The 72,089-nt window shown below is 39.3% G+C and overlaps 3 protein-coding genes across 5 annotated transcripts; all 3 read right to left on the reverse strand.

Moving 5' to 3' along the window:
- Nucleotides 1–1,139: 1,139 nt before the first annotated feature.
- Nucleotides 1,140–3,124, reverse strand: LOC144255174 (gamma-crystallin B). Of its 3 annotated transcripts, XM_077799311.1 has the most exons (4): nt 3,116–3,124; nt 2,774–3,020; nt 1,574–1,583; nt 1,140–1,398 (listed from the first exon to the last, which is right to left on the reverse strand). In XM_077799311.1, the coding sequence occupies exons 1-4, from the start codon at nt 3,122–3,124 to the stop codon at nt 1,140–1,142; spliced, it is 525 nt and encodes a 174-aa protein (XP_077655437.1). The 3 variants fall into 3 exon arrangements, with proteins under 3 accessions (XP_077655437.1, XP_077655434.1, XP_077655436.1); XM_077799308.1 differs by lacking the exon at nt 1,574–1,583 and having other exon boundaries at nt 1,140–1,415; nt 2,778–3,020; XM_077799310.1 differs by lacking the exon at nt 1,574–1,583 and having other exon boundaries at nt 1,140–1,415; nt 2,769–3,020.
- A 12,097-nt stretch (nt 3,125–15,221) lies between these two features.
- On the reverse strand, nt 15,222–19,894 carry LOC144253282 (gamma-crystallin A). Its single transcript, XM_077795090.1, has 3 exons — nt 17,966–19,894; nt 17,625–17,867; nt 15,222–15,533 (listed from the first exon to the last, which is right to left on the reverse strand). The coding sequence occupies exons 1-3, from the start codon at nt 18,257–18,259 to the stop codon at nt 15,222–15,224; spliced, it is 849 nt and encodes a 282-aa protein (XP_077651216.1). The 5' UTR covers nt 18,260–19,894.
- A 101-nt stretch (nt 19,895–19,995) lies between these two features.
- On the reverse strand, nt 19,996–43,166 carry C1H2orf80 (chromosome 1 C2orf80 homolog). Its single transcript, XM_077803393.1, has 8 exons — nt 43,126–43,166; nt 41,167–41,281; nt 39,258–39,340; nt 38,004–38,091; nt 37,545–37,616; nt 24,142–24,229; nt 23,720–23,841; nt 19,996–20,378 (listed from the first exon to the last, which is right to left on the reverse strand). The coding sequence occupies exons 1-8, from the start codon at nt 43,164–43,166 to the stop codon at nt 20,370–20,372; spliced, it is 618 nt and encodes a 205-aa protein (XP_077659519.1). The 3' UTR covers nt 19,996–20,369.
- Between the last annotated feature and the right edge of the window lie 28,923 nt (nt 43,167–72,089).

Consider the following 72,089-nt stretch of genomic DNA (forward strand, 5'->3'; position numbering starts at 1 on the left):
TGAACTTCACAAGAAACAGCCCCAAGAACCTTATTTATTCACACAGGATGTTTTTAGGGATGTTGTTTACTCAATATCCTCTTTACCAGGACTTACAAGAAAACTTTCTTTTAGGTGTTGGTACTGGGGATAATGAAGCTTGTCCTGATTAATGTATTTGTCTTCTAAACTCTGTGAGTTATGAAACTGATCTTGTTTCCTTCTCGGCCTTGGCTGTGTGAGCAAACTCTGTATCTATCTACGCTTAACTCAGCATGTTCCAGTTCACAACTTGAGTTTGAACTTCACTCTTGGTTCCATCTCATCTCTTTCATTTTTGTTTTTCCTCTCACTCAATTTCCTCATCCACTTATTTTTAAATTTATTATTATGAGTTTTATTACCCACTTTAATTCACTTTGAAAAACAAAGGGGAACAAATATGCAGTCACACAGGCTTCTCCAGAAAATTTAGATTGCTTATTTTCTATTCAGCAATATTTTCTATGTATTACTCATAGTACATTATTTCCTATTAAAATGATACAAGACTGAGTTTCTTCATGGGTATGTGTTTTTGGAAAATGCCATTAAATCTTCTACAGAGTTCATAAGGTAAAGAGGCAGTGAATTATATTTGGATTGCAAAACTCATGGAGGAAAGAGGAGAAATGGATTTGGGACAGAAGGGATGGTGACTGTTAGCAGGATAAGGGCAATGCATAAGACAAGCTTGTTTATTTACAAAGCTAAAATAAGAGTCTAGCTGCTGCAAATGACTCCTCATCAGGGATAGCAATGGGGCCAACCTGACGGGATAACTTGAGGTGTTTCAATAAGTACTTACTTATTTATTATTGTAGCTGCAGATATATCCTTATGAAACAACCACAGATTGCTTTAGCCCAGTTGAATGGAACTTTTCTTTGAGCCTGTGTATTTTAGTCATCAGAACATGCCAGAAATACTGTTCTCCACATTATTCCCTTTATAAGCAGTTGCTTCCCATCTTGAAAACACGCTATTATGTTTGGCCTAGTGCCGTTACTCCTCATGAATGCTTAATAGACTGAAAGAAAGACAGGACTCTATTAGTGCCAGAATCACAAGCTACATTCTTTATTAAATTCTAAAGGAGAAAAGTGGAGAATGTTAATACTTCAATAAAAATCCATGACTCGTCTTAAAGACCCAGCTTTGGCATTTGCAGCTCCCCAGTCATGATATCTCCTGTATTCCCCTGGCTGAAGCAGGTACTGCCGTCCCCTGTAACTGGGCATCTCATAGAGGACCCAGCAGCCCTCCAACACATTGAGGGAGTGGATTTCATTGAGTTGGAAGCGGTCCTGAAGAGAGAGACAATCATCTGTGACCTCTGACATTTGTCCTCTAAAGTTATCTCTCTCATAGATCTTCATTCTGTAAGTGCCAGGGTGCTGGGAGGGCAGACAGGAAAGAAAAGGCAAATCAACACAAACAGAGAAACTAAAGTTCCAAGCCCCATGCTTCCCTGGGTACACCTGTCCAGAAATGCTCTGGATCCAAGTTTGCTACCAGAACAATCATATTGCAGTATTCAGAACTCAGAAGCCACCTATAGCTCACTGTTAATGAACCTAGTGATCCATGGGCAAAGCAAGGACGCAGCTTGGCAGCTTTTCAGCCTCCACCCACCAGCCCCCATCCTCAGATATTAAGATATGCTTAAAATAAAATTTACCACTTCATTTAAGTGCTTGGTTTTTTGAGAGAGCGCTTCTCAAAGAAGAAAAGTGAGAGTCATTGGGAGGGAAGGTATCATTTGATATATTACTGTTGTTAAAATTATATCAGCATTTGCTTGGCAAAATATCAACATTTAGCTATTTTCTGCAAGACTGATATACTGATTTTCATGTATTTTATGGAGCATAGGATTATTAAGCTCTTGTGACAGAGAAGATGACATGTTTCCCTCATCCCTGTTTTTCATATCTGCAGTTTGGGTTCAAATCTCAAACCAAATGACTCCTCAGCTCCCTCCCTGGCCTCTTATCCTCAACTTAGCCATTTCCCTGGGCAGCTAGGATCGCCTTAATGAGTTCTGACTTGATGGCACTATATCTCATACCTCCCACAGTCCCCTTTTCTAAATACTCTGCAATCACTTTCCAGAAAATACTGAATCTCAAACGTTGGTTTGGGATTGTCTTTTCCTCTGATTTATATCTATAAGTGAGATAATTAGTTACTGATCACTACATTGGAATAGAAACCAGAAATTAAGAGGAATCCTCAAGGAGAAAAGTAAGGCCAAACAAATCAGAGAATTTTTAGTCAAGCAAACAGCTCCAGATTGTACTCATAAATTTTGATTCATTTGATTTCTAACTTTATATGGCTTGGAATGAACACTTTAGGCAATTATATCTTGAACAAATAGTAAATTCCATCTCCCCAATATCCTAATTTTTCTGATTTGATTTTTGGTTTCTTAATTTTTGATTGCACGTAAGATGTAAAATCTGGGAACATGAATTTTTTAAAAATCCCACCACCGAGTTCATGAAGAAAGGCTTTATGTCTAAGGTATCTGTGTACACCGGCCTGCGCTCGCTAAGCATTTCCACTTCCTGCTCTCTAGCTGGAACTATTATGTTTAAGATAAAGTTTTGTTTGTTTTTGGTGCTGGAGATGAAACTCAAGCCTACTGAGCTTGTGCTCTACCACTGAACTACACCCCCAGTCCCTACCTAAGATAATGCCTTTACGTGGTTTTTATTTCCAGAAGCCAATGGCACAGACAGAACCACACTCACTTGGGGAATGAGGAGGCAGGAGCTGATGGAGTCGCTGAGGCCCATCCACTGCTGGTAGTCGGGGTATTCCCCGCGCCGCAGTAGGTACTGGTTGCCCTGGTAGTTGGGACGCTCATAGAGCATCCAGCAGCCACTGTCCACGCGGATGGAGTTGCAGCGGCTGAAGTAGGTCTGCAGGTTGGGGCAGTCGCTGCTGCACTCGTAGCAGCGGCCCTGGAAGCTCCTGTCCTCGTAGAAAGTGATCTGCAAAGGAAGAGTGGAAGCATGAGCGATTTGCCTCCACTGAGGATGCTACACCAGGGCCAAGATGGAGCGTTAGGTCCCCACCCAGGACTCACCTTTCCCATGTTGGAGGGGCAAACAGGGACGTTCTCTCGGTACTGTGGATCTCTGGATCGCTGTATATATAGCAGCCCTGACTGCTGCCTCCACAGGAAATCACACAAAAGGGCCCATTGCCGGAGTGAGGGGATTTGCAAGCTCCGCGCTCTCCCTCCCCCTGCCCACTGGGGTTGGCTGAATGGTTTACTCTCATTCTTTCTGGTAGGTTCGAGTTGCTCGAACTAAATTTAGTGAACTTAATTCACTAAAGCTGTTGTTGCCACCAAAGTGAAAAGAGTCTTTACTCTTTTGGTTGAGCAAAAGGGAGAGCGAAACTCTATCCCTATGATTTTATTTTATAGTTTACTGTGCTTAATTGACTTCTCAAAGGTGATTATGTTTGGCACTCAGGGACCGGTGTTTTGTTTTTTAACTTTTTAAAAAACTTGAATTTAAGTAATAAGGAAGAGGGAATCTTAAGGAAGAGGGAATCAAGAGAAGTAATCTGTAATCTGTGAAGGTGTTTTGAAAAGCATAAAGCTTACTTAGAATTCAAGATTCCATGATCATCACTGTGATTTGGGGAATCACCTTGAATAGAATTATTACTAGACTGGAATTCATAGGCTCCTGGAGGCAGTGGAGTCTCTCTTGTTCATTTAGCCTTGAGCCCTAGAACAGAGGTTTGGCACACACATTTAGTGGGCCTGCAATACTGGAAGGAAAGCAGATAATTGTGATCTTCCTCCATTCCTCCCTAAGGTCCTAAATGCTTCTTTCTGCTGTGGCTGCCCAAATTCTGCTTCCTCTTTGCCATTCCATCTCTTCTTCAAATATCTTAAGATCTTTCTTCTTAAAAAATCATTAAAACCCTTGCTTTCTTGACAAGGGCAGTTTGAGTAGTGTAAGAAGTTCTGCAGAAGTATCTCCCATCCAGGTCCTTGAACTTAGATGCTGGACAGCATCCAGGCTAGCCTGTCTGGCTTCTTGAAAATGTGGATCTCACAGTATGGTGAACCCTTTGGGTCCCTGAGACAATTTCAAACTGTTCATACCACCAAGACAGTTTTCAAAATAATACTAAGATGTCATTTGCCTTTTATTCACTCTCATTCCTTCATGAATGGGCAGCGTTGTTTTTCCAGAGGCTACATGGCAATTAAAGAGATTTTGCAAAAATGTAAAAACGATGCTACATTTTTCAATACTCATTCTTTGAAAATTTGGTTGTTAATCATAAGCATGTATTATTTATGTAGCATGCAGTAGGTTTACTGGCTAAGACCCTTCAGGGCAAGAAAGGTAAACCCATACCTGGGGTATGCATTGATTCCTATCAGGGTGAGTCATTATCCCTTCCAAGGGGAAAGGGAATCCAGGTATTCAGCTCATCATCAAGTGGCTGATTGGTCTCTGCAAGGTATGGGCCACATTGAGGCACATTGGGTCCTTCTTGCTGGCAGATTGGACATTGTACAGAGATAGTAGCTGATTTTGCCTTGGCCATGTGGGAGCTAAGGCCTAACCTTCACCTCTGCCACCATGAACACTTTGCTCTGCCCAGGAGGTCATTGTGTCAGCACTAGGGTAGCTGATGGCAGAGAATGATTGATAGCCAATGACCAAATCATTTTTTCTTTTATTTGTGGAGGGAAGTGGTATTGGGTTTCAACCCAGGGGTGATTTACCACTGAGCTACATTCCTATTCCCTTTTAAAATATTTAAATTTTGAGACAGGGTGCTTAGGGACTCATTAAGTTCTGGAGGCTGGCCTTGAATTTGCCATCCTCCTGTCTCAACCTCAGAACACTGAGATTATAAGCATGTGCCACCATGCCTGCTCCTAAATCATTCTTTCTGCTTTGTTGTTTAGTGTGCCTTCCATGGTGGATGCCCTGAATAGGCATTAATATGGGGATACAATCATCTTCATATTTTGTACCCACTCCTATGTTTGCATACACATTTCTACCCCAGATCTGCTTGTCCTTAACCTTTCTCCTTCCTGGCCCTGGACCAACCAGCCATCAGTCACTCATCACCGCTCAGTATTCTATATATATCCTAACCTGTCTATTTTTCTTTCTACACAAAGTGGATGGGCAGGGACACCTCCTCAAGGTTGTTCCTGGGAGCATTTCCTTCTCTGCTGTTTTGGGGGCCACCCTTGAGGGAGCCATGATCATGCAGGAGCCCTCCATTTGGGGCTTGTACACACACACCAAGGCAACCATGAGAGAACCAAGCTCACCCAGCCTTTTTCCTCTTCCATCAGATTGTGAAAAGATGCCTGCAGTGCGATTATAAGCGTGAGCTGGGAGGGAGCAGGGCAATAACAGAGCCTCAGCCAGTCCCACAGGGAACTCTCCAGCTAGAGTCCTTGAGGATGAGGTAAGGGGACCAGGACTGTGTCCCCGCATTGCCCAATCATCTGATGTGAGCTGTGGCTATGGAGGGGCCTGAGCTTGGACAAGACAGCACCCTTCAGCAGAGGGAAATTCCTTGAGACAAACTCAGCTTTCAGCTGTCAGTATCTGGGAGAAAGAGTGACTGACCCTGAGTGGGAGTCTGGGCAGCGCACCAGTGTCCTCTGTACGAGAAAGTAAGTATTGTTGATGGTCTCACTGTCTGAGACAACCACAGTGAACCTTTTGGTATTTATCTATGTATAAAACTCATGTGTGGTTGTATTACTTACACAGTGTGGCATGCTCTTGTGTTCTTCTAGGTAGTTTTTTAAATAAAGGGATTAATAAAACTGATTAAGGTGATTGTATTTAGCCTTTTTAACACAAAGGTGTTTTGTTTTGGTGAAGCAAGACTTTTAATGAGAAGTCATTCTGGACCCTCTACCATACCCATACTTAAGGCCTGGTCAGTGTTCAAGAGAGGATTCCGTTCAGCTAAGGGAGTCACTAAAAGATATATACAGGGTCATTTTCCTGTGTTGAAAGTTTGAACCCTTGGAGACAAAATTCACAACCCCATTTTATGTAAGAGACTGAATATATTCAGTGCCATTCATAGGTGAGGATCTGAGGATGATAATGAAATATCATGGAGTAAAAATTAATCTGACTTAAAATTACCCTGATTTTTATTTGTAGTATAATGTTTAAATAATTTACAACCCTGGGGAAATGTGCTTTTAGTCACATAGATACACTCCATCTTTGGTTCTGATGCAGAGACACCAGTAATCTTAGGAAAGAAAGTAAATTATCAGGAACACAAGGTCAGGATGTGATCAATTCTAATAGAAGAAATTTAAGGATTAAATATGTCTCAGCATCAATTGTAACTACTCATAGAGGGCCTACTTGGGCATTTGTCCCCACTGGTATGTGCTTTTCTTTTGAGCCTTGGGAGCTATTGCCTCCTGGATGATGGGTACCTTAAAAAGGTCCAGGGTCTTTTGTGGGTCTGGAGTTTGAAGGAAGACATCCTTGAGAGGAGATGATCCTGGATGTGGAAATAGTCTTCAGGGAGCTCCCACATGTGGGCTGTGTTGCTATCTGTATAGCCTTGTCTTCTGGGAGCTGGTGAGCTGTGACATGAAACAGAAGAAGAAAGAAATTAACACAAACTTTAGTCACCCTGGCTTTATAGGACTTGTTAAAACTTTTAAAAGCTTAACTAAAAATAATGTTTTTTTTTTTTTTTTTTTTTTTTTTTAGTGCTTAGATAACACTGAACAGAGAGCCAGCCTTTGTTCTGGCACATTCAGTCACATTGTAATCCCAGGCTATGATCAATTGCCTGTAATGAACCTGGGCTTTCTCCTTGGTGTGTACAATGAGGTAGCTACTTTCTCTCCACTTCTCATGAGACTCCAGGTTTACTCTCCTGGCAGGGGCAAGGACCCTAATACCTGATAGGCCCCAAGAATCTCATCCACTCTATAGCTTCCAGATGCCGGGCAGCTGGTATTTCTAGAGAACTCCTGTAAATAGCTGATAACCACCGCCTCCCAAGCCCCAACTGAGCAGCTTGTATATCCCCCCAGTGACTCATGATAGACTATTATAAAAAGTGAACTCCCTAGTGGATAGATGTCCCTAGAACAGAACTCCCACAGTATCCACACCCCGCCTCTGACCTGGCTCTCTGTGGGATAGAAAAGCACGGGAGGAGGTGGTAATAGGCTGGCTATAGCCCATTCCTAGCCTTATCGTGTGACATTGTAGAATTTGCCCCAACCTCTCACACAACCAGTAGCAGTCTTAAAGGAGCCCTGGGGTAAACAATTAAGTCATACCGAGCATCACATAAAAATACCTAGAAATAAAATATTGGCTCAAGAATTTCAAGCGTTAGCTTCAGCAAATAAATGTAAAATCGTGAGAATGTCCAGGCTTCAACCAGAGGCCTACACTCAAGTCCTTTCAGTCTTGCAGTCAGCTTCTTATGTTGGAGCGTGAGGGACTTGAGCTGGGTAGAGTAGGGCCTGTGAATGATGCTTTGGAGGCCTGCATAATTGGCTTGGTGGGGCACCTAGCACTTACAAATGACACCAACTGGAATGACCTACCCTGACTGACTGCCCCATGGCTTTGCTTTCACACTCCTTCCTCCAGAGCTTTTTAAGTGTTTTCATTGCAATACTAACAATATTGTGAGATTGTTGAATAGGCATTATTTGTTGAGCGATGTCTACACACATCCATGCACACTTCTGCAGTTTCTGTTATTGCTCATATAATCTTTGGAAAGACAAAGATTAACTTCCTTCAGCCTCAGTTTCCCCATTTATAGAATAAGAGTGACAATGAAAAATCAAACAAAATATTGGATTTGGAAGCACATAGTAAATGGTGAAATAATACTGATGACCAAAAAATGGAATCAGATATATTGATAAAGAAAAAATCACTCACAACATTTGCCAAAGATGGTAAGGCAGACTTTGGAGATAGGTATAGAGACCATGGAAATGGGATTTTGCAGTGGAGAAGAGAAATTGCTTTTGGTTTCATCTCCAGTGTGGCCATGTGGAGATTTGTAACCAAGAAACATGGTGGAGGTCAGTGGACGGAAAATCACTAAGAGGAAACATTAAGAAATTGGATATCTAGAAATAAGATGTTGGTTCAAGAGTTTGGGGAGAAGTTGGCTTCACTAAGTCCAAAATCGTCAGAATATCTGGATTTCTGGCTAAACTGACTTGACAGTATTATTACTGAAGGTAGGCCAAGGTGGGCAGTTACCAGGGATGGGAGATGGTCAGTAAACTAACTTAGCAGGATTCTTGCTCCAACCAAATTCTACCAGGATAGAGAGGAAAGTCCAAGTTTAGTAGATCTAGTCAGGTTGAGGACTCAGAGAAGACTGACTTAAATATTGGTCAAAGAGAGTCTTTGTTAATATTTTAGTAAATGCTACAGGTGAGTATTCACACCTTTGAACATCAATTAATAATATGTTTGCATTTCTGACCTTTGGTGTCATAGTGTCTATACTTTTGCCTGTGGTATGGAGACTGAATGTGATCAAGGGATAATTTCACACACAGTATTAAGAAACTTTGATTTAACTGATTTAATTTTCTGTTTGGTAATTTTGATATCTCCATCAAACGATGACTCTGTGTTTGTGTGTGATCTTGAGTCGGGTGCAAAGGGAGGTATAACATCTCTGTGCATTTAGAGAGGATGGAGTCATTGAAGTCTACCTGCCCCTGGTGGTCAATGTACCTGCCTCATCACAGAGCATCCAGCTCTGGCAATCCACCTGTGTGACCACATTGCTGCAGGACTGCAGGTTGGAGTGGTGGCTGCTGCACTCACAGGAGTTAGTGCAATGGAACATGCCAATAGTCAGGAAAATCCTCCAATGAACACATAACCGTGAGTTCATGGCCAGCCCTGTCCTAAAATCACCTCACTGTGGCTGGGGGACTATGGTGCAGAAGCCAGTTTTATTTATCTGCTGTAATGGAGGTTTAGATGTGTGAGCTTGGTGTGTGTGTGTGTGTGTGTGTGTGTGTGTGTGTGTGTGTGATTATATCAGGTCTATCAGGTGATTTAACCTGGTTTGCCTAGCAGCAGAACTTCTCCCTTTTTTTCATACTACTAATGCAGTTTTCTTCCTCCTCCTCCTTCTTCTCTCCTTCTCCCTCTCTTCCTCTTCCTTTTTTTTCTATTTTGCTATTCATTACCTTGTAGCTGTGATACTTTTATTAAAATGCTTCATGGTAGCACATGCCTGCAATCCCAGCAGCTCAGGAAACTGAGGCAGGAGGATCACAAGTTCAAAGCCAGCCTCTGCAACTTAGCGAGGCCCTGAGCAACTTAGCAAGACCTTGTCTCAAAAAAAAGTTGGGGGGCTAGGTATATGGCTCAGATATTAAGTGCCCCTGATTAATCCCTGATACCCAACCCACTCCAAATGCTTTGAGATCTTTGAAACAATTTGGAAAAGGACAAGTCAGGAAACATGTCCTTCCACTTACCGTTTAATTGAATGTTTATGGCTAAGTAGAGAAATAGTGGACATAGACAAAATTCACCTGAAAACTATATTTGTTTTAAATTTTGGCAGCCCAGAAGGGCTCACAAGGGAGATTTATTCCCCCCCCCCCCCAGAGCATCTGTGATGATCTAGGCATATGGAAGGTTGTTGTTCCCAAAGACTAGAACATCTTCACTGTCCCTGAAGTTGAACTCCTCCTTCCCAGTCTTCACAGCAGTCCAGGACCCACTTCCTAGGAAATATCTTCCCCAAACTGACTCTTCCTCCTCTTTCCCTTCCATTCCATGTCTCCATGATTTCATTACCGTCCAACAGCCCTTAAGCATTGTCTTCCTTGTAAGGTGTCTCCTTTCCCAGGTTCAGTCTCTTCATCAGGTTTATGAGCCCAGGATAAGCACCATGCCACACTTCTCCATTCCCTATAACTACTTACTAATTAATAGGATGTGTGAATGGAGCCCCGGACACATGAATGACAGTTAAACCAATAATGATTGCTGTCCCATTCTGGAAAGAAAACAACTCCCCCACATGAGGTCATTCATGTGGGTGTCCAAAGACCAGACATTACACTCATGTCCCAACACGTGCTTTCTCCTGCTCGCCCACTACCACCACACTGCTGGTTCTGTCCTGTTATTGGGGACCTGGGAAGACTGGCCTGCTGTGTAGACAGAGTGGAGGCTTCCCTGGGGAAGTGGAGGGCATTGAAATGGACCAGAGCATAATCAGGCCTGTTGTGTTAAGGTCTCAGAAATCAATAGACAGGAGAGATGGGCTGAGAGAGTGAAAATGGACAGGAAAAAAAAAAAAAAAGGAAGCAAAAAGAGTTCAGTAGAATTTTTGTGAAGGGAAATGAGAGAAATTATCAGTTTCTTGTATTTTAGAAGATGAAGGGGTCAAGGCCGCAAGACAGGCTTTGTTATAACTCTTTGTATTGTCAGCGACCTCCACCCCCACTGTCCTAGAGCATGAGGTAGATTAGGAGACTGAAGATTATTTGAGTCCTTTTTATCACAAATAGTTGAATACTGAATATAACACTAAAGTTATATATATATATATATATATATATATATTGTTTTCTTTAAAAATAAGTACAGAACTCAGCCTTAAAAAGATAGGCCTTTTTATAAATCAGAAAAAAAATAAAGTCATTTAAGATCCTTTAGGAACTCATAGTTAAAATAAGAAATTTTCACATCAAAACATTTGAATCAATCTAATACAACCCTGGCTTCAGCCATGTACAGTAGCCTAGCACATGCCCATAATCCCAGCAGCTGGTCAGGGAGGTGAGTGATGAGGCAGAAGGACTGCAGTTTTGAGGCCAGACTAAGCAGCAAAGATCCTGTCTCAAATTAAAATTTGCAATGGCTGGGAGTGTAGCTGAGTGATAGGTGGAGCACCTGTCTGGCATGGGCAAGGTCCTGGGTTCCATCCTCAGCACTGCAAAAACAAACAAACAGATGTAACCCTGGGTTCTTCTAAACCTAAAATCATTTAGGACATATCAAATTTACCTGAGGCCTTTTAGAAGCCTTAGTGGTTTATTTCCCTCCCTTCTCAACTCATGTGCAAATGTTTTGGTTTAAAATCTGCGTTCTCCTGTAGCATTTTCAGAACCCTCCTCTCCCTCCATGGATTACGCTTTTCTTTCCAATCCTCACAAATCTGAGCTCCATCCACATCCCATACCCCCAAGAGCTGCCCCTTGGCTACAAGTGTCCTCAGCAGGAGAGTCCTGATGAAGACTCCCTCTGAAGCCTTGGGAGTGAGGTTCAGTCTAATGGAGGCAATTCTGGAGCTCCCAGTATAAGGAGTATGGTTTTGGAGGAGAGATGTGGACACAGCTCCTGGCTATAGGTAAGAGTTCAGCTGGAGGAGGCCAGAATGAAGCTCTCTGAAGAACCCAGTCCAGGCCAGGGGCCATGACTGACCAAGCCTAACTGCAGTATGATCACCATGGAGAGACGAATCCATAAAAATATGCATAGATAATGAATGGAGGATGCAAGAATTGAACTCATGCCTATGTGCCCCAAGGCCTGAATTAATTATCTTTCCGTATACCAGTGACTTGTTTTAGATGTTATACTTTCAACTGTGCCTATCTTAGATCTTCTTAAATCATACACTTCTCATATCAGGTCCAATGCCATGTTTTGTTCTGTTGTTTTAATTTCCACAAGCCCAAGCACACCAATAGCCTATCTATCATGAGAATCTTTGGTCCTTACAGGAGTTCCAGTAAATTTCAGCATTTTAACCAACCGATTGATTTCTTCAGGCTCACTGTAAGATCTCAGCATTTAACCAGTTGTAAAGGGCTCCGTAATTCTTGGTTCATCCATTTGTGTGTAGACTGCTAAGACAGCAGTAATAGGTAACTGTCAAAAGGACACTGAGAATTTCAAATCCCTTTAAAGTAGAGAAATATTCTGGAAAAAGACTCATTTACTCTGATGTTTGTCCTTACAACATCTGTGTATACAGCATGTCCATGTACATAGCACAACTTTAGCAAAACCAATGGAGTTATAACTCCAACATACTAAGCCTCCACTGCATGCTAGCATTTACAGGGGAATTTCATTTATTCCTCATGGGAAGATGAAAGTAGAAAAACTGGGGCTAGGGAGGATAAATAACTTGCTCAAGTCCATACATCCTCTAGGTGGTCAAGCCCAAAACCAAATTTGTGGGCTTCAAAGCCCACCTTGAACCATTGGCATAACTCCCCTCAAAACTGAATGGAGTCTGAAGTGTTGGAGCTGGAAGGAAAACTAGAACTTATCTTGTCCAAACCCCTCCTTTTATAGAGGAGGAGACATGTGGCCTACTGAGTTTTATCAGATAAAATGCAGTTTTCTAAATCTTTCATTCAGCTAGATTAAAACAAAACTTGAAGTTAATCAAATTATTTTCAGTGAAACATGGTACCTAGGTTTTCTTTTTTGTTAAAATAGAGTTCAGGAACCATTAATCTACCTGTTATCTCTGTAGATCTGCTTGCCCTGAGTATTTCCTATAAATGGAATTGCATAATATATGGTCTTATATTATGGTCTTATATTATGGTTTTATATTATTATGCATAATATATGGTCTTGCTTCTTAAACTCAACATAATGTTTTCCAAGTCCATTTATATTGTAGCATATGTTAGTGCTACATTCATTTTTATGGCCAAATAATATTCATTTTATATATTTATCACATTTTGTTTATATAAAAATCCATTGATATTTGGACTTTTGTGTTGTTGCCATCTTTTGGTTATTGTGAATTGTGCCACTATGAGGACTTATGCCATAAATTTTTGTTTGAATATCTATTTTCAATTCCTTTGGTTATATACGAGGGTAGAATTGCTGGGTCATAAGATAACTGTAAGTTTAACTTTTTGAGAAACTTCCAAATCATTTTCCACGGAGACTGTACCATTTTACATTCCCACATTTATGATTTATGAAGTTTCCAATTTTTCCACATTATCACCAACACTAGGTATTTTCTGTTTTGAAGATTTAAAAAGATCATTATAGACACCCTGATAGACATTAAGTAGTATCCCATTGTAGTTTTGATTAGCTTTTTCCCTAATAACTAATGATTTTGAGCATTTTTTCATTTGTTTGTTGGCTATTTATATATCTTCTTTGGGAAAATGTATATTCAAATACTTGGCCTGTTTTTTAAATTGGGTCATTCTAGTTTTGTTGTTGAGTTGTAAAAATTCTTTATATATTCTCAACTTTAGAATCTGATCAGATATATGACTTGGAAATATTTTCTCACATTCTGTGAGCTTTTTACCTTCTTTCTTTATTTTTTTTTAATTTTTTATTTGTTTTAATTAGTTACGCATGACAGTAGAATGTGTTTATACACTTTAATATATCATACATAAATGGTATATAATTTCTCATTTTTCTGAGTGGACATGTTGTAGAATCATTTTGGTCATGCAGTCACATATATACATACAGAGATAATGTCTGTTTCGTTCTACTATCCTTTCTGTTCCCACATCTCCTCCCTTGCCTGCACTTCCCTCTACCTAATTTACTTTCTTGATAGTGTTTTTTGGTGCATAAAATTTTTAAATTTTGATGAAGTTCAAGTTTTTTCTTTCATTGCAAATTGTTTTAGTGTCATATTTAAGAAATCAATGTTTATTAAAAGGTCACAAAGATTTATGCATATGTTTTCTTCTAAGAATTTTATAGTTTGAGTTCTAACCCTTAAAGTCTTTACTCCCTTTGGAGTTCATTTTTAGTAAGATATCCAGATTCATTTGTTTTTGCATGTGAGACGTAGAGTTGTCCAAGCACCACTTGTGGAAAAGACTCTTCCTTCTCCATGAATGGTCTTCACATTTTGGCAAAACTCAGTTGGACCCGGGTTTACTTCTGGACTCTCAATTCTTTTCATTTATCTATAGTGTGTCCTTATGCTAGCACCTCACGCTTTTATTATCATTGAAACTGGGAAATGTGAACACTTCCTTTTTCTTTAATTTTGTCCTTTCTCAAGATTGTTTTGGCTATTCTGGATCACTTACAATTCTATATGGATTTTAGAATCAGAACTTATCAATTTTTACAAAGAAGTCAATAGGGATGGAACATTAATTTTGCTTATATAAATTTGCAAAATTTATATATTCTCAACTTTAGAATCTGATCAGATATATGACTTGGAAATATTCCAGGAGAGCTGCTCTACTGAGTGAGAAGAAATTCCATGACAGGCACAGTAGCACATATTTAAACCTTATGCTATACAACTGAGTCTTTGATAATTGCATCTCAATACAAATTCACAGTGGCATGCAAACTAATGATAACCATATGGTGCTGTTGAATTTGAGGGAACACTAAGGACATATGGATTCCTTACATTTGCACTGATATGATAATTTAAATTGTATTCACAATCTTTTCCCATTTTGGGATTTAGTGAGGTGGGCATTTATTATCAGTTGTTATTTTACATAAGGTGAAATTAGACACAAAGCAGATAAGAAGCGACTTGCTCAAAGGGATAAGCTAGAAAGTAGGGTAACTAATCACAGTGGTCTCCCTGAAACTGAGGGTCCAAAGACCTTTGGCGCTTAAACTGGGAGAGTCCCAGGGAAACTGGGCTGAGTTGGTCACTCTACTAATGAGTAGTAGAGACTGCATAAGAAACTAGGCTCATTTAATTCTTGTTTAGCACTTTTCTTATTATGATGATCTAATCAAGTAGTCTTGCCCTTCTCTGCTTTGGAAAATTCTACTTAAAACCCTCTCTTTATGCATCTTTTCTTGACTAGTCTTGTCTGAGACATCAGCCACCCTTGCCCTCCAGAAATCTCTTGTGTTTGGTGTGCCAGCCACAGTAGATTATGCATTTTCTTCTCTCTGTGGGTTCTAATAGTTGTTCATTATATTAATCTTTCCTCTCTCCTTCAGATTGTAGGAAGGTGGAAACAATCTGCCTTCTCTCCAGACAGGAATGTATGCCTGACCAACAGGAATTAAGTGGATATTGAAAACACCTTTCAGGGTCAGGTAAGTTGTCTAGGAGTCACCTCGTATTTACAATTCAATTATTACTTAATGATAAGCAAGGGCCACTTAGTGCCAGAAAAAAAGTTTGTTTTTTTATTGCATCTCTATATGGATCATAAAGAAAAGCACTGCTTCATACAAATGGATGACCCATCGCAGAGAGCCGACTTTGGCATCCATTGCGCCCCAGTCATGGTAGCACCTGTAGTCTCCTGGCCTGAGCAGGTACTGCTGCCCCCTGTAGTTGGGAATCTTGTAGAGGACCCAACAGCCCTCCAACATATGGATGGAGTAGATCTTGTTGAGACAGTAGCGATTGTGGATACAGGAGCAGTCTTCTGTGAGCTCAGACACCCGGCCTCTGTGGTCACTTCTCTTATACAGCCTTATCCTGTGCGAGCTGGTCTGTTGTGATAATCAACAAAAGAACAAAAATGAATGGCACATATGTGTGGTGCAAACAATACTGACACAGTCAGCCTTTTATTTTCATGAAATGAGCTTTTCCGACAATCATCTAAAAAGTTTCTCCCTAATCCTACTCCTTGTGTTATTGTTCTAACAAATTAGGAAGAGTATTAAAATAAAGCTGACCTGACCAGTGAACTGGAGATCTTGCAGAAGAAACTAGCACTGAGGGCTGAGGATTTAGCTCAGTTGGTAGAGTGCTTGCCTTGCATGCACTAAACCCCTGGGTTCAATCCCCAGCACCACAAAATAAAACAAAACAAAAACTAGCATTGAAACACAGGGAATAGTAGTGTTTTTCCCTTGTAAGTAGCCACTCTCCACAGCCCTGATCAATGTGTCTGCAGATGGAATTTTAACTCCCATTTGCATTTCGGCACCATAGAACTGGGTCCTATCCAATTTGTTTTAAGGTTCCATTTTGCACTCCTGATATATAGTGATTCCTATTTACTCTGGTCCTCACATCTCTTCAAAGGATATTTGGCCAAGTGATTTGTACAATTTGGATTTCTGCTTATTTTTATCTCTTTGTGCATCTGAAAATTTTTCTAGCTTAAATTTTATTTATTTATTTGTTCTTTTGTTTGTTTGTTTATTGGCAGCACTGGGAATTGAACCCAGGGTCTCTTTCTATTCTTGAATCTCTTTGCCATGCCACATGATTTGGTGACATCACAAAGTATAAACATGTTTCATGTGACTAAGAAACATGAAGCAGCACTTTGGTGAGAACCAAGATCCATGAAATCCTAATCAATTATCTGTCTCTTTCATTTTAAGAAACTACTTAATGATGATCACTTGAAAGCCACAGGTGCTGAAACACAGTGTTCTAGGTTCTGGATCAGTGTGTCATGGAGGGTAGTGAAGAGAACCGTGGTACAATCAGAGATGTTCTACCTACATTGCTCTCTCATGGGTGGTTAACTTTTTATCATTAAAAAAGAATTACCTGTGTGGGCTTTTTTCTTGACTGAGCAAGATGATTTTTTTTAAATTAGAGATTGCCTAGATGCTTTGAACTTTAAATTTATTTTTAAAGTTTATTTATTTTTGAATTGACAGGTAAATTTGTAATATTTATCATGCACGACATGATGCTTTTAAGCGTATACTGTATACATTGTGGAGTGGTTAAAGCTAGCTAATACATATGGGTATCGACACATGATTATCATTTTTGTGGTGAAAGCACTTAACATCCACTGTCTTAGCACTTAAGAAGACAATATACAGTTGGGCATGATGGCGCATGCCTGTAATCCCGGCAACATGGGAGGCGGAGGCAGGAGGATTGCAAGTTCGATTCCCTAAGCAACTTAGGGAGACCCTGCCTCAAAATAAAAAATTAGAAGGGCTGTGGATGTAGTTCAGTGGTAAAGCGCTCCTGGGTTCAATCCCTAGTGAAAAAAAAAAAAAGAATGCGATATATAATCATTAACTGTAATCATCAAGTGTACAATAGATTTCTGGACTTATTCTTCCTACCTGTGATTATTATGATTATACATCCTTGGAACAACATGTCCCCAAACCTTCCCTCCTTACCAACTGCCCTAGCTTCTAGTACCACCATTCTCCTTTCTATGAGATCAAGGTTTTAAGATTTCACTTCAGAGTGAGATCACAGGCATTTGTTTTTCTGTGTCTGGTTTATTTCACTTAACATAAGGTCCTCTAGGTTTATCCATGTCTTTACACATGACAGAATTTCCTTCTTTTTATGGATGGGTGTCCTATATCTCTATTCAGCCAATTTTATTTTTAAAGGTCATAATTTCTTGTGCTCCAAAGTAATGTTGAGGTCCTTAAGGAAGAAAAATATAGATTACAGGAGATATATTTGGGGAGATCAATCATATATATATATATATATATATATATATATATATATATTTTTTTTTTTTTTGAAGGTAGGATCTTGCTGTCTTTACGGTGCTTTACAGTGAGCTCTAGTACACTATTGGGAACAAACAACTGACAGGAGCTGACCTCTCACATCAGTCAGGTGGAAGCAAGACTCACATAAGGAATCACGCGGCAGGAGCGGATGGAGTCATTGAAGCCCATCCACTGCTGGTAGGAGGGGTAGTCGCCCCGCCGCAGGAAGTACTGGTAGCCCTGGTAGTTGGGTTGCTCATAGAGCATCCAGCAGCCGCTGTCCACGCGGATGGAGTTGCAGCGGCTGAAGTAGGTCTGCAGGTTGGGGCAGTCGCTGCTGCACTCGTAGCAGCGGCCCTGGAAGCCCCGGTCCTCGTAGAATATGATCTGCAGTGGGAACAAGGTGACAGCACATGGTCAGCCTGAAGGAACATCCCCACAGAGTAGACACTTGATAGACACGTATGGCACTTGGATTGGCTCACCTTCCCCATAGTTGTGGAGAGCGAATGATCAGCGTCCAGTGTGATGGGGACAAGTGTGGTAGCTGATGTATATATATAGCAGGATGGCTGCTGTGTTGGCAAGAACCACACAAAAGCGACGTGGGGGTAAAGCGTAAGGGGATTTCTGTGTTCTCTCTGTTTTTCATTTGGGATCATGGGGCAGGGGGCTCTCATTCTCTCTGGCATTTTCGAGTCGTCCTCACTAGCTCCAGTGAAAGGAATTAAAGTCAGCAGAGCCATTATGACCTTGGAGACAAAGGGCGCACTTCTCATCCTATGCAGCTCTCTAGAAATACATTACATGCCCAGCATTTTGCAGTTTGCCTATAGAAACTGCTGAGATGAGGGTCGGTGGTTCCATCCGAGGGAGCTCACCGGAAATCATATGAACTCCAGAAGGACTTGAAGTGCAAAGGGGAAACAAAAGATCTTAAAATATCCGTTAATCAAAAAGACAATTGCATTTCTTCTTCAGCATAATATGGTTTTGATTTTTAAAAACTTTAGCATGTTTAGGATAAAAAGATTAGAACTGTGTATCTACTAAGATGTCAATCATGGTTATCGATGAATGGAAAGATTATAGGTCTTAGTTTTATGTTTTTATTTCTTTTGCTGTTTCTATTTCCTTAGTTTCTATCATAAACATATATTGCAATTTCATGAGATAAAAATAGTCACATTAATTTTTAAATGTATGAATTTGAGTTAATGGTGAAAAGCACTTTTGGAAATAGACATGTTTTGTCATGAGAATAAACACTTCTCAAGCTAAAAATAAAGCTATCTCCCAAGAGTCTGAGACGCTCAAAGAGCAGGACAATACTCATGATCCTTTCACTCCCCTTCTGTCACCACCTTTCTTCTAGGGTTGCTTGTTGTTTTTAAAATTAATGTTTTGATTTGCTTGTGTTACTGTTTCATTGAGTCCAGGTGACTGCCTGAAGAGCTTTCTTCATTGCTGCCAATTGACATATTTGGAAGCACTCCTCAGATATGCAGGGATTGAGGATGCTCCAAACCTCAGGTGGTCCTTTGTCATCCCATTCCCTGTGTATGTGGTGTGATGAAATCAAACACCTTTGTGCTTCAGACCAATGGAGGGACTCCAGAAAGATATCTAACTATGGCTAGCAGCACATTCATAATGCTATTTGCAAAAACCCTCAGGCAACACTTACAGCCAGTATGCAGATGGCAAAAGGAGAGACAGAAATAGCCACAAAGAAAAGATCTTTTCTCATAACTAGCAGAGCTAGATTAAAAAAAAAAAATCTGTACAAAGTCCTAGGCTAGTTCCCTGACAGTGTCTACAGTGACCACAGGTTGCCAATTCCCACTCCTTTCTCCCTCCTAATGTTGCAAGTCTCCTGGTAAATCTCAAAAACAACTACAATCAGATCCAGTGTGCAAAGGCTGGTTTGGATGCCCCAGCCACAAGCCCACATGGAAACATCACCATTTTCAGTCAAAAAACCCCACACGTGCTTTTGCACATGTTAAGGAAACTATTCTTCAGAAAGTTGGCATACCCAAACCTTGAGAAAGGTATGATCTGTACTGATATTCATTTGATCCAACTGTCATTACAAATCTTGACAGGCTAAACCATGTGCCTAGTCGGCATTTTGAAAAAGTACTGAAAGAACAGAACATTTTCTTTTCCTAGTAGTTCTTATATTCTACTGAGAGAAAACTTGCATCCATTTTTCTTTTAAAACTATATTGATGAGAAGCTGAATGTGATGGCACATGCCTATAATCCTAGTGACTCTGGAAGCTGAGGCAGGAGGATTGCAAGTTTGAGGCCAGCCTCAGCAACTTAGCCAGACCCTAAGTGTGTTAGTGAGACCCTATTTCAAAATTAAAAAAAAAAAATCAAAATGCAAAGATGCAGCTCAGAGATAAAGTGGTCCTGGGTTCAATCCCCAATACCAAAACAAACAGACAAACAAAAAACTATATTGATGTAATTTTAAATATTTTTCATTTTAGGACATAGCTAAGTCAATCAAGGATAGATTAATTTTATTTTGCATTAAAACTTAGGAAAACTGCCTCCTACTGTACTACTGTGCAATACTCAATACTACATATTTGTAAAATGTGCTACAAAGCCAGTCTGACATAGAAATATTAGGTACTCTGAATTGTCCAGGTCTTTTAGTCATAATGAAGTAGCATAAGATACACACATTTTTGTCTTTTACCAAAATGTAGCTGTGCAATATGCTTCTAAGAGAAGAAACTCAATCTCAATAATAACTTTCAGCACAGTCTGAGTCAAAAGCCAACTGTAAAGAAAAATGTGCCAGCAAGAGATGCAATTTTAAGATGATGTTTCTTGTTTGCTCCCAGAGGCTCTATTATGAAGTTCAAGTTTCTAAGTGACCTGCAGAATAAAAGGATGATTTTGGTATCAAGCACATCAATAGAACATGCACACAAATAACACCAATCTATAGCAAGTTCAGGTCAAATATCAGATATTAATTTACTGACAAAGATGTAGTAGCTACATGTAGGTATAAAAGAATTTCCAGGGAACTGTTCTCATAGATTTGGAAATTAGTTACATTTCTCAAAATACAATATGTGATCTCACACTGGATCCTGTGCAGAATGAAAAACATGCTTAAAAAAAGATTATTAGGTCTGTCAACAAAATTTCTATATAGATTAAAAGTATCAGTGTTAGATATTCTGAAATTGATCATGGTCGTGTAAGAGATAGATTTTGTTCTTAGGATATACAAACTGATATATTCTGGGGCAAAGTGATAGGCTATGTATAACTTCTAAGGGCTAAGTGTTAAGGTCTGTAAATAAGTCAAAAATAACACCTGGTATTTGCCAGACAAATGTTAGAGTTCGTAAACAAGTCTGGATGGTGCCTGGCAAAATGTCAGAGGGAGTGGTTTGAGAAGTAACAAAAGCGAGCCATTAAGTGTGGAGATTCCTTATTGGTTGATTGATGTATCTAGTTTATGCTAATTAAGATAAGCTGTGCAAAATGTATAAATAGCTCTGTTGCCCTACAATAAACGGCTCCTATTCCTGCTGTATCAACGTGCACAAGTTATTCGTCACCCCCCCCCCCATTTTGCTGCAGCTGGCCTGCGGCAGCTAAGAAAAAATTATACATTTGTAACTATATACATATAGAGGTAAGAGACAGAAAATGGCAAAGCAAATGAAATAAAGTATTAACAATTGATGAATCTGGGTAAAAGGTATGTATGGGTTCCTTGAGTTATGCTTGCAACTTTTCTGTAAGCTTGAAATTATTTCAAAGCATAAATAAATAAAGAAAGAAAGTTGTACTTCTTTTAACAAACCCTACCCACAGCAAATCATTTTTACTTTCTTAGCAGTTTTTATGTATTGTGCTTGGAGTATATTATTTTTAACTTTGCGTCTTTTGCTTTGGATTTAAACTTCAGTGTTCCCTCTCTGTCTTGTGTCATTCATGACCATCTCTCTGAAGATGGCTCACATTCTCCCTCGAATGTGTATTTCTTACCTCACCCCAAAAGATGTCTTTCTTTTTAGATAACCACATTCTCCCTTGAATGCATATCTCCTTTCCTAAACAAATCTTTGTCTCTGACTGGCATGTTCTGAAATTCTTTTCTGTCATGTATGCCAAGCACCTGCTTATTCCTAGTCAAGGTCCCTCTCTCTGAAAATTCCTAAGGTGGCAGTTGTAGAAGAAAATGTATGGAATGAAACTATATTTTCAAAATAACATGAGCCTGACATGGTGGTGCATGTCTGTAATCCCAGGGACTAGGGAGGATGAGGTGAAGGATCACAAGTTCAAGGCCAGCCTCAGCAACTTAGTGAGACCTTAAAGGGCTGGGGATGTGGCTCAGAGGTTAAGCACCACTGGTCTGATCTCCAGTACCAAATCAAACAAAACACCACTGAATTACTCTTCAGAATTACATTCTCATTACACAGGATCCATATATGATCCAAACAAGTATATGAATCCCTGTTTTAGGATCTGTTTTTTTTTTAAATTTTTTTGTTTGTTTTAATTAGTTACACATGATAGTACAAGCTTAGTCTGGATTATCAGTCTATGATTTTGTTCATGCAGGGTGTTTGTGTGTGCTATTTCTGGAGTTCTCACTGGTTTTTGTTTCTTGCCTTGTTTTGCTTTCTTCAGCTTGCTGTCTCCAAAATCATGTAAGAAAATGACCTCATTTGACTTTAAAAAATTCTTCAGAAGCAAAGATATGGTTCTAGAAAACCTAGACTCTCAAATCTCATCCTAGCAAATACCTTCAGAACAAAACTCAATATGGTGATGATTTTTCCATAGTGCAATTATTCTATTTTTAGAATAATGTTTATTAAAGTCCTAACGTGGCTAAAGAATCCAGGCAGTTCCTAAAGCAATTTCTATGATGAAGTTAAATTTCTAATCAATCAATAGTTTGCCTCTAGAATCTAAAGAAATACTGAGCCCCATGTGGCTCAGTTGATTAAGAGAGTCACATTTTAAAATTCTTTTTAAACAAGTTCACTTTTTGAACTTGTATTCACTGTGCATATTATATTTTTGAAATTCTCATTTCAGCAACTGAACTAAATAAAAATGCATATGAAGTTTAAACTTATGCTTCTTTTTTTTTCTTAAACCTTTTTATTGTTGTTATTGGTGGACCTTTATTTTTTATATGCAGTGCTGAGGATCGAACCCTGTGCCTCACACATGCTAGGCAAGTGCTTTACCACTGAGCCATGACCCCAGCCCTAAACTTATGCTTCTTAAACAAACCCATTCATATCTCAATGTACAATTTTCAAAATTCCCTTCTCTCTTTTCTACCTTAGAGCCCTAAAATATCCCAGCCTTTCTCACTTCTCTGATTCTCTCCCCTATTGTCTTGTATTATGTTGGCCACCTTGATCTCTCTGACTTCTTTTTGAACTTGTGTTCACTGTGCACATTATAATTGAGAACTCAGAATAGGAAGAAAAAGAACGGCTTTTTTTTCTATTCCCTCCAGCCCTGTACATGACCATTCTGATTCTGCAACATAAAAATGGGAAATTAGATGGACAGGGCAAGAGCAGGCGAGATGCCAAGCAGGAAGAGATAAAATTCTCATAAGGAATAAAATAAACCTCTTTCATATGCTTATTTGATTTAAGAATAATGGCCAATTAACTTGCAAATAATATTTTTTTCTTTTCTTTTGGCACCAGGATTGGACCCAGGGGCGCTCAACCACTGACTCACGTCTCCAGCCTTTTTTTAATTTTTGTTTTGAGACAGGGTCTTGCTGAGTTGCTGAGGCTGGCTTTGAATTTGCAATCCTCCTGGCTCAGCCCCCACAAGTTGCTGGGATTACAGGAGTACACCCCTGTGCCTGGTGCAAATAGTATTTTTCAAATGCTGAAAAGATAATTATGGCTAGTACTTATTTAGAGTTAACTGCCAAACACTCTTCTAATCTTTTAGTATCTAGAATCTTCAGTTGGTCATCTCAACAACTTTAAAGAGATAGATACCATTATTCTTCCCATTTTGCAGAGGAAGAAGCTAGTGCACAGAGAGGTTAAGTACTTTTCTGAAGTCACACAGCTGGTAAGTAGCAGGCTCTAGATTCAAATCCAGAGCATCTGACTCCAAAGGTTCAACATTTAATCACAATATAAGCACAGTTCTCCCCAAACACTTGGTCTCAGCTTGGTCCAATTCATTGTTTTTAGACCTACTGTGTTCTTTGGTGATGTGCACGAAAAACACTTTGATGACTTCCACTTTGTGGCGTTTGCTTCCTCTGTAGAGCTGCTGGTGGTGGCATTCTTATTCATTGCTCCCCTTCTTAACTTGACACCTGCAGGCACAGAGAGTAACCGAATCTGTATATAAAACCTAAAAAAAATAATGTGTCCTCCACAGTTTCAGATCTTCCCCTTCTGGACCACTTCGCTCCCACCACCAAAGGGTCTGACAGATAAGACCTTGTGATTTGGGTCACGGGAGTGGGGGTATGTGGGAATCAAGTCCTTCAAGTTCCCCGTTCTTTTTAATTCAATTAGAAACTGAGTTCCATGTCAATTTTAACCTTTGTTTGTGAGCCCACATCATATTTTATTTAAAATTTCTCAAAACAGATGGAAATAAACAATCTTACTCTGTTTGCGGGCATACTCTGCTGCTTTGGGTGCTGTTAACATGGCAAAAGGGTGCAAAGAGAGGCGGAAGAGTGGAGCTCGGGGAACCTGCAAGGAAACAGTGCTGCTTTAACGAGCTGCAGGAGCTTCATTTGGTTGACACGGGTTAGTCGTAGCTCTTAACTGCACTCTGTTTCACCCACGTGGGGGGCTTAGATGTTAATAACATCCATCACCGAGGCACACAAAACACAGGGAGCATGAACTTCACACACAGCCTTTGCTCCTGTACTTGGTTCCCACTGCCCAGAATGCCCCTCAAGCCCTGGTGCTCTTCACAGTTTCCTTTTCCTGAATAGCCCTTTCTTCTTTTTCTCCCTGCAGGCTCCCACTTTTTCTTTGAGAAAAACCCCCTTTTCTGAGAAACTTGCCCCAAAGTCCCCTTACCCCCATTGCTGAGTGATCTGCTCCCTCATCTGTGAACTTAAAGCATGGAGTCCCATAGAACAAGGCCAGTGGATGGAAGCTGGTCATGACCTTGGGAAGCTGGTCATGACCCTGGAAGTGTCTTCAAGGCTGGGAGTGGCCCTGCAGGCAACATGTGTGCTGTGGGCACCTGCCATGGGCCAGGTGTGCTGTAGGAGCTGTGTGTTTATAAGGCAGACAGGACTCCTGCCCTTCTGGAGCTGCGGGAGGCAAGTGAGGAGAAACAATAAGCTAGTGGACAACAGGGGAGTGACACGTGGAGAGGAGCTCAGTAAATGCACTAAACGAGATGAGGAGACAGGGAGTTACAGGGCAGCCTCCACTGCAAACAGAATGGACAGAGGAGCCTCTAGAAGGAAGTGGGATTTCAGCCGAGGCTCACAGGATGGACAGCAGCCTGGTGAGGAGGAGCTGGAGAGAGACATTGTGGGCAAAGCAAAAGGGAAGTTCTTGAGATAAGCTCAAGCTTTCCAGACATAGGAGGGAAGACAGTGGGGTGGGAAACCGAGTGAGGGAGCACCAGATCACGTAGGTCTCCCTCAGTCAGGTGCAGGGCTGGATGCTGCTATCGACTCCAGCATGCAGCAGGAAGCCAGCCGAGTCATTTTAAGCAGTAGTGTGACAAGATCTGATTTAGGATTTTAAAAAGATCACTCTGGGCTGGGCACAGTGGTACACCCCTGTCGTCCCAGCAAATTGGGAGGCTGAGGCAGCAAGATTGTAAGTTTGAGGCCAGCCTCAGAAACTGAGAAACTTGCCTCAATGTCCCCCTATCCCCAGTGCTGAGTGATCTGTGAACCTCATCTGCTTCCTCATCTTAGTGAGACCGTGTCTCAAAATTAAAAATAAAATTAAAAAGGGCTGGGAGGTAGCCCAGTGGTAAGGTGACCTTATAGCTACAGATACTTTGTGTGGTTTATGTAGATTTTTTGGAGGGATTTTTTTCTTTTAATGAAAGGGACTATATTCTTAATCTATTTTGCAATTTGTAAAAGAATATCAGGGCTCTTTTTTCCTGGCATTAGATGTTGATGTGACTCGGTTTTTTAATGCATGCACTATATACTCCACATTACAAAAGTATGCAATGCATGGGACTGTTTTTCAATCAATGCACTTTGAGGTTTTGTTCAATTTGTTTTATTACAAATAAATTGCAGCAAACATCTCCCCCTCCACCACCTCATATCTCAGTACAAACTAAATTTCTACATGGAAAATTGCTAGATTTAATGGCTATGCACTTTCATTAAATTCTGATGAAATAAATGGATATATCATAAATATATAGCTCAATGGATTTTCATTAACAGAACAACCTAGGGAATCAAAACCCCTGTCACAAGCACCCTTAAAGCTCCGTGATTATTCCTTGACACACTGTCTTTCTTCTAAGGAAAAATGTTATCCTTATTTCTTATAACTTAGATTAATTTTTTTTTCTGTTTTTGTACTTAATCTCAATGGAATCATAGAATATTTACCTCCTTAACCCCTCCCTCCCCAACTGGCTTTGCAGTCAGCCTTGGATACCTGCTGTGTCTCCTAGATCACTTTGGTTATTTTTGGTTCTTTGTGTTTCCTAATGAATTTTATAATCAGCTTTTCAATGTCCGAGAAAAGAAAGAAGGGAAAAAGGAAAAAGGGAATGAAATCGAGCTTTCGGGATGTTGCTTGGCGTTGAGTTGCATCTCTGGATTATTTTAGGGGTATCTGAGATTTAAATGATAACACACCTTCTAACCCATGAACATGCTGTATCTCTTTATTCATTTTTGGGCCTTCTTCAGTATCAGTAACATTTGCAATGTATCAATCCTTGTGCATATTTTATTAATTTTATTCCTAAGTATTTTTGTGATTATAGTCTATGGCATCAATTCTATCTTTTGCTTTCTCTTTACTCCTGGCATATAGAAATGAACTAATTTTCATATTGACCTTGTATCCAGCAACTTTGCTAAATTCGCTTATTAATATATTAGCTTATTGATTTTTTTTCCTGTATGTGTGTGTATGTGTGGTGCTGGGGATTGAATCCAGGGCCTTGTGTATGCAAGGCAAGCACCTGACCAACTGAGCTATATCCCCAGCCCTAGTTTACTGATTCTTTTGGAATTTCAAAGTATCCATTATGTCACATTTGAAGAACGACTCCTCTCTTCTCTCCCCTCCTGTCCTGTCTTTTCTTCTTCTCTCCTTTATTTTTTTAAATCTTTTTCTAGTACTGGTGATTGGACCCAGGGGCCTTCTACCACTGAGCTACATCCACCACCCTTTTTACTTTGAAAGAGGACTTGCTAATTGCCTGGGTTATCTTTGAACTTGCAACCCTCCTGCCTTAAGTAGCTGGAATCACAGGCGTCCACTACCCCATTCAGAGATACTTTACTTTTATTATCCTTTAATTTTGTTTATTTTTTCTTATTTTCTCCACAGGCTAAGATCTTCAATGCAATATTAAAGAGGACAGATTCCTGGTGTGGTGGCACATGCCTATAATCCCAGGGAGGCATGGACAGAGTGATGTTTTAGAGTATATGCTGTATACATTATGGGATGGTTAAGACTAGCTAATTAATATGTGTTTTGCTTCACATTATCATTTTTGTGATAAAAGCACTTACTCACTGTGTGAGCTTTTAAGAATACAATGTATAGCCAGGAGAGGTGGTGCACACCTGTAAACCCAGCAACACACCGAGACTGAGACAGGAGGAGTTTGAGGCCAATCTCAGCAACTCAGTGAGGACCTGTCTCAAAATCAAGAACAAAAGGCCTGGGAAGTGGCTTAGAGGTAAAGCCCTGGGTTCAATTCTTAGTACCAAAAAGAAAAGAAAAAGAGGAATGGCGATAGCAAGTATCTGCTCTATTCCTCATCTCAGGGAGAATATTATCATTAAGTATGATGTTTGCTGTAGTTTTTTTTTTTAATAATTTATCAAAATAAGGAAATTCTTTTGTCGTCTTGGTTTGCTAGGTTTTTAAAATTGTGATAAGATGCACACAACATAAAATTGAATCACCTTTGCCATTTAAGCTTTTCAAAAATTAATAGCCTTTATTATTAAGAGCAATCTTAGGTTCACAGAAAAACTGAAGGAACAGTAAATTCTGATTTACCCTTGTCCCCATACATAAAAAAACTTGCCTGCTATCAACTTCCTGCTCCTTGGTGGTTCATTACAAGCGTGAACCTACACGGACACCCTGCCATCCAGAGTTCAAACTTGTTGCTTTCCAAAAAATATGGATTGGCACTGAATTTTGTCAAAATTTTTTTTCAGAATATATATATATATATATATATATATATATATATATATATATATATATATTTTTTTTTTTTTTTCCTGAAAACACTGATTGATTCTTTAGTGTTAACCTCCCCTGGTGTATTTGAAATAAAATCCCTTTTATGGCTGGATTTGACTTGCTAATATATTGTTGAAGATTTTTGCATTTATGTTCAGAAGAAATTAATCTATGATTTTTCTTTCTTTTTTGTTTGTTTGTTGGTTGGTGTTTTTAGCAGGCTCTGAAATAAAGGCTATGCTGGTCTCATATCATGACAACAAGAGTTTGCATAAGATGGACCAAATATTTTGTTTTCCTCCCCTGTTATCTTCCAAGTTGAGATGTGGTGGTTTTTGGATAGTAACATTCCTACATGTGAGATAAGATCTGGCTACTTTTGGCACTGGCTAAAGGATCACTTTAAAGGGTTGAAATCCCTTCAATCTATTGGGAGAAGAATTAGAAAAACAAAATTTTTGTTCACAGCAAATTGACTTAATCTTATGGCTGGTGTGGCCTAGATCATGTGCCAGAGGTTGCTAGCTGCCTCCCAAGAGCCAACTTTCTCCTTCTGATTTTTAGTTAGATGTCCTCTTTTCAGCTAAGGTCTATATCCTAAATCCTCTCTTCTAGCTAGATGTGACATACAGCTAGGTGCTAACCAATGGTACATAGGATCAAGTGTTCTCTGAGATTCATGGCACATTTCCTTAGAAGAAGAAGGGGTCAATTCTTCATCTTCTCTTGCCTAAAACATAATGTGATGGCTGGAGCTCTAGCAAGCATATTAGATAATGAGGTTGACGGCCACACTGTAGAAATGACTCAATGGAGACCTGAAAGGAACCTGTGTTCCTCACAATTTGGTGAAACTGTGGTACTAACTGGTTGCCCACTTCCCAATTCCTTTCATATAAGTAAACTTCTGTATTTTAGTATCACTCTGGGGTTTCTGTTATATCATATAGGAAACAAAGTGAAATTGTGTTCTTTTTGTTGACAAAACAGCTTATAACCCCCCTTAGCAGAGGCACTGCTAAACTTCACCTTCACTTTTTATTGACAAATAATATGACAAAAATGTTTGGGGGAGTTACTTCACAGTGAGAACTGTAAAGAATTAACCATAAGCATCAACTATGACCTCCAACCTCAAGAAGCCATAATATATTTAAAAAGATGACCCTAAAACACAGAAAGTGATTAAAAAAAGAGGCTATATAGCAATATAGGGCTATTATGGCTGTGATTATAGCCCTACAGGATAATGTGTGTCAGGTATAAGGAAAAAGAAAGTGGTTAATTATATATATATATATATATCCGAGCAACTTGGATGACAGGCAAGCGCCACTGTGCCCAGCATAAGTCACTATATCTTTTTGAGACAAGGTCTCCCTATGTTGTCCAGGTTGGTCTTGAACAAATAGACCTACATGGTTCTCATGCCTCTGCCTCCCAGAAGCTGGGATGACAGACGTGCACCACCATGCCCAGCTTTCGTTAAGTTGTTCTTCTGCAGTTCTTCACTAAGTAGATGTAAGATTGATGTTTTGCATGCTCTAGTTTCCCCACCCACAGGGGAAACTGAGGATTTTAAAGGACATTTCCAGCTCAAATGGTCTATGAATCTTTCTAGTCCTGATAACTTCATGACTCATGTGAGCCATAAATTAGCTTTCGGTACTTTAGGATAAAATTTAGATTGTAATCTAGAGTTAATCACATTCTCTTTTTTAACTCTAAAGCTGTTGACTGATATCTTCATTATCTCAGTATAAAAGAATTATTATTTCTCAATTCATGTGCTGACTGAATGCCAAAGCACATTCAACAGAAATTTCTTCTATCTGTAAGGCTGAGAGGAGAAGATGAGGATGTTTACAGGGATATAGGAACTTTTTCAGTGGAGGGGTACATAATTAGGAATGAAGGGCATAGATAGTAATCATCACCTGCCTTTCAGCCTTGACCAGCAACTTTCAAAACATTATTATGATCATCTCCAGGATGGAAAGTAGAGAGTTTCTGACCTTCAGTGTCAAAGCAATTGGACATGTGCTTATATCAATCCCATTTGCCAAAATAAAAGTGGACTCATAATCTGCAAAGATAGTTTCAAAGATACTTCTAAGAAGTTTTGCAAATGTGATTCAGGTGTTGCAAAATTATACTTACTAAACGTTTTAATGCTTATGAAAACAAAGGGTAAATTTCAAATGTTGTAAGTATTGGCAAATCTATGACTTGGCTGATTCTATCCTATAGTAGTTTCTCCAAAAATTGAGACTGTATTGAAAAAGAGAGAGAAAGACAAGCAACTCCACAGAAAGATGGACAAAATTTTTAACAGGTACTTCCCAGAAGAGGAAACATACAAACAGTTGTCCATTAGAGATCAGGAGCACAGCAAAACACCATCATGTATTTAACAGATTTAAAAGTCTGAAAGTACCAGTGTGGGTAACCAGTATTGGTGATGGCATGGGCATGATCATTTTGGAAAAACATTTTAATTTTTTGAAAAGTGTTGAAGATGCTCATACCTTACAGTTTAGCAATTTCTCAGACATACACCACACAGACATCTTCCACACAACAGGAAAATATATAAAAGAAATAATCCAAACGTATAAGACTGAAAAAATGTGCAAGAACACTGACATATTCCTAAGGTAAAATGCAATATTCAGTAATAATAAACTATGGTTACATTAATGACATAGGTAAATTTATTGAATGTAATGTGGGGTAAAAAAAAGAAACCCATAGAATGACACACTTGCCATTATTTTATTTATATAAAATTAAAATGCTGTGCAAAATTAAACAATACATTGCTTAGAGATTCATTTCTGACAAAACTACAAAGACATGAAAGTAAATAATAATTCTCTTGATTCTGTTCCGTTTCATATACTTGGTGGGTTGGTTTGTTTGCTTGGTCTTTGTACTCTAAAAATGTTTGATAAGTATTAATTGGACATGGTTAATATTAATGATCTTCAGACTGTACTACCCATAGTTAATATTGAAAACATGTTTTAATCCTTATTAATATTTATTGATATTGAATTTTTGTTGAAAACATAGGTCCCTCTCCTTGTCATGAATTCACTTTCTCTTTTCTGCATGATTCAGTCTGAGCATTCTTCAGGAGGAGAAGACACTTGACAGCTACCGGAAGAAGTGTGAGAGGGTTGAAGACAGACAGGCCTACAGCAGGCAGGACCATCAAGAGGAAGGAGATGGCCATGCTGCATGGGGCCAAACTTGGAAATATTAGCACTGATAGGAAAAGCTCCCCATGCCACCATCATGTATGTACTTGGTCATTGATCATGACACCATGTACATCATGGTCTCAATTCTCAGGAGCACCTGGTGTGGCTGGGAGTCAGCCTGCCTATTCAGGTGTGCCTGTTTAAAACTAGGGAATTGGGGCCAGATGTGGTGGTGCACACTTGTAATCCCAGCAATTCAGAAGGCTGAGGCAGGAGGATTACAAGTTTGAGGGCAGCCTCAGCAACTTAGTGAGATCCTAAGCAACTAAGCAAGACCCTATCTCAAAAAATAAAAAAGGCTGGGGGTGTGGCTCAGTGGTAAGCACCCCTGGGTTCAATCCTTGTTACCAAAAGAGAGGGAGGGAGGGGGGGGAGAGAGAGAATATGATTTGGGGATCAGAGGTGTTAAATAATTATTTATCAGAGGCCATGCAGACATTGGGATATGGCTTCAGGAAGAGAAGAAAGCAGTGGTGCTGGTGTGGTCTCTATTCCTCTATTCCTTGCTCTGATGTACTCACTCTAACTCTCTCTGTTTTCCTTTCTTACTGCTGCCCCTTCTCCATCAAATGGAGCTGAAGAATATTTTTATTACTTGCTCTGTTTTTTGAAAGAAGATTCATGCTTTTCCTACAGTTTAAATCGAGTAAAGCAGTTTCTGTTTATCAGAAGGTAGCTGTAAAAATCCCTGACTTACATAAAGGCCCTTAGTTGAACTTTTGCCCAGTTCAGAGTCCTCAAAAGAAAAAAGTTTTGTATCAGCAAAACACAGCTTCCTCTGAGGAAGAGGGAAGGGTATTGGGCTGTGATCCCTGTCTGTCACCAGGTGGCAGCAAAGAGCCCTGGAGAAAGCCCTCAAGCCTGAGCACAGTACCCTGTTGTATAATAAGAGGCCCATTTATTTTAGTTGCCGGAAATTGTACATAATCTGATTAGTATTCAACCGGGTTTTAAACTTTAGCTTGGGAAGGTTTTTAGCTGTTGCTAAGGAGATGTTTTATCTAAAGGAATCAAAGGTCGTTTAGACACATGAAGGTTTTTTTTTTTCTTCTTTAAAACAACTCTATCTCCTAGTTAAAACGATTAAAAAAAAATTATGTTAAATCCCAAAGATCTGTTTTAAAACACTCAGTCTCATTTTGTAAATGCTACATTTCCTTTGAGAGGCCCTGCTAATTCCTTATTCACAATGTGAAAAATGCCCCTGAGTGGAGTTAATGTGAAGCCACAAGAAAAAGGCCTGAGGTGGCATTTTGGATGTGGGGAGGAGCTTGTGAGGCTCAGAGGGATAGGTCCTCAGATTCTTGTATTGGTTCCTCAGATCATACCCTTTGTTATAAATAGTTGTCCAAAACAGGCAAAGTTTACATCGTGTTAATAATACACATAGATGCTTGATTAGCTATACTTTTTGGATAGAGTGGTAGGTCTAAACAAGATGTAATTTCATCTCTTAGGGGACATAGGCACCTGGAAACTTTTTTTTTTTTTTTTGTATTGTCAAACTGGAGACAATCAACTTTCATTCAGTAGCTAGAGGCCAGAGATGCTGTTAAACATCCTACAATGCAATTAACAGTCCCTAACTCCAACTTCCTATGCACACAGTGGAGAATAATGTTGTGTTGATAAGAAGAATGTTAAGACATCCTGATATAGAAGGACACCAGAGAGATCAGATACCCAACCCATGAGTACCAGAACCTTAATCACAGCTATTATTTAAAGGTTTCCATATGCCAAACACTGGGCTTCATTGGTACTAACTCACTTAGTGCCCACACAAACCCATCTTCTTTTTCTTGCTTCTACAAATGAAATTGAAGCTGATAAGGGTTAGGAAACGTGCCCAGGATTATTGTGCTTGTAACTGGCCTAGTTGAGGTTCAGACTCAGACAGCTGAGGATTTAGAATCCTAGTGTTTAACATGGCACCAATTGCCTTTCACATATAAATCAATAAATGATCCTATCTCATAGCAATAAGCAAGTACTGACCTTAAAACAAGAAGTCTCCCACTAGGGAGAGATAGTCTGCTTCTGTTCTAAGCTGGTTCTTTTGTAGCCAATGCATACATCTGGGCTTTTCAGTGTTGGTCACTGATTATGAGGATGGAGAGTATGTATTCCTGTACAGAGGCTCTTTAATGAATGAATGAGTGATGGGGCAGATGAGGAATATTGGCTGGCTCACCTCTAGATAGCATGTCTTCCTCTTCTACCCCCCTGCATGAACATGACTCCCCCAAACCACTCAAACACTCACATTTGCAAACCTTGATTGATGGCCCAGCCAAGACAAGGGTACATAGTGGCATCACCACCAGAATGAGACTTTGCATGTTTGTCCTCTGGTCATGTGAGTTGGGACCAACCGGTCAGATGTATCTGATGCCTGCCCTAGACCTCCCTAAGCCCAGAAGATGAGGGGAGAAAGAAGAATCAATAAAAAATTTTCAAAATGAAGGAATCAATAAAAAAATTAAAAGTTCAATGGAACGCATCACCAATAGTCTAGACCACTTGGAAGACAGAGTTTCAGGCAATGAAGAAAAAATATATAATCTTGAAAATAAAGATCACGGAGAAAAATGTTAAGAGACAACAAACAGAATTTTCAAGAAATATGGGATGTGGGAAGCCACCCCTGAGCTATTTGAGCGCCTTCACTTGGCCTTGAGCCAAGGAGATTTAGGTTTGGCATTGCAATCTGTTTTGTGGCTCCTCCTACTCTATGATTACACAATGCACTGACCTCTGTCTTTGCTTGTTTAGGGATTTGGGCGTAACCTGTTGGAAACTGGACAGCCCACCTCCTACTTTATTTGGCGAAGAACATTCTATGGAAAACCTTTGAAGTTTTTTCCATATAATAAAGCAAACACGGGCTCTAGTTCTCTCTCTTTCCAGTGTGGAAGCTCAACCCCTAAGGTGGAAAAGCTGTCCCGCCCTCGCTTTCTAAAATTACTTCCCTTGTTGTGTGTGTGTGTGTTTTTTTTTTTTTCACTATTTTCTTTTTTTCACTTTATTTTACAGCCAGCCCACTTCACACAGAGGAACCCCAAATTCCACCAGCTGTGTGGGACGTGGGTGAGAATGGGATAACATTAAAAGGCCAAATCTAATATTCGTGGGGGTAGATGAAGGCTCTGAAGTGCAAACCAATGCAATGCACAATCTTTTCAATGACATAATAACAGAAAATTTCCAAATGTTAAGACAGAAATGAAAAGTCAAAGAAAAATGCAAATTACTAAAGCCTGTTGTAAAAATATCACCACAAACACTATTGAAATATGATAGTAGGAAGTTATTTTGAAAACCTATACTCCAATAAGCTAGGAAATCTTGAAGACATCAATAAATTCCTAAAGACATATGACCTGAAATTGAACCGGATGATATAGAAAATTTAAACAGGTCAATTTTAAGTAATGAGATTGAAGAAGTCACCAAAAGCCTACCACACAGAAAAGCCCAGGACCAGATGGATTCTCAGCTGAGTTCTATCAAACCTTTAAAGAAGGACTAATATCAATTCTCCTCAAATTATTTCACGAAAAGGGAGAACCCTTCCAAACTCATTCTATGAAGCTAGTATCACCCTGATACCAAAACTAGATAAAGACACTTCAAGGAAAGAAAACTTCAGACCAATATCTCTGATGAATATACATGCAAAAATTCTCAATAAAATACTGGCAAATCACATACAAAAAAACACATTAAAAAGAGAGTGCACCATGATCAAGTGGGGTTCATTCTAGGGATACAAGGTTGGTTCAACACATGGAAATCAATAAATGTAATTCATCACACCAATAGACTAAAGGACAAGAATCACATGATTATCTCAATAGATGCAGAAAAGCCATTTGACAAAATAAAATATCTTTCTTGCTTAAAAAACTAGAAAAAAATAGAGATAAAAGGATCATACCTCAACATTGTAAAAGCTATATGCGACAAGCTCAAGCCCATCATTATAAATGGGGAGAAACTGAAAGTATTTTCTCTAAAAACAGGAACTAGACAGGGATATCCACTTTCACCACTTATATTAATGTAGTCCTTGAATCTCTAGACAGAGCAATTAGGCAAAAGAATGAAATAAAAGGGATACAAATAAGAAAAGAAGAGTTAAAACTAGCTCTCTTTACCAACTGCATGAGTCTATTCAGAAGACTCAAAAAAAGAAAAAAGAAAAAGAAAGAAACTCCACCAGAAAACTTCTAGAATTCACCAATGAATTCAGCAATGTAGCAGGATATAAAATTAACACTTATAAATTAATTGTGGGGGCTGGGGATGTGGCTCAAGCGGTAGCACGCTCGCCTGGCATGCGTGCGGCCCGGGTTCGATCCTCAGCACCACATACAAACAAAGATGTTGTGTCCGCCAAGAACTAAAAAATAAAAAAAATATTAAAAATTAAAAAAAAAAAATTAATTGTGTTTCTCTACTCCAATGACAAATTCACTGAAAGAGAAATTAGGAAAACCATCCCATTCACAATAGTGTCAAAAAATAAAATACATGGGAATCAATGTAACAAAACAAGTGAAAGACTTCTACAATGAAAATTACAAAAAAATTAAAGAAAGAAATTGAGGAAAACCTTAGAAGTTGGAAAGACCCTCCACATTCTCTGACAGTGAGAATTAATATCATCAAAATGGCCATACTACCCAAAGCACTAAACAGATTCAATGCAATTCCCATGAAAATTCCAATGATGTTCTTCATGGAAATAGGAAAAGCAGTCATGAAATTCATTTGGAAAAACAAGAGGTCCAGAATAGCCAAAGCAATCCTTATTGAGAAAAGTGAAGCAGGAGGCATCATAATACCAGACCTAAAATTATACTATAGAGCTATAGTAACAAAAACATCATGGTATCGGCACCAAAACAGACATGAAGACCAATGGAACAGAATAGCAGACACAGGAACAAACCCACATAAATACAGTTACTGAATATTAGGCAAAGGTACCAATTATATAAGCAATAACATACATTGGAGAAAAGATAGCCTCTTCAACAAATGGTGCTAAGAAAACTGGAAATCCATGTGTAGTAGACTGAAATTTAGCCTCTATCTCTAACCCTGCACAAAAGTCAGCTCCAAGTGGATCAAGGACCTAGGAATTAAACCAGAAACCCTGCATATACTAGAAGAAAACTTAGGCCCAACACTATAACATAACAGCATAGGAACTGAATTCCTTAATACGACCCCTAAAGTGCAAGAAGAAAAATCAATAAAAATTAAAGGGGATGGCATTAAACTAAAAAGCTTCTTCACAGTAAAGGAAACAATCAAGATCATAAATAGAGAGCCTACAGAATGGGAGAAAATAATTGCCACCTGCACCTGAGATAAAGCATTAATTTCCAGGATATATAAAGAACTCAAAAAACCTAACATCAAAACAATAATGGCAATAACAACAACACAACCAAATAAATAAATGGGCAAAGGAACTGAACAGACATTTTACAGAATAAGAAATATGAATGGTCAACAAATATATTTAAAAAGTTCAACATCTCTAGCAATTAGAGAAATGCAAATTAAAACTACATTGAAATTCCATCTCACTCTAGTCAGAATGGCAATTATCAAGAATACAAGTAGCAATAAATGTTGGCAAGAATGTGGGGGGAAAGCTACATCCATACATTGCTGTGGGGCTGCAAATTGGGGCAATCACTCGTGTGATTACTGAATCATACTGAATCAGTATGGAGAGTCCTCAAAAAAACTAAGAATAGAACTACCACTTGACCCAGCTATCCCACTCCCTAATATACTCAAATGACTTAAAATCAGCATACTACAGTAATGCAGCCAGAGCTCAGACCTGGTCTCTGGATTCCCCGTCCTTCCCTTGTGCTTGCATTACTGGTGACTTCTGAGGAATCCCAGGAGTCTTGTGGGAAAGGGACAGGTGGTGGCAGTAAATGAGCTCCTGTGTCTGGGGAATGTGCCTTGGAGATGGAGTCCTAGCTCCAGCTGACATCGTTCATCACAGAGAACGTGGCTTAGCAGATGCATGTGACAAAAGGCAAGAGGGGAAAATCAGGCAGGAACGAAGCAGAACCTAGAGTCCAGGTCTGGTGCTCTACTTGCTGCCCTACCAGGCCTTATGCAAAATAAACTTGTTACAACTGTGTAAACCTATGTTTAAAAGCATTTTACAAACATGTTCCTCAAATAAATGTGGTTTTGTGCATTTAGATATAAAACAGTTATTTCATTACTGCTGCCTGAAAATACATCATTATAAATGTATTAGCTAAGTAATCTCTCTTTCAATCTCCCCTCTATTGATAGTCCCAAATTACCCTTACCTTGGTAGTACCAGAATTGGCAGAAGAATCCGCCCCATAAATTTTAAAGACTTCCTCAATTGGGATACTGTTCTGTTAAATAAAAACAGCAATATCAAGGTGTTGTCATATCTTGGCTTTTATTTTATTACAAAACAAAGCTATCAGAGCTTGTTTGTTTAGTACTATATGTGGTGTCATAGTCACTAAATAACTAACTTTCGAATAAATGAATAAGTCAGTCTTCCCGATACCAATTAGTTATGTCTCTCATTCTTATTTTTTTGTTGTTGTTTCTTAAATAAATGTTCTTGCAGTACAGTATAGAAGTCAAAATCTTTTTTATGATGTCATTAAAAAGGAAACATTTGCTATTAGTAGATGCTAAACATTTATCAAAAAATAACCTATATGCACAATAACATATAAATTCGCGTAGTGGATATAAGATACTAATACATGCAGTGTTCTTTTCCTTACCATTAAGATTCCAGCATAAGATGATAAAATCATTGCTTCTCTTTCTCTGTGGTTTGGATATCTGGGTCGATCATGATGAGGCATTTTCCTAAGAAGGAATATAAATAAATAAGAGTTGAAGATTTATTTGTATTCCTCATAAGTAATCTGCATTGGCTATGTGCTACCCACTTATTGATAAAAAAAAAAATCAATGTGATTAATCCTCCGTCAGTAATACCACTTTGAATTTTTAATCTTCCAATGTTGATGATGAATTTGTCCTCTTTACTCATGTCTTCATAGCTATCAAACACTGGCAGACTGGCCATTGTGGCAGATGTTGCTGGCTTCAGTATCCTTTTTCCTGATTGTGGTAATTTGCTTGTGGTGAACTGCCTAACCCCACTGCAAGCTTATGTGCCTCTAGGAAGACCAACCACTCCCCTAGAATCCAAGAATGGAAGGAGTACTGTGGACTAAGCTAGTCAGTTTATCCCCTGCCCTGTCCACCCAGAGCAAATGGGGCAAGAGGCAGGTCCCAGGGACATCAACTGAGTTTTGTATGAAACTATGCCAAGCACAGACTTGTCTACAGATCTCTGATAGAGGCAACTTGTTTTTTCCCTCTTAAGTTTGTTCAAACTGAATTTTCTGATTATTACAACCAAATCGAGCTGCTACATTCCATCCAGATGTATAGTCCAAGGCCTAGGGACAGAAAAAAATAACTGGTTTCTGGAATAGACTACTTCATCCTGACCTTGTTAGTTCCCTCTCTTATCAACTAAGTGCCTGTCTGACACTACATGTGGAAGAAAATGCTAATAATCCTGGAAAGGAAAATATTTTATGATTCAAGCAGCTTGGCTCAGGTACCTATCTGCTTAAACTCTCCAGAGATTGGGTTTGACAGTCCTTAGGAAAAGATTGCAGCTTTCACCCACCAAATTGATCATTTTGAAAATCACAGCTTATACACAAAAAAGCATGGATCATGTTTTTCGGTGGGATGTTTATGCAAGAAAATTTTTTTTAATCCGATAGAAACCAATTGGTAGAAATGCAAAATATGTAAACACATCTCTGACTTTATTAAGTTGACAAAGATGGTTTTTTTTTTCAGGTTTCTAGTTGAAGGGGGATAGTTACCCTGGAGTATACTCAAATCAGAGTGCCTGAGGGTGAAAGATACCAGACAGAGCTGGAACTCCCTGCACCATTAATCCAAGTCAGATGTTAAACAACAACAACAACAAATGTACTACAACTTACACTTCTTCCCACTTCAGCCAAGTTAAATCTTCGGAGTGGTCCAACCATTGCAAAGCAACGCTGATGGCCAAGTCATAGTGTGCCTGGTAGAGGGAGCACAGACAGCAAAGGAGAAGGCTGAGACACTGACCACGGGACTCCCTGGGCCCAGAGACGATGGCACTGCTAAGCCTGCTCTATTTTGTCCTGTCCAAAAGGGGAAGGATTATTAGCTAAGCCTCATAACCTGATGCTCAGCCAGAAATACTTCAGGATCTTCAGACAGTAAATTTATCTTCCACTAGAGCAATAATTTGATTCGTGTGGTTCCAAAAAGAAAGACTAGATTAGTGGAAAGGAATATCAACCCGGGAATCAGGGAATCTGAGTTCAACTCTGGGTATTGCCAACAACTCATAGTCTATCCTTGGAGTGAGTGACTGATGCTCTCTGGGCCTCAATTTCCTTAAGTTTTAAAATAGAAAAAGGTAAGGGTGGGGGAAGAGGGCCACAGAGAACTTCTGATTCTGGGTGACATCAGAAATGTGCTTCCAGGGTATAGGGGAAGTGCTGTGGGAACTTGGAGGCAGAGACTCTTGTGTCTACCTGGGCAGGTGGTGCAGGTAGATGGTTTCAGAGAGGGAGCTTTCTCAAAGCTAGAGCTTGGAGGATGAGGACAGTTTCCCAGAGGGACATCCCAGTGGAGGGACCAACATGAGCAAAGGATTGGTGGTGGACCTGATCAAGGGACACGCAGAGTCACACATACTGCTTAAAGCTGAGGGACAATTTGAATGCTCATTTATATTCTAACAATGACTTTTCCCTGGTCATTTCTAAGAGTTTTTGTTTAGTGAGTATACCATTTATCTCTCCCTCTCATCCTCAAAGAAAAGGGAAAGTTGATTTCGATTTTGTTTATTTTAGATGGGCTCTAAGGTTCTAACATTCTCCAAACAATAGAATTATTTCTTCCAGGCACTGAACCAAACTGAAATGTGAATCTAAATAAATAAAGAGGGAAAACTGGATAGTGCTCAGTTTTGCAACCTAACCCAGGGTCGGAAACCTGGATCAGCAGCATTGGATTGTTTATATGCTCATTAGAGATGTAAATTCTCAGACTGGCCCAGGCGTCCCAAATCAAAACAACATGGCAACAATAAGACCTCATTAAAGTTGGAGAAGCACAGTTCTAATCTATGTAATTTCTCTGTTCAATATGTGTCCAGAGAGAATCAGACTAAACTCTGCTCCAAGGAGTATTTGAAAAGTCAGTAAACATTGCTTTAATCAGAGTTGGAGGAAGAGGGGCAGGGAAAAGAGAGATTCTTTCTTCTTTCTTAGTGCAAAGGTAGCAAATGGGCAGAGGAAAAGCTGGGGGAATATGAATTTCTCTTGGATTAGAACTTTCTACTAATTTCTCTTGGATTAAATCTTTCTAATTTCTGTGAGAACCTAACTTGGATCTGGGTTTCAGTTTGAATAACACAAGGGATTTTAGGATTATACATTGCTTTGGTTTGTCCCCCACCCCCTTATCATGCAGATGATGAGGAAATGAGTCTATTTGAGAACTACATGGTAGCTGATTTTGTCAAGAACTTTTTAATATCTTGAATGCAACATTTTACCTTGCACTCACTTGCTTTTTCATCTTTTCTCCCCTAATAGGACTTTTATTTTCTCATCCTGTTTTTGCTTTCAGTTTAGTGGGTCAAAATGATCATATGGACAATGTCAGGATGAGGAAAATGAGGAAGAGGACGTGCGTGTGCGCGCGCATGTGTGTGTGTGTGTGTATGTGTGTATGTGTGTGCATGCGTGTGTGTGTGTGTGTGTGTGTGTGTGTGTGTGTGCGTGTGTGCGCGCGCCCCATTCACTCCATAACCTCAATCCTGGTTCTGCCCTCTTAATACACATAGAACACAAATGTGAGCCGCGTCAGCATGCCTTTCTTTACCATATCATCTAGAAAGGTGGGTTGCCTTCTTCCTTTTGGGTCAAATTCATTTTCCCGAAGTCTGATGCCAATATAATCTCCCCTTAAAAGCAAGAGAGCAGCATTGAACCATTGTGGGTGACTCAGGATTCAGTCTGCCGACAGAGGCTTTCTTCCCAAACCTTCCCTCCCAGACTGAGATATAGCAGAAGTGGCCGATGACCTGGTAGCTGCCTTAATATTCATTTTCAATTTACACAGTAGTCTTGCCATGCTGCAGGTTTAAAAGGCCTAACCATAATTAACTTCAATCACATTTATCTGAAATTAAACTCATGGGAACAGGATTTACAACAAAGCACAAGCATACCAAATACCCACACACAGAGAAAGTTTCTTGCAAAAGTAGAGTTGAGACCCACTATTTCATGTGAAGATTCCTTTTCAGTTCACGCTAAATTCAGGAAGAACATCCAAAGCTGGTAAATTCCAGATATATAAAGTGCTATAAGAATGTATTCTTTTATGCTCATCTTTCTGCATTGAAATTCAATTGCCCTTAGAAGGAATTATGCGTGAAAACTTTTTAGTAATTCCATGTTAGTGTATTCTTGTTAGATGCTTTTCTAACCATAACTTTTAATAAAAGGAGGGTAGACTAAGCACCATGGGAAAAGAAAAGAAATGGGTTCTATCGTGGGAAAGTCGGAGAGAGGAACTGGATTCAGAAAAAACACTCTGGTGGCTTCAAGACTGATATATAAGGTCAGTTCTGGTGGTCTATTTACCATACTAGGATATTTGGACCCTCCACTGTGTGGAGGGTAAGTTTGTTTCTGGCTTTTAAAGCTTTCTTCTGAGTCCTTAACTTTTCTAGATTGATAATATTCTTGAATTTTTGCTGTAATATTCCAAGTTACCTTCCAAGAAGCCTAAATCTATTCTTTGAATCTAAAATTATGTCAATTTTGAAATTCCATTATTCAGATATATGTAGAGGAGTCAGCATCCTTGGTTTTTATTATTTTTTTAGTTGTAGATGAACTTTTATTTTATGTATTTATATGTGGTTCTGAGGATTGAACCCAGGGCTTCAAACATGCTAGGCAAACGCTACACCACTGAACCACTCAGTATCCCAGCCCCGAGAGTCAGCATTCTTGATTGTGGCTTGTTGATTATTGTATTAGCCTCCAAACACATAAAAGTAAATGTATGAAAATTCACACATGGCATATTCCAGCATTTCTGAAGGACGTAGTAAAAGACAGTTAACTTAGTAGGCAGAGAAAGGACATTTGATGGGGTCTGGGATAACATCTGATGAAAAGGGATTTTTTTGTTGTGCCTATAATACATATGAAATAGAATATAATCTCTTCCTAGCTTCTTACATGGTCTGTGATTTTTCCACCAACATTTGTTAAGTACCAAGTCAAAGAAAATCTACAGAAGAGGGAAAAAAAATTTTCATGCTGACTTGATGTTTTGGGTCCCCCCACCTTTTTTTTTTTTTAAATCAGTTGTCAAGAAAAAGGAAATAAATTATTTGGTCGATAAGGCTGACAATAAATGCTGCAGAGGCTGCAGTTTAAATGCTGGATCCTTAGGTACATTTTCCAGGAATCTCTCCTATATCTTTTACCAGCAGGGCCAGCCCCTTTCGATGGTGCATACCGTGCCCTGCTCTGCTCCCAGGCTGTAGAATGGGGACACCTCCAATCTGCATGCTGCCAGCAGAAACATCCTCCTGAGAGATTCAGCATCCCGCTTTGCACTACATTTGAGATCTCTCTGGCAGGAGACAGGCCAGATCATCTTCTGGCTTTCTCCTGTAGTGCAGGAATAGAGTCTTCCTTAGCTTTTTACCCGCCTGCCAACATCCAACCTTCTATGACAGCCCACCAAATGCCAAGTGTCATAAAAGTTATTCTCAGTCATACTTACAGGAGCTTTTTCATTTCCTTTTTTACAAGCCTTCTTTCCATGATTAAAGGCTTATCCAGCTGAGCCAGTACCTGCAGCTTACACTGCACCTGATGTCTTTTGGGAAGATCCGCCTCTCGGAGCCTAGAAACTACAGCAGCAAATCAGAGAGAATTTGAATTAGGGATGCTGTCTCTCCAAATACCAGTCATGGAGTCCCAGATTCTGGAATGGATTGAGAATGTGCCTCTTGTCCAGCAGGCTGGGTCAGAAAGCTGTCTGAAGGCAAGTGCACTGTACCTTGTATTTATCTGACAACATGCATTCCTTCCAAGTTTTCCTTACACTTATCATGTACTTATCCTTACAATAAGCCAGCAAGTAATTGGCTATTTTGCCAGAATCACGCAAACCTTGATGGCTTGTGATCTGAATCTGTTGGAGGTTTTCTCTGTGTGTCAACATTAGTGACTTCAGGGTGCTCACCCTAGCATGATGGCTCCTAATGGAGTTTTCTTGAAACCTGTCCATAACCTATGGCCAGGAGGTCCTTGAAAGACCACGTGATTGTGGCTAAGGTGTTTTCAATTCCCAGCCTGACTGAACCAGAAATGAAAGATCAGGAGATTGGGTCAAAAGTGGCCTAAAGTCATTAAAAGGAGTTTATACAAACTCATCACTATTGAATGGGTACCAAGGGAGAATTATAAATGGGAATCAAGTTTATCACTAAAGTTGAATCCAAAAATCTTTAAAATGATTTGAAGTACATTGTGGTGGTTCATTTTATGTGTCAACCTGTTTGGGCTACTCTGCCCAAATATTTGATCACACATTATTCTAGATGTTTCAGTGAAAGTGGTTATTTTTTTGGGGGGGGAGGTTTGGGTGAGATTGACATTTAAACAGGTGGGCTTTGAGAAAAGCATTATCCTTCATAATGGGAGTGGACCTGACCTCTCTCATTAAGTGAAGGACTTGAAAGTCTAAAAGAATAAGACTGACACCCCACCCCCTCAGCAGGAAGGAATTCTGCTAGCAGGTGGTCTTTGCATTCTAACTGCAGCTCTTCCCAAGTCTCCAGCAGGCGCATCTCCCCCATCAGATTGTGAATGTGAACTGACCAAGCCTCCACCATCAGGTGAGTCAATCCCTGCATGCTGCCAGCAGCAAATATAAATATATTTATATGTGTGTGTGTGTTCATAGGATATTTGTTCATAGGATATTATTTGTCCTATCTCAATTCCTTCACGGGAAGTGGGCTTAATTAACTTTAAAGCTTAAAAAGTAAAAGATTTAACATTTGAATTTCAGAGTTATCAATTATAAAATTTGCATCTCTGAGTTGCTGTTAGAACCTCTCCCTCTATTCAAGGTGGCATAATATAAAAAGGCTTAAGTATTAAAATTATGAGCATCTCCCACTCCCAAACTACTAGGCTGGAGGTCAGGAGAAACTATGAGGCCACCAACTAGCTGTGTCACCGTGAACAGATGAATTTGCCTCTCTGTTTTTTTTCATATTTCTTCCTCTGCAAAACATGGAACGATGGGAAGTTTCCTTCTAACTATAGAATATAGTAACTTACATGCATTTAGCAGCCAAGCCTAGTTGAGAGAGGGACATTTGTAAAGATTATTCAGTTAGATTTGGATTTTGCCCACCACCCCTCTTTTTTGTCTGTGGAACTTCAAAGAAAACAAGACCAAGGGCTGCAAACACACGCAAAAGAGGTACTGGAAAGAGGTCAGCTGCCTCAGGCTTTCCTTCTTTCATAGGCACAAAACCCCCAGAAGTCACAGCCCCCATATTGGTGGCTGAGGAATGTATGTACATGCCAGCCCTCCCTCCGCTGTGATACGCCTCTCCTGCTGTGTTCTATCAGGTGCCTGGATCTTAACAAAGTCCCCTTCAAGAATCTCTCACCCACTGGAGCGGACTGCAGTGCTTTTGTTCTTTCTCTGCTTTGGAGGCAAACGTGAGCATCAGCAGCAGGCGTGGGCTGGTGCCCACAGACATCGGGAAAACAGATATTTTTCCTGGTTGCTAGGAAACTATGACTGAATGAAACTAATGGCTTTAAAACTCCCCCCCCCACCACCACCACCACACACACCCTGAAAGTGGGGGAGGCACTCATAGACTGCAGACAGGATTGTGATCCTGACCTGAAGTTCAAGTATCTTTTTACCTGAGTAGGCTTATGTGTCATCTAAATGATTAATCAGAAAAGCAAGTCAATGCCAGAAGATTCGAGGAGTCCACTCCCCCCAGGGTTTTTTATAGCATCTAGCTGCAGACATAGAAGTCTGACCAAGCAAGGATTAGTGGAGAGGCCAGTGAAACATGGGCTTCTTCATACATACAGGGCTCTAAGGAAGCACCTCCAAAGAAGGGTGATTCTAGTCAGTGACTCCAGATGCAGAGCAGTGACAGTCCTAGGAGCCATCATGTGGATCTAGCCATCACCTCCCCTCTTGCTGAGCGGACCCCATATTCCCACACTTTCCTCTTTATCTTAAACCTTTGCCCCTTGCATAGAGTCTGCAGAGGGTTTCCCATTCCTTTTAGAACAATAATCCTGATTCCTGACCTTGGCTTGTAAGTGTCTCTCCTCCGTTGCTGGACAGAGGCTGAGCTTGCTGCTGTGCCTAACCTAGGGCTGGGTGTCTGATATCAATACTGCTGAATCCTCATTTTTACTTCTCTCCACTGACTCTCTTGGTTATGTAGGAGAGGAAAAATATCTTTTCCTCTGCCATCGCTGGGTTCATGGCTGAGAGCTCTCTAACAATACACAGACTAACAAAAGGAAACATTCAAATTGATTTACTATAAGTTTTACATGACATGGGAGCCTGAAGAATGAAATGAAGACCTGAAGAAACTTATTTTGTGTACTTTTTTTTATCTTTAGTTTTGATAAAGGTAGACTATCATTGTGTATTATGAGCCCCAGGGGGTATGATCTCAGGATAATCAAATGGGAAACTTAAAAAGCCTGTTTGTTCAGATGCTTCTCTGTGTCTCTGTGTCTTTGGCTCCTTTCCTCCAGATCAGGGGGGGTTACCTCTCACATGAGTTGTCTGAGGATCTGCTGCAGGGGAAGCTTAGAAAATCCTGCTAGGTCTCATGGCCTGTGTGTGGGGAGAGAAGAAAGAGGAAAGGTCAGAGTGAAGATCTTATTTCTATTGCTGTCTCAATGCTTATGAAAGCTCCTATGTCATGTAAAACTTGAATTTAAAAAAAAAAAAATCTGCATGCCTTTCTCTCTCTACCTTTTGCTAGAAGGGCTTCAGCCATGGATCCAAGATTGGTGCAGAAAAGACAGTCTCCTCCCTATAGCCAGCTGATAGTAATTTGGGTATTTGTATTTGGTAAGGGATGGGCTGCATTGCACAGACTGTGTAAAGTAAAGTAACCCATGTGGGCATAGTATTTTGGGCATTAAAAAAAACACACACACACAGAAGTGATTTAGTAAAACTTCTCTGTGAACACAAGAGATTAGTCATTCTAGGGTAACAAGGTTAAGACTGTGCTCACCCTTGGATTTAGGCATGTCTGGGCACACACCTGGGCAAGTCTGGAGGACCCAGAGCTGTGAGATTATCAGGATCATATTTGTATCAGTGAGGAACTTTAAAAAGTCCCAAGAACAGTAAGCTAAGACTCTCAGAGGGTAAGTGTGGGAAGCCAAACTAGTCATGTCTGACTCCCCTGCTGACTGGTGTGGCATCTGGTGGTCACACTGTGATCTGGATAGCCTGGTCTTCTAGGGTTCCAGCGACTGTGTCCTCGTGCCTTCCCACATCCCCAGGGATTCAGTTACCTCCCCTGTCCTTGTAACCCTGCCCCCCCTTGACCTTCATTGGATGGGAATGCCTAAGAATTTAGAGTCCCTTCTAATAAAAGTCCACAAAGCATGCTCCCTCTCCCATTTGGAGAGCTTGAGGCCAAGGGCAGAGGATCTGTCCCGGAGCTTGGTTTAAAGGTAAATTGTGTGTCTGTGTTTTATTATTAATACCTTGGGAGTTTTCCCCCGAATGACCTTAGTTAGCCGTCTGTGCTGGATGCAGGTGGCAGGTAAGGCTGAACTACCCTGTTCTTTAAGAAATTTCTCCATGGGCTCTGGTATACAAATAAGGTTGATAACCAGGGATGCATGTGACAATCAGGGATATCCTAGGTGATGCTTCATTATTGCAGTTGCTCTAATCTTTAGCTTGGGAGCAAGTTTTCTTCACTTATTTATAAAGACACAAGAAAGAGATGGACCACTCTTTCTCCCATCATTATTATACTAGATAGGACACCCAGCAATTGAGAGCCAACTTAGTGCCAGTCAGAGGATGAAGCTACTGTGTGGATGAGGGCGGAGTCAAAGTGTTACAGAGTGCTATTACAGACCACCCACACATACTGAGCCAAACTGAAAGAGGAAAAAGGTCCTGTAATGAGCATGCCAGGCAAGCAGGTGGGAGCAGGCTAGCACCTCAAATGCCAGAACCTGAATTTTGGACGGAGTTTATAAAGGCAAAACCACAGGACAGTTGAGGCACCTGTAGGTCAGAAAAGACCTGTTGAGACATATTTTGATTACACGAGAGACTTGTTTCAATTACACATTTTTGTTGTACTTCAGGGCCATAATCAGGTCAAGGTCCTTCCGAACTTCAACATAGATACCGCTGTCGGGAAGCTGAAACATGTTCAACAAGCACAAAACGGAGTCAGGTCAGAACAAAATGGCATTGCTTTGGTTCTTTTCCATTTCCAAAGAACTTCCAGGTATGTGTTTTTATGTTTAAACTTCTTTTGTTTTAAAAAGAACTTATTTTTAAAGCCAACTTTAGTTGGAGATTGACAGAAATTTTAGCCAAAGCTTTCCTAAGTAACACCTTCCTCCAATCCAACCTTGAAATTCACACCAGGGTCCTCAGTAGAAGGACATGAATAAAACAAAATAGTGAATAAAAACAAAGTGCATTTTCCCTGTGATTGTAAAATCAAAACTCTTGAGATGGAGTGTTCTCTGAAATAGTTTATTGAGTCCTTATAGATGCTAGTGAGGAAAGGGCCACATTCTGGAAAAGTGCCCACAAATTCCAGCAGCAAAACTAAGTAATAGTTGGAAGATGTCCACCAGACCTGTTAGTCAAGAACATTTTTATAATGAAAATTTGGGGAAGGAAGGCGGAAGTTTTTGCACTGAGCCTGCATTGGCTAAGAGGGGCAGGTACACTAGCCAGAAAAGCGTGGGGATAGGAGGACAGTCTTTATGGGGAAGAACTTGTTGCTTCTGGGTTGGTCGGAGCTGTAAGCCTGCTGCCCCGGTACCTGTGGCTCAGAGGCCTGTGGTTTTTCAAGTCAAGGTTTAAACACACACCCAGGTATGTGGCATTGTTTTGCTGTAGTTGCTGTTGTTGGTTGAGCCTGAAGCTATTAAATGATTAACTTTCCTTATCTTTTCTCCTCTCAGTACTCCTGAAGGACAAATTGGCAGCAAAAATGGCACCACAGCTTTTGCCACGATGGGAGGCAACGTCACCAGCTATGGCAGTATAAGAAGAAGGCACCCTTAACTTTAAACATCAGCAGCTTGGTGTCAGCATCACCAGCAGGAGGGGTATAGACTGGGAGAGGTGCCCATGAGAGCTACGGAGGGGTTCTCTTTGGTGGGCACCAGCTGTGCTCTTCCCTTGGGACAGATCCACCATTTTAGGCTGAGAGAGCAACAAGAGACATCATTTTTGGACACATGGCTGCAGGTAACAGAAACCTCACCTGAGCTAACTTACACAGAGAGTTTATTGAAAGGAGATTAAGAAATCTCATGGACTTCCAGGGCAGGGACACAGCTGGCTGGGCATGAGAACTGAAGCTGGGTGTGTAGTATTTGGTGGATCCAGAAGTCCTCATTCCTCTTTGCTCATCTCTGGGAGTCTACTCCTCTCCTCCTGCTCTGTGTGGAGTTCTCCATTTTCCCAGCCTCCAAGCCAGAAAATGTTTGCTTGACAGCTCCCAGGTTTGCATGCTCCACCTAGACACACAGACAGGCTGCTCCCTCTTTCTCACTCCTTGGCTCTATTCCAGTTCTGAAAGTTCTTCAGATGATACTGTGTGGATTGCTTTGGGCTTGCTGCCAGCCCCATCAATTGCTGGGGAATAGGATGTTCTTTTGGGAATACTGAAGCCCACTGCAGTCATGTAGAGAAAAACAGGAAGGTCCTTCCTACACAAGGTGCTCTGGTTGGAAAATCAGTAAGTACACCCCAACAGCACCCTGCCAAGAAGCTGATACTGGAAAGAAAACTGGTGACCCGTGTGCAGTAACCTAGAGATTGAATTTACAGATCATAATGTGACATCTGCTAGCAACGCCCAAAACTACATGAAAGGAGTTTGAAGCATTCTAAAGCTGTTATGAGACTTACACTATAAGAGCCTGCGAAATATGAATGTGGACTGATCCACCTACTTAATTCTTATACACTCATCAGTGTGCCCAGGAAATACGTGCCATAGCAAGAAGCATCTGTCAGATTCCACCCACTATCCTTAACACCAATTAGAAGCAACTCCTTTCACCCCTCACCTTGAGAGCCTGTGGTAGCGTAGGGTATAGCAACTGACTACCACAGTCAGCACACAGTCAGCACACTTTCCTCTAACATTGGGCTCTTCAGACCATCTGGTCACACTCAGGGAACACTTGAGAGGCAGCATATCTGGTGCCCCATATATTCATCATTATTTTTGGAAAAAAAATTATTATGAAGTGATTTTAGAGTTATAGAAAAAATGCAACAGAGAGTTCCCATTTACCCCTCAGCCCAACTTAACCTCTTAAATGGCTACAATAAAACTATCAAAATCAGGAAATTAACACTGGGACAACACTATCAATTCAACTACGGACTGTGTCTCAATTTCAATGGATTTTCCACCAATAACATTTTTCTCTTCAGAATCCTGTTCAGGATTCCACATTGCATTTAGTTTTTTCTCCTTAAACTCCAATCTGTAAAAGCCTCTGCCCTCCTCCTCCAATTTTGTTTTGGCAAGCTGGCTCTTTTGAAGAGCAGATATTTTGCAGACTGTGCCTCAATTTTGATTTGTCTGATCAAACCCATGATTTTGCCAAGAATATAACTGATATGTTGTGCACCGGACAGTGGGGTTCATGGTGTTCCTAGGTCTTTTGTTGGTGATGTTAACGGGACCTGGTAAAGGCAGTGCCTGTTGGGATTGTCCTCTACTGTAAAGTTATTTTTCAGAGAACATAATAATGTTGTGGTCAATAAATCGATTGGGAGTGATACTCTCAAAGAATGCAAATCTTGTTCTTTCTCAGACTTTTGCCCTCTGTACCTTTAACATTCATTAGCAGATCCAGAGCAGCAGTCATTACTATAGCATTTAAATAACGGTGAATCTCTATTTCCCTCTTCTCCTTTATATTTTTCAATTGGAATTGTAAGGAAGAACTGTCTCGTTCTGTTTCCCTTATTTGTTTATTAATTGATTATTTATATCAGTATGGATTCATGAATTTTGATCTTTCTATGGGTTGCAATCTTATACTATTGTTATTTTTAAATTAAAAAAATTTAACTCACATTGTTACAGTTTGACCATTAGGAACTTCTTTGGGAAGGTTTCTGAACCAGGAAAAAAGCTTCCTTTGGGCTGGGGGTACAGCTCAGTGGTAGAGCACTTGCCTAGCATGAACAAGGCCCTGGGTTCAGTTCCTAGCACTGCAAAATAAATGATCTTGTTTTGCATTGAAGCCTTACCATTTGCTGGTTGTGTGGCATTAAGCAACACACTAAACGTTTCTTTTTTTTTTTTTTTTTTAATATTTATTTTTTAGTTCTCGGCGGACACAACATCTTTGTTGGTATGTGGTGCTGAGGATCGAACCCGGGTCGCACGCATGCCAGGCGAGCGCGCTACCGCTTGAGCCACATCCCCAGCCCCACTAAACGTTTCTATGATAATCATCTGCAGGTTGTTTGTAATAACAGGTATGCGAAGGGTGAGGATCAACTTAGGCAATGAGCATAGTGTTTGCAACAGAATCTTCTCTTAACTGTCTTGATCCAGCCAATCCAATCAACATCCATGTGTGAAAGAGCTCTCAGAACAAAGCATGCATCTTGAGGACAAAGGTAAAATCTGTGACTTCCTGAAGCATTCTGAGGTAAAACTTGCACTATTTGCACTTAGAAGACTCTATCTTTCTGTTAAGTGCTGGGAAGCAGGCTGTCTGAAATATACGAGTTAGGGGTGTCCCCAACCCCAACACTTATACTAAGTTCTTGAAAGTGGAATTCTCCTTTTATTTTTATAGTAAAACTTGTTCTGAGACAAGAAAGCAAGAGTAACTTTTAAAGCTCAGTCTTTCATTCCATCCAATAAGATTAGTAAATTATTTTATAAGTCATTTTGTTGCTGTTGTTTTATGGAAGATATTTGCAAGGGTAAAACATTTCAAGGTGACTTGTCCCTCTTAAGTTTGTTGGGAAATAAGAGTCTGGATAAGTCCAAGCCACTACCAAGCCAAAGCATGGCTTGGAAATAAACAAATAAACATGTGCTTTCTACAGGCAGAATCTTTGTCTTATGGATTTTTATTTTTTCTTTCCTGCAGGGCTGGTGATCAAACCCAGAGCCTCACACATGCTCAGCAAGTGCTCTACCATGAGCTACACCCCAGCCCACCTTATCAGTTTCTGTATCCTTTATGAGGACACTGAATAGATGCTGTCGACATCTCTCAGACTGAAGCTGAGAATTTCCACCTTTACAGACTCGTGATATAATAAGAAAAACTAAAGAAAAAAAGTCAAAATTTATTTATAAAAATTGTAGTTATTTTAAATGTTGAAATTAAATACTGAAAATACTTGAACTTCTAGCTGGGTAGGGTGGTACATAACTGTAATCCCAGCAGCTCAGGAGGCTGAGGCAGGAGGATCACAAGTTCAAAGCCAGCCTCAGCAACTTAGTGAGACCCCGAGCAACTGTTTCAAAATAAAATAGAAAAACATACAAATCTATGATGATCTATAAATAAAATATACATGTAAAGTATACCAGTGAAGATTTTTTGTTTGTCGTTTTCAACTTTAAGTGTAGATAGAATAAGAAGTGATATCAAAATGGGCTGAGTGGGGTGTGACCAAATGGACCCCATCCTGTTCCTTCAGTCCCATCTCCAATTAAAGATAGGCCTAACTTGTTGGATACACACACTATTAAAACACTTAAGATCGAAATTGTATGTTATAGAAATTGTGTGCTTCAAATATTGCCTATTAGGTATAAACATGAGTATCTATCTTGTCAATACAACGTGGAAAACTACACTGATCTTATCACTACAATTTAAAACTGTGGCTTTTCTTTGTACTGTCTGCTTTGGCTGTTGGGGGAACCCACCGACAGAGGAGGATTTGGGCACAGTATCTTGAGTTAGAATTGTGGAATCATAGGCTACAAGAATCAGAAGGGATTTGGATTTATTTGGTAAACTTTCCTCTGGCTCAGGAGATAAAAACAAAATGTCCTTAAGGCCACTGATAAGCCAAAACCAGAAGCCAGTCCTCCTGAGGGCCCAAGAGGCTTTGTTTTTACACACACCCTTAACACGAAGCAGATGCCCCAGATTATTCAAGCATGCATCTCCCTTCTTCTCGGAATCAATTTTAGCTAGCTTTGCCATTTGTCTTGGGTATCTGATACCATGATAAGCCATGCATTGTGACTCTAAAGTGAAGAGAAGTGAAATGTCTGTGTTAATCCTGTGAAACGTTTCATTCTGTACTCCTAAATTTTCAAAAGCAAATATACCCCCCAAAACTACTATGTAAGCTATACTTAAGTCAGGATGAATCCCATTAACACAGTGGATGGAGAGAGTCACAGCACATAGAACACGTAGGACCTGATTCATATATATAACGTGCAAAAAAAGTAAAAGTGACATTGGCTGGTAGAAGTCAAGGTTCTGGTTACCAATCTTTGTGGCCAGGGTAGTAAATGGAAGGGGACACAAAGGGGAGCTGCCAGAGTCTTGCTCTCAGGCAGCAGCTAAGCGTTACGTAGTAGAGTTTATAAAGGTCTATGCTTATAGCATATGTTCTTTTGTAATCTGATGAACAGTTTCACAAAAGAAGGGAGGTAGTAATGGGTCCACTGTAATGTGCTTGGGATAAGCAACATTCAGAAACACAGATTTTTTTTTTTATTGGTTGCTCATGACAATCATATCATACATTTGATTCAAATGGGGTATGAATTCTCATTTTTCCATGTGTACAGGCTGCAGGATCACATTGGTTATACGACCACGTATATACATACAGCAATACTAGTGTCTATTGTATTCTGCTGCCCTTCCTATCCCCCCTCCCCTTCCCTCCCCTCCCATCACCTCACTCTACCCAATCTACTGTGACACATTTCCGCAGCTATTATCCTGTTGTTCTATAGACCTCATCTCTAGAGTCACATCTAGAAGCATGAAATCTACTTTCAACTGGACTTTTTTTTTTTTTTACTGCAACAATAAAATGGCTCATTTAAAAAAATTTATTTGGTGCTACCTCAGAAAGAGAACTTTCTATATTGTAGTTGGAGAGAAGAAATTTTCATTGTTCTTGCTGCCACCCCTCTCCCCACCCCCACAAATGTGTTGGTTTGTGAGTTATGAAAATTTGTGTTATCAGCTGTTACAAGGTCTGCAAAAAGGGGGACATATGAGAGGAAATGGAGAAATAGTGGTTGATAAATGACCTGTGGAATCTCTGCAGTGAATTCTCATATGTCTGCTTCACCTGGGACAGAAGGTTCCTAACTGATCCATTCTTTTTTTTTTTTTTTTTGTAATACTTATTTTTTAGTTATAGTTGGGCACAATACCTTTATTTATTTTTATGTGGTGCTGAAGATAGAATCCAGTGCCTCATGCATACCAAGCAAGTGCTCCATCGCTCACCGCTGAGCCACAACCCCCCCCAGCCCCCTGATCCATTCTTTTTTTTTTTTTAAGAGAGAGAGAGAGAAATATTTTAATATTTATTTTTTAGTTTTCGGCGAACACAACATCTTTGTTTGTATGTGGTGCTGAGGATCGAACCCGGGCCGCACGCATGCCAGGCGAGCGCGCTACCGCTTGAGCCACATCCCCAGCCCCCCCCCATCCATTCTTAATGACAACTGTCAGAGAACTATTTAAGCATCTGGTTTGAGTCACAGTTTAATTTAAGCTCATTTTCTTCCTTTCGAAAACTAATTACCACTCAAAACCATTTTCTTGAGATATATTACTATTCTTGGATTATAACACAACATAATTACAATTTCTCTAATTTATTGCATCTATTTAATGTATGCATCCATGGCATCCACTTACCGATTCTCATGGACATCTTTCTACACCTATGTGTGAATATTGGGAGAACCCATCCCCCACTAGACTACCTGACTGGTAAATTTAGTACCTTCTGTGGCTCCTCCATGACAGGTTCAGGCCCCACTGGGGAGGACTGTGGTACACAGCAATGCTGTGACTGAGTGGTGAGTAGGCCTCAGGAAGAATGAAGTATTAGCATGTCCTTGTGGCTGGAAATGCAAGCCATTCCTTTTATATCAGTTTTATCAGTGATCAAACTGATATTTTCTCTGCCTGGTTTCTATGTTGTCTAATATGGTTCAAAATTTGGGCAGAGAGGAAAAAGTGGATTTTTTTTTTTTAATTAGGTTTATGAGCTGCATCTTTCTGTGCCTCATTTTCTCATTGAGAAAAGAAAATCTTAATGATATCAACTTCACAAAGCTGTTAAATGGGTTCATTCACCTGTACAACCTAAAATAGGACCTGGCCCATAGAAAGTATTCATTAAATGTTGGATATGATTTATATTATTTTAATTTAATTATCATGCTATTCTGCAACTTCTCGTACCTTTGTTTCAGTCAAACACACAGCATGAGTGTCTTTCCCTATGCATAAATGCATTTCTACAGGCTTGTGACTAGTGGCCCCTCGGATTTCACTGGATAAAGGTTCTACAACTGGTCTACCAATCCTGCACTATACCCTCTTTAAACACATAGCTTGAAATTTTTAGGAAAAATGTGGAATAAATTTGACCTAAATAGACCTTTTCCAAATATTAACAAAATTGAGCTAAAAAGATAAAAATAAAAAGAGAAGTTTTCATTAGCCCTAAAAACCAGGAAATGGTTACAATGTCATTTCATAAATGTTGAATGTTTCCCAGATACAGAACAGCTTGACCCAGATGAAAGAAAATATCTATAATCAACTTCAGCATACTGTTCTGAGTACTTGACAATAATTAACAAAGGTTATCCAAAGATCTGAGCAATAAAATAAGCAAGGTTGAGCTTCATATTCTCACAATTTTTAGATCATCCCCCATTCCGGTAAATTCAACCACCCCATCTTCCTGAAATATTCATTTTCTGAAAACAAGGTCTTTACAATATTCCCCAAGCAGTTACAATATAACATGGAACGTGCGTTTGTCAAACAACACACTTCAGCTCTCTCCCCCTGCTGCTACTTTCTCCTTACCTTTTACCTTCAGTTGAAAATCACCAATTTGATTAATAGTTGTATATTGAACTCTGAAAGCAGAGGGTACACCTCCTTCTCCAGCTCCATGAAACATTTAATGAAATTATGGAATCAAGAAAGGAAAGAATTTGAATTTTCTTCTTTATTTTGGTTACATTCCCCAGTCGTTGGTCCCTTCCCTCTCCCTTCCTGCTCAGGATCTAGTTTAAGTGTTAGCTAAATGGATTGAAGATTTCAGAAATCCACTAAGACTTCTATGATGGGCTTGGTGTTTAAATGTAACTTGGGTTTCCATGGGCATATCAAGCTAAGGGCAGAGTTTACAGCAGTGTTTCAGTCATAATAAGCAATATTAATATCTGATTCTTTTCATTTGTATTATAAAACTGTTAAATTATTGGATCACCCATAAAGTTACTTGCATCATGAGTGGTGATTTCTTTGTATGAGCTCTCTAGAGACCTCTGGATTCATCTAATGTAGAAAGGTCTCAGGGCTGATAGAGAAAGTTCATTGTTTAGCCTGTAATCCCAGCAGCTCAGGAGGCTGAGGCAGAAGGATTGCAAGTTCAAAGCCAAAACCAACCTCATCATTTTAGAAAAGGCCCTAAGCTACTTAGTAAGACCCTGTCTCAAAATTTAAAATCAAAAGGCTGGGAGTGTGGCTCAGTGGTTAAGCACCCCTGGGTTCAATCTCTACTATCAAAGAAGAAGGAGAAGGAGAAGGAGAAGGAGAAAGAAAAGAAAAAGAAAGTTCATTGTTTATGTTGGTGTTGAAACTATTGACCTATTACTTATTCTTGGCATATTTTCCATATACTCTTGCACAAACATAAGCATAAAATTTATGTACTGTTCAAATTATGAAAACATACAGCATTTTTCTCCACACAACTCCCAGTTTCAGATGTTTTTTTTTTCCTGGTGGAATTTCATTTTATTTTATTTATCGATTTATTTCCCCCCATTTCTATTGAGGTATGAATAACAAATAAAAAGTTTATGTGGGGCTGGGGATGTGGCTCAAGCGGTAGCGCGCCATGCCTGGCATGCGTGCAGCCCGGGTTCGATCCTCAGCACCACATACCAACAAAGATGTTGTGTCCGCCGAGAACTAAAAAATAATATTAAAAATTCTCTCTCTCTCTCTCTCTCTCTCTCTCTCTCTCTCTCTCTCTCTCTCACTCTCTCTTTAAAAAAAAAAAAAAAGTTTATGTATATAAGGGATATGCAATATATTCTGATACACATATGCACTGTGAGATGACCACAATCGAGCTGATTAACATATACATCACCTTACAAAGGTAACTTTGTATGCGTAAGAATATTTAAGATCTCTTAGCAAAGAGATATGCCCAATACCATTTTATTAACTATAGTCACTGTGTGGTACATCGACTCTCCAGAATGTATTCATCCTGTGTAACTGAAACTATGTGCCCTTTAAGCAAGGCTTTCCTACTGCCCCCAGCTCCTGGTAACCACCCTTCTACTCTCTGCATATGTGAGTTCAACTCTACAAGATTCCACATATGAGATCATGAAGTAATTGTCTTTCTGTGCCTGGCTTATTTTCCTTAGCATAATGTCTTCTGTGTTCATCCATGTTGTTACAAATGACAGAGTTTCCTTCTTTTAAAGGTTGAATAAAATTATATACATCTATATTATATATAGGTATATGTCATATGTGTGTGTGTTCACATTTTTTTTTTATCCATTCATCCATTGACGGTCACTCAGGTTGTTCCCATACTTTGGCTATTGTGAACAATGTTGCAGTGAACATGGAGTATAGATATTTCTTCAACATACTGATTTTAATTTTTTGGATTGCCGAGTAGTGGAATTGCACATGATAGTTCTGTTTTTAATTATTTCAGGAAACTCCACAGTTTTCCATAATTATTCTGTCAATTAACATTCCCACCAATAGTGTGCAAGGATTCCTTTTACTCTTCTTTCTCTCCAACACTTATCTTTTGTCTTTTTGATAATTGCTATTCCAAAATTTCCTTGATATTGATACTGAACATTTTTTCATATACCTGTTGGTCATTTGTATGTCTTCTTTTGAGAAAAGTCCTTTGCCATTTCTCAATGTGTTATGTGTTTTCTTGCTATTGGGTTGAGTTCCTTATATATTTTGGATATAGACCTTATTTGATATCTGATTTGAAAATACTTTCTCCCCGGATTTTCACTTCACTCTGTTGATTGTACCCTTTGCTGTGCAAAAGCTGTTTATTTTTTCATTCATTGACTGTGCTTTTGGAATCATATCTAAAAAATCATCACCCAGACCAAGATTGAGAACATTTTTTCTATGCTTTCTTCTAGAAGTTTTACATTTTGGTTTACATTTTGGTTTATATTCAGATCTTTAATACATTTTGATTTGTTTCACATTTTTTAATATGGTGTGAGTTAAGTTTCCATCCGATTTTATTGTTTTGTGATTGAAATCTAGTTTTATGTAGCTATCCAGTTTTCAAAACCATTTCTTGAAGATAAGGTTCTTTATTCACTGGGTATTCTTGGTGCCTATATAAAAGATCCCCTTTGCTATAAATAAGTAGATGAGTTTCTGGGTTCTGTATTTGTTGTCATATAACTATTCAGAGTAGCCTTTTAAGATCCTTCACATTTCCGTGGTGCTTGTTGTAAAGTCTTCTTTCATCTACAAGTTTATTTATTTGAGTCTTTATTTTTTCCTTAGATGTTTTATTTGTCTTTTCAAAAAACCAGCTGTTAGTTTCCTTGATCTTTTCTATTTTTTTTCTTTAGTCTTTATTTATAGTTCTATTGGACTACATGTCTGTCCTTATTTTCCTACCACCATACTGTTTTTTAAAAAATTAATATAGCTTTGTAGCCTATTTGCTCAAGATTGCTTGGCTATTTTGGAGGTCTTTTGTGATAACATATAAATTTTAGTATTATTTTTGTATTTATGTGTATTTATGTATTATTGTGATTTTATTAGGAATTACACTTTTATCCTTTGTTCTGTTAATGTGGTGTACTATATGGGTTGATTTTCATGTATTGAATCATCTTGCATCCCAGGAGTTAATATTCCTGGATCATGGTTAATATTCCTGGTGCGTGATCTTCCTTAGTGTGCTATCAAATTCAGTCTACTAGTATTTTGTTGAGGATTTTTGACAATATGTTCATGAAGAATATTGACCCATAATTTTCTTGCTTATAGAGTCCCTGTCTGGTTTTGGTATCAGGGTGATACTGTTCTCATAGAAGAAGTTTGGAAGTGTTCATTCCTTCTCAATTTTTAGGAAATGTTTGAAAAGAATTGGTGTTTTAATACGCTTTCTTCACTGCTATGACTAAAGAACCCAACCAAAACAATTGTAGAGGAGGAAAGTTTACTTAAGGGCTCATGGTTTCAGAGCTCTTAGTCCATGGAAGGCTGGCTCCATTCCTCGTGGGCTCAAGGTGAGGCAGAACATTGCTTGGCTCAAGAGTGTGGCAGAGGGAAGCAGCTCACCTGATGATCAGAAAGCAGAGAGAGACAGGTCTCCACTTGCTGGATACAAATATGTATGCCAAAATCACACCCCTAATTCTCAACTCCTCCAGCCATATCCTACCACTTCAATTACCACTCAGTTAATCCCTATCAGGAGATTAATTCACGGGTTGGGTTAAGACAATCACAACCCAGTAATTTCTCCTCTGACCTGTCTTGCATTGTCTCACATGTGAGCTTTTGAGGGATACCTCATATCCAAAACCATAACAATTGGCATTAATTTATCTTTAAATATTTGATAGAATTAAAAAATGAAGCATCAGATCCTGGGATTTCTTTGTTGAGAGATTTTTGATTACTGATTCAACCTCCTTATTCATTTTGAATTCTATTTCTTCATGATACAGTCTTGGTAGGTTGTATATTTGAAGGAATTTATCCATTTCTGCCAGGTAATTTAATTTGTTGGCATATAACTATTCAGAGTAGCCTTTTAAGATCCTTCACATTCCTGTGGTGCTTGTTGTAAAGTCTTCTTTCATCTACAAATTTATTTATTTGAGTCTTTCTTTTTTCCTTAGCTGGTTTAGCTAAAAGTTTGTCAGTTTTATTTGTCTTTTCAAAAAACCAGCTCTCAGTTTCCTTGATCTTTTCTGTTGTTTTTTTTAGTCTTTATTTCTCCTATTTCTTCTCTTATTTCCTTCCTTCTGTTAACTTTGGGTTTATTCTTCTCTCTGTAGTTTCTTGAGATATAAAATTAGGTTGCTTATTTGAGATCATTCTTTTTCCTTAATGTAGGTTTTATCACTATAAATATCCCTCTTAGAACTGCTTTTGCTGCGGACTCTAAGTTTTGGTATTACACTCCAGTTCTTAATACAGAGTTGAGTAAGGCTTTGTTTTCCACAAAGCCCTCCCCAGAAGCTCAGAAAGTTCCATGTGGTCCTCCCAGCCATCTTGATAGTTTTGCTCTCCCAGCTACCCTCATGCTCCCAATCCCTGCACCCATCACTGCCAAGAATTCCACCCCCACCACCATCAATCCGTGTGGCTTGGGACACTCTCAGCTTCTTGGGACCACTTCTTAACATCAACCCCATCTCATGACCCAGCCTTGGGCAGTCACCGCTCTTAGGTGTGGAGGACCCTCTCTCACACACCCAGATTCATTCCTCTGTACAGCTTATAATGCGCTGTGGTTGCTGCCCTTGGTGAATCACTGATTCTAAGGATTTAGGTTTTGTTGGTTGGCTTGTGTTTCAAACAGCCTTCGTTCTCTCTCACGCCTTGACTGCACTGTTCTCACCAATCACTCCCCTCTCCTTTGTTGACTCTGCAGTGTCCTTGAACCAAGCAAGCTTAAGCGGTTTTACTTGTCCCACAGGGTAAATTCTTTCTGTGATTCTCCTCCATTCTTGAAGGAGCTAGATTCTAGAATGCTGAGCAAATATGCTTAGGAAAAGCTACACATCTGAATTTGCATCAGGCACAATTTGGATTTTCTTTCTGAAATCCCTGTTTTTTTAAAAAAATTTATTTATTTACTCTAATTTGTTATACATGACAGTAGAATGCATTTTAATTCATAGTACACATATAGAGCACAATTTTTCTTGTCTCTGGTTGATCACAAGGTATTTTCACACCATTTGTGCCTTAGGGTACTTAGGGTAATGATGTCTATCTCATTCCACCATCTTTCTTATCTCCATGTCCATCTCTTTTCCTCCCTCCCCTTTGCCCTATCTAAAGCTCCTCCATTCCTCCCATGCTCCCCGCCCCCATCCTCATTATGTATGGATCAGCATCCACATATCAGAGAAAACATTCAGCCTTTGGTTTTTTGGGATTGGCTTACTTCACTTCAGATAATATTCTCCAACTCCATCCATTTGCCTGCAAATGGCATGATTTTATTCTCTTTTAATACTGTGTAATAGTCTACTTGTATAGATACAACAATTTGAAATTCCTGTTTTATAAAGGAGGGCTTTGTAGATAAGCAAACAAGATGTAAGAAGAATATTCAAAGTAGTTATATTTTTTCCTTTTTACATTTATTTTTAAAAGTAATTAATGAAATGGTAAAAATAATGCCCAAATACATGCTTTTTAAAAACTCAACATTTTGGTGTACTGAGTAATATTATAGTCTCTCTATTCCCCAGCAAACATCCTGCTCAAGTTAGAAGTAGTATTAGCATTAAGTATTTATCACTAGAACATGACACTAAACTTTTATATACATACATGTATATATAAAAAGCTCAGGAAGTTTTTTTTTTTTTTTTTTTTTTTTAGTGCTGGGGGTTAAAACCAGGCCTCCTGCATGCTAAGCAAGAGCTCTACCACTGAACTACATCCCAACTATTTTAATGTAATAGGATTATAGTAATGCTCTGTGCAGTTCTCCTGTCCTTAAAAATATGTCTTACCAAGTTCTCTTTATTGTAACATAAATATGCCTCATTCTTTTTAACTTCAGTGAATATTTCTTAGTATGAGCATACCATAATATATTTTAACTGTTTCTTTATCAAGAGATATTAAAGTTGTTTATAGTCGTTTGCTACAATAAACAATTCTACAGTGACAATTTTGCATAAATGCATATTTGCTTTGTGCAGAAATCAAAGATGTTCTTAAGGTTGATTTCTTGTAGCAGAATTGCTGAATCAAGGGAAGAATGCATTTAAATATTTGTACAAGCTGTGAGAGAGGCTGTATTGATATCTCTTTCCCAACAGTGCAGTTGTTAGAGGCTATGAAGTCATTCTCCCTGTGCAACTGGGGCCTCACCAGGATGTGCATGAGCAGCCAAGGAATGGTTTCAGCCTAATTTATTTTTAGAGTACATACACTGGACCCTTCCGCAATTGAAAACAGACCTTTGATTCCTGAGTTGCAGATTCTGACCCAGAAGGAGAATGATAGGCACTCCTTGTGCATTGTGGTTCCTGAGGTAAACATTTTCTTTTACACTATGGGGTGTCTTTCATAATTCTGTATTATTAATAATAATTATTGGTTTGTTGCAGTACTGTGGATTGAACTCGGAGCTTTGTGCTTGCTGTGCAAGCCATCTACCCCAGATCTACAATCCCAGCCTTTTAAATTTTATTTTGAGACTTACTAAGTTGACCAGACTGGCCTTGAACTTGCAATCTTCCTGCCTCAGCTTCCCAAGCAGCTGGGATTACAGGTGTGTGCCACTGAGACTTGCTATTAATAACACTTTCAAGGCATATTTTCTAGCCTCATCAGGAGTTTGTGTGTGATTATAGTGTGGCGACAGCTGGTAGTTCAGCCAAAACTATCTGACCTGTACGGTACTGGGAAAACCTTTTTTCTCCTCATTAAAGACTAAGGAGAAACTTAAACCATTTTATAAAAACCTCAAAATCATTCTCTTTGGCTTTATCAAAGGAAATGACATAGGGAAAGAGACTTGTTTAAACTTTTAGCTTATCTCCAGTGAATAGCTTCATTATTATTCAGTTTTTAAAGAATAAATCTATAGTTCATATTCTGTTGCTGCTAAATGGTCTGATTATACTATCCTCTCTTGTTGCTAGTATAACCACAACTCTCAACTTTTCAGGACTCTTCTCTATGGCTTTCTTGAACTGGGGAATTAAAATGCCATAGTCTTTAGGACATGTTTAGACAATTTGTAATAATAAACTATGTTAAGTGGGAGCAAGCTGTGAAAATGAACATTTGGTCTCTATATTATGCACAGTTGAATAGCACCTTGATCTGAATGTTTGTCTCTCCAAATTCATTCGTAAAAACCTAGTCACCAATGTGATAGTGTTAGGAGGTGGAACCTTTGAAAGATGATTAGGCCACAAGCGCAGAGACTTTCTAAAAGAGGCCCCAGAAAGTGTTTACCCCCTCCAATAATGTGAGGATACAGATAGCAGGTGCCATCTTGCTGACACTTTGATTTTGGACTTCCAAGTCTAGAAGTGTAAGAAATCAATTTCTGTTGTCTGTTAGCTGCACAGTTTGTGGTATTTTGTTATAACAGCTTAAAAAGACTAAGACAAGTGGTAATACGGATGGAGGAGGAGGCTAAAAAACATATTTGGAGTTTTAGATATATTTCAGATTTAGAAGCCAAGGGTGAAGCAGCAAACATACCAACAATTTAAGAGAATTAACTAGAGGACATCATCTTGGTGAGCTCTTGTTAGATGCCTTATGTATATATTACTTCTAATCCCCATGACAACCTATGCAGGAATACTATTTCTTCATTTTAAGATGTGGAGAGTGAGACTCAAAAAGTCTATCTTGCATACCCAGACCCTTGTGACTAGTAAGTAAGGTTTCAAACCTGTTTGTCTTTTTAAATAAAAACTGTATTCATTCTTTGTAGATCTACAAAACAGTAGAGTGTATTTTGACACATAAAACCTGTTTGTCTTGTTTCAAAATCTTTGCTGTTCTCACCATGGACTACTTTGTGCTAGTGAAATTTGAATTTCACATGAACAACAATTCAGTTTTTTAAAGTGTTAAGTGTAAACACTTAACATGTAAACCTACATATTCCAGGGGTATGTAATTGCACTAAAAAAATATTGATAATTTCTCAGAAATTCAGATTTTACTGGATGCCCTGTATTTTTGTTTGTTAAATCTGGCAAACCAAGACTCCCTAGCGTGTTAGAATCAAGAATAGGCTTGAGGCAGGAGAAGGACTAGAAATCGCCCTCCTTAATCTCCATTGTTCTTTTCTTTCTCTCCGTGCTTCCTTTACATCTCTTCCCCTCAGTGAGCATCACCCATAGCTGGTGATATTTTCACCTACACCCTGGGTATTTTTTGAGTGTGTGTGATGCTGGCGATCCAATCCAGGGCCTTATTCAGGTTAGGCAAGCACTTCACCCCGACCTCACCCCAACCCCTATATCCTAGATTTTAATAACAGTGTTTAGAGAGAATGTTACTGTTCTCAGAAACCTGTTCCCTAAATCAAGGGGCCTAGTGAAGGCTCATTGAATCCACTGTTATTTTCATGTAAACGCCCAAGTTAAAGATTGCCAATCTCTGTTTTAGGTAATACAAAAGAGATGTCACTCAGGATCAAGTTGTCAGATTTTTAGCTTAGAAGATACCAAAGCTATCCTGAGGAGAAGATAAGTGGAGGAGAGCAGTTGTGTCCAATCATGATTTGATCCAGAGCTGTTCTGCCAGGATTGCAAATCCACCAGTTCCTGTGACCACCTCCGTCTGGTCCTCTGCAGGATTCAAAGATAATGTCCTGCTCTTGAGACATTTATAACATAAGATAAAGGTGCTAAAAGACAGAGAAACGTGTGGAAATGGTGCCTTTATGAAGTTTGAGGACATTCGTGGACACCAAGCTGAGTGCCCTGACACACCAAGACTGGGACAGCTTTAAATTGCAGCTCTGGATGTATAAGAAATGATGAACCCATATATAAGTCCAAAAATATAATACAGTTGTCAAAGTCATGAAGCCATTTTGGTTTGGCATTAACCTCAGGATTAAAGAGACACCTTTGTGATTACCTGGCCAGCTCGTCTTCTGGCTGCTCTTAGCCTTGGAGCAGCCAAGGCCTATGAGGTCCCAGGAATTGTGTATCTACTTACTGTGCCTTTGCGGTAATGAAGGGTGTTGCTGTAACTGTGGCACAGTGGACTAAGGAACTTGGTGTCCAGCCAGTACTTAGGGCCAATCTTTAGAAAACTTGTGAAACAGGAAGTTGTTCTTTAACATTGTCTTTTTCTCATGCCTGTCCTCTTTCTCTCTCTCCAAGGGCTCAGAATAGCTGTAACGTCTCTCTCTACTTCCTTCTAGATACCCAGCTAAGTGGGAGCTTGTCACAGAAGGCAATGGCATTCTATTGCAAACCACACAGAAGCCTCTTGAATGGTGGAATTTTCAATCCCATGATGCCAATATTGGCAACCTGTGTGCCATCCTCTGAGTCACTTTTGCTGATATCAAACACAGCGGTAGAAGTCCTAGGTGCCAAGAATGTAACTATGTTCCACAAAGACATTTTGTCCTCCTTTCAGTATTCCTGCCAGAGCTGGTGATCACATAGCTAGCAATGTCAATGGTATTAAAATCTGCAGTGTCATCCTTTGGATATGCTTAAAGAGTTCCAAAAGTCTTGAGAAGGTGAATAACTCTAATAAGTTTACCTCTTTAGTTTTTTGAGTCTGTACATCTTTGCTGCCTGAAAATCAATCAGTAGCTATGTTCCACAAAGACATTTTGTCCTCCTTTCAGTATTCCTGCCAGAGCTGGTGATCACATAGTTAGCAATGTCAATGGTATTAAAATCTGCAGTGTCATCCTTTGGATGTGCTTAAAGAGTTCCAAAAGTCTTGAGAAGGTGAATAACTCTAATAAGTTTACCTCTTTAGTTTTTTGAGTCTGTACATCTTTGCTGCCTGAAAATCAATCAGTAGACGCAATACTTCCTGAGTTATGATACAAGTGGTGAATTCACAATTGGTGAATGCATTTTGGCATATGGGATGCTTATTAAAGAAGTCTGGAAATGACATGAAAAATGATTTGACAATCTTGTGTAATTGATTGATAATAGCAAGATATTTGGGGTTTTCTAGCTTTAATTTATTTTCCAGTGATAGAATTAATGCATATTCACTAGAACATAGAAATTACAAAGAAAAGATATATCTTTTCTTTTTAAAACCTTTGTTTGGAAGCATAGAACAACCATCCAAATGCCTTTCATATCTGTATACTCAACCTAGTTAACATTATAGAACAAATAAAAAAGAAAATAATACGTGTGATGGAATAATCTTCTAAATAAAAAGAGAGTTCGGTTTCCTTTTTTTTAATGATGTGAGTAAATTTTCATCAATAAAACACTCTTATCATTTGAATAGAGGAGAATGTTACATTTGAATCTTAACATCTGGAAAAATGAAATTTAGAAGTTATGATTGGCATATGATGTAACTTTGACCACTGCCCTCCTAAGACAATTGTTTTCCTCAAATTAACAATCTTGGCGCTAGTAATAACCTCATCACTGGTAAACCTGGAAGTACTAGTTCAGGAAATAAAAATGCGACTGAAAGTCATCACTTTGAAAATGCCATGCCAAACAATAGCTAAAGAAGCCTACATCTCTAGAGGGAATAGCCAGGCCACCAAAGGTTTTTTCCTCCCTGTCCTTCAAATTGCCCTTGTATTTTCCATCTGATAGTGTCACATACAGTGAGCATTTTCTGGTTTTGCTAAATTCTCAATGAATGAATGGGTGGGTGTTAAACCAACACCATCTTCCTATTTTGCTTCTGTCAGGTGCCTTTTTGGCTTTTAGTACTGCTCCAAGACAGATGGGGTTCCTGGAGAGTCACAGCAAACGCAGTGATCAGGATGAGGAGTCCAAAGAATGTGGCCAGAGGAAAAAAAACCTGGGCTGGAGAAAGGTTGTGGGTGTGCTACTGTCCCCAGATAGGAGAAGGTCCCAGAAAAATTGTTTGAAATTAAATGCTTCATTATGATAAGCAAAATAAGCCAAACTCAGAAAAGTCAAGGGTTGTATGTTTTATCTCATATGTGGAAGCTGAAGAGAAAAAAGGAAGGTGTGTCTGGGGTGGGGTGGAGGAATCTCATGAAACTAGGAGACCACGAGGAGGGAGGAGAGAGAAGGTACAGGGGAATGAAACTGACCAAATTATATCGTTATGTTGTGTGCAGGTACAAATACGTAACAATCAATTCTACTATTATGTATGATCATTATGCACAAACACAAAATTCCAAAAATAAATAAATAAATGAGAAAATGCCATGCCAGTCCCATCAACAGATCCCAAAGGAAATTATATGATTTACCTAAATATGTGTGCAACAATGGCAGCATTAAAAATAATGCTTATTCATAATTTCTCTAGATGATTATTTGAATAACTTACTACAATGTACCCCTTCAGATTTTTTTGTTGTTTTATTTACTGTATTAATCAGTTTTGCACCACTATAACCAAACAAACACCCCACACAGAAAAATTATAAAGAAAAAGAGGTTTAGTTAGCTCATAGTTTTGGAGGTTTAAAGTCCAAGATTGGGTGGGGAGGAGCCAATGGTTTAGCCCCTTCCTGGTGAGGGTTGTGCCCAGCATAGCAGCACAGCATGTGTGTGTGTGTGTGTGTGTGTGTGTGTGTGTGTGTGTGTGAAAGTCAGAGAGAGAGAGAGGTACCTGAGTTCCACAGTGTCCTCTGAGGACATGCCCCAAAGACCTAAGGACCTCCCACTAGCCAGCCACCCACCCTGCCCCAAGTTTCTACCTCCTTTCAACAATGCCATCCTGGGACCAAGACTCGAATCATGATGGACCCTTGGCGGTCCCTAAGATCACACTCAAACCATAACCATCACATTGCTTAATTTTCTACATAAACCTAGTTTATTTCAGTTTTGAATTATTTTTCTGATTAAAACATGCAGCCAATTTGGAAAGCAATATGGAGATTCCTTGGAAAACTGGGTATGAAATAGACCCTGTTATTCCTCTCCTCGGGCTATACCCAAAGGACTTAAAAATAGCATACTACAGGGACACAGCCACATCAATGTTTATAGCAGCACAATTCACAATAGCTAAACTGTGGAGCCAACTTAGATGTCCTTCAGTGGATGAATGGATTAAAAAATTGTGGCATTTATACACAATGGAATTTTACTCAGCATTAAAAAAGAATAAAACCATGGCATTTGTAGGAAAACTGATGGCGTTGGAGAAGATAATGTTAAGTGAAGTCAGCCAACCCCCCAAAAACAAATACCAAATGTTTTCTCTGATATAAGGAGGTTGACTCATAGTGGGATTGGGAGGGAGAGCATGGGAGGAATAGATGAATTCTAGATAGGGAAGAGGGGTGGGAGGGAAAGGGAAGGGGTAGGGGATTAGCAAAGATGGTGGGATGTGATGGACATCATTATACAAAGTACATGTATGAAGACACGAATTGGGTGTCAACATACTTTATATACAAACAGAGATACAAAAATTGTGGTATATATGTGTAGTAAGAATTGTAATGCAAAAAAAAAAAGGATAGCGTTACCTTAGATTAGGTAGAGGGAAGTGAAAGGAGGGGAAGACAGGGGATGTGGGGATAAGAAAGTAGAATGAAACAGACATTATGACTTTATATATGTATGTGACTGTATGACCAATGTGATTCTACAATATGTATAATCAGAAAAAATGAGAAATTATATCCCATCTATGCATGATATGTCAAAGTATATAAGTGCATTCTACTGTCATGTATAACTAATTAAGACAAATAAAAAATAAATCATGCAGGACATTCTATTTGATCAAATGCCATCTCCTGGAATATACTCTGTGGCCCCTTGGCTTTTTGCTGAGCCCCCTTGGGGCTCTCCTGAGCACCTGATCTGAAAGAGCCACCACAGGCTTTCCCTGCATCCTTGTGACCAACTGATTTTTGTCATCAGTATCTGGGTCTTTTGCTGGAATATATGCCCATGAACAGGGGACCCTATTGCTCTTGTTCCGTGCTATTTCTGTGAGACCTAGAACAAAGCCTGACACATGCTAAATTCTCAATGAATGAATTTCTGTTTTACACCAGTACCTCATTGTTTGTTGAACATTTAGCCACTGCTAGTTCTTCTTCTTCCACCAAATCTTCTTGACCATTCTTTCATGGTTTTCTTTTCCAAAACAGATTTTAACTGTTTTTCGAATCCCCCTCCACCAATCCCATTTGGATTCTGACTGAAAATGCATTACACTTTTAAATTTGCGACCACTTGGCACAGTTTTAATAAGTGGCTCCAATTCTGCGTACTCTACTACCATATCTTTCCATTCATTAAAAAAAAATTTTTTTTTCCTTACGACTCTGAGCTAAAAAAAAATTTCCTAATTTGTTATTGTAAAATGAATGGCACTAAAATGACTTGAGTAATTTTAATCTATATGAGACTAATACATTCAGGATAGGAAGTCTGGACTCTTAGGTACTGCTTCCAAATGAACTGCAGCTTGTGTGGCTTTAGGATGCTCTCCAAGGGTGATCAGGGACCAGACTGCCTAGTTCATTATCAGGGGTTAGGAAGGCGGGATAGCGGAAGTGGAGGAAGTTGTGTCTACAATATTTGTTCCAAGTGACCATTATCTTCTCCAAGAACAGATGAAATAGTACCATCAGGTCTACAATTCTTCTTCAGCAGTTTTAAAATCTGAAAAGTTCTAAAGGTGGAAATTATTTCTTTTTCTTTAAAACCTGATCTACACTGACACAAGGCTATACTCCTTATGTGTCCCATTCAGTGAGAAGATTCATTTTTTGACTGTGAAAATGTCCATGTATATTAGTACAGGGAAATGTTCCTGCTCCAGATCCTTCTGAAAGGGTTTGTAATATGTATAAAAGATTCATTTTTTCCTTTCACCCATCTGAAATCTGACTCAGATTTCAGTTAAAGATTGTGGAACCCATGCATTACTAGATTGCTGTGTCTTAAACATCTAGGATTTTGTTTTTTAAAAGCACAATTTCTAGGAATGGCTATGCTTGGCTGTGAAATGAAAGATTTTATTAAATGAATATCCTTCAGTATGGAGTTTGTTAGAGTCAATGAACTAAGACATTTTCTGAACACAGGCTCTAATTTTTGAGTGCTGATAGCTGTTAAAATCCATCTTTTTGTATAAAATAAATGCAACCCAGCCTATTCAGGCCTCCACAGTTTCTCTTAGAATTTATACTGCATTCTGAACAATGCGTTTTACGGGGCCCCTTTTGAGAGTGGGATCCTATAAAGAACTTCATTCAGAAAGAAATGATAAATACTCCACTGTAAATCTCTTCATCACAGAATCTAGAATAAAAGAACGTAGTATTTTAATCAATATAACATAGTACTACTATGCAGATTAATCTGAGGGAAAATTCAAGGAAGTTAGTGAAAGTTTTTTTTTTTTTCTCGTCATTTCTCATTCTTTAAGTTTCTGATGAAAGAGTCTCTAACTTATTATTACTTAATTGTTTTGTTTTTGTTTTTATTTCTGTTTGCAGCACTACAGATTGAACCCAAGGTGCTGTAAAGTGAGCTATATCCCCAACCCCCTTTTTATTTTCTGTTTTGAGATAGGGAGGGTCTTACTTAGTTTCCCAGTCTGGTCTTGAATTTAGGATTCTCCTGCACAGCCTTCTGAACAGCTGGGAAGTGAATGGATTATAGGTGTGTGCCACTGCACTGACTAAATTTGACTTTTTCTTTTTTTTTAAATTTTGATTTGTTATATATGATAACAGAATGTATTACAATTCATATTACACATATAGAGCACAATTTTTCATGTCTCTGGTTGTACACAAAGTAGAGCCACATTGTTCTTGTCTTCTTACGTGGATTTAGGTAATGATGACCTGGATAGGGTGAAGGGGAAAAGTGAAGGGAGGGGCCATAGGGGTAGGAAAGATGATGAAATGCGATAGTCATTATTTCCCTAAATTTGTGTTTTTATATCCATCTTTGAACAGGGCTTAGTCTCATTCTTGACCAAGTTCTAACTTGGTGAAAGGGTGGGGGCAGGGGGGCAGGGAGTGGTCGGTTAGTTTAAGAGTACTTTGTCTTTTGCAGAGAGACTGATGCAGCTCAGTGAGGAGCAGGAGCCCTGAAATAACAGTCTCAGATTCTTATTCTAGGCCCACCTTTTAGCACCCTATGGTGGTCAGAGGGATCAACCACTTCTTTATTCAGCACAGAAGTGTCCTGCCGCAATCTGGCTGGGCAAAATAACCAGGGGGGTGGGTGACAAGCAACTTGTGAAGGTTGATACAGAGGGAGCCGCTTTATTACGGGACAGTAGAGGTATATATTTAACTAATTATACACAGCTTAACCTAATTAACATCATCTAGATACAGCAGTCAGTCATTAAGGAATCCTCATCATCTTAATGACTCGCTGGCATTACTTCACAAACCACTCCTCCTGGCAAAGTGCCAGGCGCCATCTTGACTTGATTGTGGCCCTCAACAGTGAGTGTCCCTAAGTGGAAAAGATTCCACTGTTTTCCAGCTATTACCCTTGTTTCCACTGTTTCCCTTGAGACCTTCAGATAGGCAAGTGGCCTGTCTCCCTGGTTCTTTATCTGTACATCATGGGTAATAGTTGAAGTTAGTCTTGCCTAAACTTTCAGGATCTACTTTCAGTTTTCATTTGATATGATCAAACATGCTGGGTTTTAAGGAAATGCTAGCAAACCCTATTTTGTCTATATGGTTGCAAAGACACCGTTTTGGTGAGTTACTTGTGCATAAAAACTTTTCTTCTGTGTAGACAATGTGGAGATTTCTTTGCAGCTTTTAACATTTCTCAGTTCTGAGAAAAACACTGTCAGAATGCTTATGGAAGATAAATAAACACTAGAGAAACAAGTGAAAGTGCAGGTTTAGAAGTGTCAGATTTCAGAAAACTCACTCCTGCATAGCATAAGGCTGCCAATTTTTCATTTTTGTCTGTCTTAGGATAGTAACATGATACCCTAGGAATTTGGTTATTTTCCACACTGGACCTCCCATTTCATGGGGGTTCAGAATAAGCTCCACTTTGATATTTCCTCAGGCATTTCATTTTAAACAAAGCCCAAGCTGAAATCATCATCACCCCCTAAAATTACGTGTGTGTGTGTGTGTGTGTGTGTGTGTGTGTGTGTGTTTTCAGTGTGTGGCACCACAGCTTACTCAGTTGCTCCAGCCTAGAGATTTGGGGGATCTTCTTTAATTCCTAACTCTATCTCAACTCCCTCATCTAGTTCCAAATCTCGGGAGCTTTGCTTTCTCATTTCCTTTCATCCCCA

The sequence above is a fragment of the Urocitellus parryii genome, chromosome 1 (assembly GCF_045843805.1).
Source record: "Urocitellus parryii isolate mUroPar1 chromosome 1, mUroPar1.hap1, whole genome shotgun sequence".
NCBI classification, from domain to species: domain Eukaryota; kingdom Metazoa; phylum Chordata; class Mammalia; order Rodentia; family Sciuridae; genus Urocitellus; species Urocitellus parryii.

Coding starts and splice junctions, on each gene's coding strand:
- LOC144255174 (XM_077799310.1), bottom strand. Junction 1,416..2,768: donor TCATTCCCCAAGTGAGTGTG/GTTCTGTCTGTG, acceptor CTGCCCTCCCAG/CACCCTGGCACTTACAGAAT.
- C1H2orf80 (XM_077803393.1), bottom strand. CDS start 43,166: ATGGAAAGAAGGCTTGTAAAAAAGGAAATGAAAAAGCTCCT. Junction 37,617..38,003: donor CTTATGCTGGAATCTTAATG/GTAAGGAAAAGA, acceptor TTTATTTAACAG/AACAGTATCCCAATTGAGGA. Junction 24,230..37,544: donor CCAATTCTGGTACTACCAAG/GTAAGGGTAATT, acceptor GTTTCCTTGCAG/GTTCCCCGAGCTCCACTCTT.
- LOC144253282 (XM_077795090.1), bottom strand. CDS start 18,259: ATGAGAAGTGCGCCCTTTGTCTCCAAGGTCATAATGGCTCTGCTGACT. Junction 17,868..17,965: donor TCTCCACAACTATGGGGAAG/GTGAGCCAATCC, acceptor TTCCCACTGCAG/ATCATATTCTACGAGGACCG. Junction 15,534..17,624: donor CCTGCCGCGTGATTCCTTAT/GTGAGTCTTGCT, acceptor TTATCACAACAG/ACCAGCTCGCACAGGATAAG.